This window comes from Tachyglossus aculeatus, chromosome X1 (assembly GCF_015852505.1).
Source record: "Tachyglossus aculeatus isolate mTacAcu1 chromosome X1, mTacAcu1.pri, whole genome shotgun sequence".
Lineage (NCBI taxonomy): Eukaryota > Metazoa > Chordata > Mammalia > Monotremata > Tachyglossidae > Tachyglossus > Tachyglossus aculeatus.
The window spans coordinates 75,590,896-75,650,826 of record NC_052101.1 but is presented as its reverse complement, the minus strand read 5'-3'; the positions used below and the strand labels follow the sequence as shown (position 1 = coordinate 75,650,826).

The 59,931-nt window shown below is 41.1% G+C and overlaps 1 protein-coding gene across 5 annotated transcripts; it reads right to left on the bottom strand.

The window, feature by feature from the left end:
- Positions 1–225: 225 nt before the first annotated feature.
- Positions 226–57,444, bottom strand: TASOR (transcription activation suppressor). 5 transcript variants are annotated; one of them, XM_038771986.1, is made up of 25 exons: positions 57,393–57,444; positions 56,852–57,216; positions 43,380–43,525; positions 42,422–42,514; positions 40,249–40,321; positions 38,681–38,772; positions 37,968–38,129; positions 37,664–37,791; positions 36,229–36,260; positions 35,213–35,318; positions 30,758–30,861; positions 30,566–30,669; positions 29,262–29,334; positions 29,109–29,180; positions 23,688–24,377; positions 19,257–19,702; positions 17,459–17,600; positions 16,120–16,179; positions 10,491–11,455; positions 8,961–9,083; positions 5,280–5,439; positions 3,671–3,779; positions 2,908–3,086; positions 2,634–2,801; positions 226–928 (listed from the first exon to the last, which is right to left on the bottom strand). In XM_038771986.1, the coding sequence occupies exons 2-25, from the start codon at positions 57,198–57,200 to the stop codon at positions 462–464; spliced, it is 5,043 nt and encodes a 1,680-aa protein (XP_038627914.1). In that variant the 5' UTR covers positions 57,201–57,216; positions 57,393–57,444; the 3' UTR covers positions 226–461. The 5 variants fall into 5 exon arrangements, with proteins under 5 accessions (XP_038627914.1, XP_038627916.1, XP_038627915.1 ...); XM_038771988.1 differs by having other exon boundaries at positions 10,491–11,332; XM_038771989.1 differs by having other exon boundaries at positions 836–1,208.
- Positions 57,445–59,931: the final 2,487 nt, after the last annotated feature.

Sequence of the window (59,931 nt, the reverse complement as noted above, 5' to 3'; positions counted from 1 at the left end):
GCTTTGTAAAAGATACAAAAACCGGGTGTCATTTAAAACACAACAGTTTGGTATTTAAGAAAAAGTGGTCTATGTAGTTATTTTGTATTTTTTTTTAATTGTCAAGTGAAGCAATTGTGATTTCACATACTTCAGGTGAACATTTCATTTTATATTAAAACAGACTTCAATCTGAAGCCCAAGTACAGGTAAAATATTAAAACTTAAAAAAGTGCCAACAAGATCATTCCAATACAATAAATGTTAAAAATATATATTTATTTAAATTTGCAGATGCTTCACGGTTACAGACTATCGTGACTTAAATAAGACGGGAAAATAGTTGAGAACATGAAATATTTCATCAAGAGAATATAAACTGTTAAGTTTATGAAACAGAAAAATTCCACAACAGCCTATTAAAAATGCAATTGCGCTTATTTTTGCCTTGACTATGGCCTTGAAGGTTCATTATTTACATCTCAGCTAGCCGGAGAGGATGGTTTATTGGAATCTAAGTTTTGACTATAAACAGATAAAAAGTAATCCCCACCTTCTTGGCTCTGGCTTGACACAGGATATGCCGTTCCCAAAAAAGTCTGATGAGTGAGCACATTAAGATGGCTGAACTGATGGGACATGCTTAATTGTCTACTGGGGTAAACCTCAAAGTTGTCTCCTTCAGAGCTTGCTCTGGCAACAGGAGTAACTGGCGGCATCTCGTCTGAATCCATTTTAGGAGTCTTTTCCTCTAACACACTTCTTTGCTCATCAGTTGGCAGCTGCAATTCAGTTGGAGAGCACTCTTTCTGACTGGTTGCATGTGATCCATTGGTGCCTATCTCCAATCCTTCTGAATGAGAACTGCTGCACACTTCTATGGGAGAGATTTCATCCCCTGAATCCAGAGACATGTCCTCTTCGTCCTTTTCGGCGCTTTCTACAAGAGCTACATTTAAAAGAAAAAATCCTACTCTATTGAAACATACAATGTAAGCTTAAAAGCTACCAAATTACTCACATAGTGAAATGCTTCGGGTTTGCAAGTCCAAAATCCCTTAAAGCTTGGTCTTCTGCCACTCGTTCACTTACTCATCAACCCTCACACTTAACCTTTAGGTGTGAAGGTCCAGATTTTCCGATGCTAAAAGCTTCTGCGAAATGCGTTCACGTTTAATGTTGGGAAATCCCAACCCCCAGCTCCAAAGGGGTTAATGTCAAAACGGCATCTAAAGTTATACGGTAGTTCAGTATTTGAGAATGCAATTACAATATAATGACATCTCTGTGCTTTTGGATATGGTCTCGAATCTATCGGCCCTATTACCAGCCCATACTAACATTTTCCCATCTGAGAGAAAACTATCGCCTTATCAATTTACACTAAACCCCCTTAGTACGACTAAGAATATGTGAATGTATTAAATATACCCGCAGTTCTCGACTTGAGACTTTTTAAGTTACAAATGGCACTTAAAACGCTTCTAAATTTACACTTTATTCCAGCTTTATACCACATCGGTTTTGACTCTACGGCACTGGCCTCCTTTACGGCATTAGCTCGGAGACATGGGTGGGGGATATTTGGGAGAAGGATGGGGTGCAGACTAACAGGAAAACCATTTTAAAAGCTGGGATGGAGATGAGAGAGGGGAAGGGGGAGAAGAGGAGTTAAATTTAAAGAGAGCAAGGTAGAATCACCAGAGAAGGTTCAAATGTCCATTTGGCTTTCGGTAAAGTTCAAATAAAGCTCCTCTATCATGGGACTTCTCTGACTCAATATAACTACATTATTAATAATAATAATCTGTGGTCATCTGTGAAGCGCTATGTGCCAGGTACTGTACTAGGCACTGGGGTGGATACAAGCAAATAGAGTTGGACATAATCCCTGTTCCACATGAGGTTTACAGTCTCAATCCCCATTTTACAGATGAAATAACTGAGGCACGGAGAAGTGAAATGACTTGCCCAAGGTCGAATAGCAGACAAGTGGTGGAGCCGGGGATTAGAACCCAGGCCCTTCTGACTCCCAGGCCCATACTCTATCCACTAAGCCATGCTGCTTCTCCCAGTTTAGAGCTTAACGTAGCTCTATTACTCATCTATAATAGATTGAGTACAGAATTCTGGGTAATCTTGGTAAAAATAGGATGCTCAGGTTTATTCAAGAACTAATTCTCCATTTATAACATTGTTCCTTATGATACAACTAGTTCCTGAAAACTGCCCCATAAAGTCAAAAAGTTGTAAGTCCAAGGGGCTGCAACCTAATGCAACCTATTTCAAAGCTTTAGACGCCTAGGCTTTGGAGTTGGCTCCTAAATACCACTCCTTCAGCTCCAAATCTATTTTATTTCTGCCTGCTACTCAAGCCACCAGCTTCATGGGTGAACCAACAAAGCCACTCTTCTCAGCTTTGGTGGACCATTCTCAGTTGTGGGAGTGGCAGGTCATGTAGAAACACAAGCTGGTCACCACAAATGACTGAATGACCAGGCTTTCGACGTGGTCACATGCTAATACCTCCTCTTACCCCAAAAGACCAAACTCAGAATATGTGCTTTAATATTCTTAAAACGGAGGTTCTGCTTTTATACACCCATTTTCTCCTATCTGTAAGAACTCAGGAAAAACTTTTCTAGAAAAGTTACCTGACTGAGGCTCAAGACTCTCATTAGCACCATGTAGGGGAAGGCAGTTTTCTCCGGTGTCAGAATTGTGGTATCCCACGAGACTTTTAAAGTTTAGCATGAAGTCCTCAGGTGTTGCAACTACTATTCCACTATCAGCATAACTTGAAAATGCCTTGGTATTCTTTTCTGCATAAAGAATTGAATAAAATAAGAAACATTCTTCTGTCAAAGCCTTTATCCAAAAGTATTTTCAGTCAATCAAGTCTCGATAGCCAAAGAATGCACATTTCACCTGTCAAGAAGACAACGTGTCTTTGCTGTATATTCTGGGCCTGAAGTCTGATGAGACAGTCCAGTTCAGGGGCATTGCGAGTCTGAGAGTCACAGTCATGGTATGAAAGAATCTCAACCAGATATTTCTTCTGATAGGCATTCAGAAGTGTCAGGAGATTTAGGGCCTTAGTGTTCAATCTGTAAAATTAAGCAATATCGCAATCTGTATTTCTAAATCTTTTCATTTATAATTTCACATCATTAATCATTTTTAATTTAGCCTTATGTTAAAACGCTAAATTTAACAAAATATCAAAGTTTTGGATTTCAATTTAGAGCGTTTTACACGTGTCTGACCTTGCTCATTTTAAAAATGTGCTCAATCCCCTAAATATAGTATGTACATTGAGCTACATATTTTTTCAAGTGAATAAAGTATTTTCTAAGTGGATCTCAAATTAAAGTTCACTCTAAGTAAAAAAGGATCTTACTCTGGAAACATAGCTTTTAAAAATGAGAACTTAAAACTACATAGGGGAAATTTCATCAGTGTAAGAGGAAAAAGACTGATAGGCAGGTATACAATATCCACTGGTAAAATAACCTTGGACGTCCTAATTATTTTGACCCCTGAATACAGATGATTCTCAAGTGACGTAGAACAAACTTTTTTTGTCTGTACATGAAGAAATAGGAATAAATTTAGTCACTTAACCAAAGTCACTTGGCAAAGACTAAGACTTACAGCACCTGTCTCACAACACTGAAGATCTAGTGCTTACCTGCCAAGTTCCTTGAGTTTTTTCTGCATCTTACAGTGTATTTTCCATCGCCACTTGCCATCTGGAGTATTTAATTCCTCAAGAAACATCAGGAATTTTTTGAGGTTGTCTGTTAGAGTCAAAGTGATTTAATTCATTAAAAATATAGACAAGCCAACATAACTAGTTGTTCTTATTCTTTTCCCTTTTCAAATGTTATTTTAACTTTAAACTTCATGTTGTAATTTTATGGTTGTAGTTGGTCTATAATTGAAATACTCTTTAGTCTAAAAGTACTCATCAACTTTTAAAAAAAATTACAATTACTTCTAGAATGTGGGTGTTATATTCCTGATGAACGCAGAGTTTAAGACCCATGTCATGGTACATGCACACGCGTGCACACACACACGTTGTAAGCATCCATGTGATTTTTTTCAGATATCACACTGCATTCTACCCATATGCAAGCTGCAGTAAAAACATTCCCTAATTCCAGAATGCTGTTCTATCCAAAACTCATAGTCAAAGTATGCATTAATTGGAAGAGCTGGGTGTATATATAAATTTAATACACTGCACTACCTCCATCTCCTGGTATCATATCAGGACTGATATGATAAGCTTGTAAGAGGACTGAGTTGGAAACCTCATTTTCATGTATCATATTAAGTATCCGCAACATAAAGGCAACTAACACCAGTTAAAACCACCATGATCTTCCCTAAACCAGAAGCCCTCAGATATTGAAGGTATCCTTGACTCTTCTCTGTCTTTCAGTTCTCCCAATCAATGAACTGCTAAATCACGCCAATTCTTTCCACCCAAACAGCTGCCACCCTGGTCCAAGTTCTTGTCATATCACAGTTAGTCTGTGTCAGCTGCTTCACTGGTCTTCCTCCCTCCGGCCTATACTATGTGCTGCTGCCTGGATCAACTCCTTAAAATATCACTCAACACATATCTCTCCTTGCCTCAAAAACCTGTATCTCCTTCCACTTCTGACAAAAAGTCTTCGCAAATGGTTTCATGGCTCTCCACCAGTTTACTCTAACTTAACTATCAGCGCTCTTCATCTGCTACTCTTCACTCTTCCCAACTTCATCTTTAAAATTTTACCTTGCTCAGCACTCTGACGTATTCCTCAGGTCTGGAACTCCCATTCCCGCTCTACTCCCCAAAATCCACCAGGCCACAGCTCTCCCCCATCTTCAAAGCCCCTCTAAATGATTCCAGGAGGCTTTTCCCGATTGATTCACAACAACCTAGTCATGTCAATCCAGCAGCCTCTCTTCAGCATTTATGTACATCTGTGTATCTGAATATTCAATTAATTTACTCAGCTCTTTCATCCTGACATACATCTACTACCTTGTATATCCTTGTTCTTCCTCCTACTCCCTCAATTCGTAAATAATTTTTGTCTGTCTCCCACATTAGATTGTAAAATCCTTATGGGAAAGGAATGTTATCTTAAGTATTCTCGCCTAAGTACTTTATACTCAACAGGTGCTCAAACACAACTAATTAACGGGTCATTCATTTTTGAAGGGTGGGTTAAAGAGACATCTTCAATACTATAAATTTACTATTCAATATAAAATGAATTCTTAAAAAAATGAATTCTTACCAACTGTGACAGATTCTGGGTTAAGAACAGATTCATCGGACACAATAAAGCCTCCAGAGACAAACAACTCATTGTATGTATGGTTTTTCACATCATCCAAACTATCAACACCAGCAAAACTGACACAAGATAGCCTCTTCAAAGTAACTAAGCCAGGAATCTGTAAATTAAATAGACAAACAGGATAAAAGGATAGGTAAGAAATGAGACTACAGAATAAAACAGAAGGCTAGGTCTACACTAGCATATTTCTGGATTATTCAGGACAGAAGTTCTCAAAATATTAGTCAAAGAGGAGCACTACGTGAAACAGGTCTTTTTATTTTAAAGCCCATCAACCAATCTTAAAACAATAAGCAATTCACAACCCAATATCTTTATATACCCTTACATACCACTCTGCTGCTGAGATCTACCCTCTAGACCGTGAGTTCACTTTGGGCTGGGAACATGTCTACCAACTCCCAAGCGCTTAGTACAGTGCTCTGCACACAGTAAGCACTCAAATACCAACCGACTGATCTACAATATTTATTGGCATTTTTCTCAAACCTTAGGCACCTTAAACCACTTTATGTTGCAGGCTATGTAAACTATTATTGCCGGCCGCACTTTGGGAGCGCTTACTGAATAACTGACCTAATGCCCTAAACACAGTACAATTACAATTTGGGACCTTAATTATTAGAATAATATACACCCAGTTCTCCTATAATGCAGGGGCTGCATTCTTGCAGAACCCCACATGAAGGGAAACTTGCACTGAACTAGTCTCACTCCAAGGTCAACGCCGTCGCATGCACAACCATTTCTTTTCAACACCGCACCGCGGTATGTCCAGACAGACGCATGTTGTCAGAAGAACATTCCCCAATTCTGCCAAGTCCTAGCCAAATCACGCCATGAAAACCCATTTTAAGCGGAACTGAGTGTACTAGCAGACCTGACCTAGATGAACTGTACTGAAAATGAATTTGGTCAAATTTTTCAAAAATTCAACCCACTGATAAAAAATGCCTCACCCACATCCCTGAACTGTCCTGGGCGAAGATAAACGTGTAGCAAAAGGCCACTGCTGTCCCCACCTTTAAAACCCTACTAAAATCATATCTCCCTCTAGGAGGCTTTTCCCATCGAATCTCTCCTTTCCCCTACTCCCTCTGCTTGCCCTAAGCACTTGGAGCTGTACCGTTTAAACACTTGCTATTCACCCCACAACACTCACGAACCTATCTATACTTGATGTTAATGCTTGTCTCCCCCTCTAGACTGTAAAACAATAATTAATCATAATAGTGGTATTTGTTAATCACTTACTATATGCCAAGTACAGTACTAAGCACTGGAATAGAAACAAGATAATCAAGTCGGTCACAGTTCCTGTCCCATATGGGGCTCACAGTCTAAGTAGGAGGGAGAGCAGGTATTTAAGCCCCATTTTCTGAGGAAAGTGAGGTAAGGCACAGAGAAGATAAGTGCCTTGCCCATGTTCACAGCAGGCAAATGGAGGAGCAGGGATTAGAATCCAGGTCCTGACTCTCAGGCCTGTGCTCTTCCCACTAGGCCATGCTGTTTCTCCAAGATGAATGAATCTCTGGCACTAGCCAACTGAAAACTTCAGAAATGGTATCAAGTATGTCTTAACAATGAGATGCCTATAAAGAGAGGGGTAATTATTAGTGATGAAGTTGGCTAATCTTGGTCCTCTTTTCAGAAATACGCTTCTCTCCTTCTACAACCCAGCCTGCACACTTCGCTCCTCTAGTGCTAACCTTCTCAGTGTGCCTCGACCTCGCCTGTCCTGCCACCAAACCCTAGCCCACATCCTGCCTCTGCCCTAGAACGCTCTCCCTCCTCAAATCCGACAATTACCCTCCCCCTCTTCAAAGCCTTTTTGAAGGCACATCTCTTCCTTAGACCTTTCCAGACTAAGCCCCACTCCTCCCACCTCCCATTCCCTTCTGCGTCACCCTGACCTGCTCCTTTTGCTCTTCCCCCCCTCCCAGCCCCACAGCACTTATGTACATAGCTGTCATTTTTATTTATTTCTATTGGTGTCTGTCTCCCCTCACCTCTAGACTGTAAGCTCGTTGTGGACAGGGAATGTGACCACTAATTATTGTACTTTACTCTCCCAAGCACCCAGTACAGTGTTCTGCATATAATAAGCACTCAAATATGACAATGAATGAATGAATGGTATAACCACGTATGGCGGAGTTCAAGCCAGGCAGAGATTCCTTCACTGATCAGCACTTCACTCTGACCAATGAGGGAAGGTTTGATATTTTGAGGTGAAGATGGAACATGAATTATTGAGGCATCCTCAGGAATAGTCAGCTAGAAACAGGAACCTGGGACTAGTCTATAAGAGCTGATGGGCCTATTTATAGACAGATTCTTTCATGAAGGAAACCTAGTGGGGCATTTGATCCAAGTCCAAGTAGACACTGTAGAAGGAGAAAAACCTTCATATTCCAGGAGATGGCAGGCTCGTTCCCAGAGGGGGAAGGGCAGGGCTCATCTCTGATTGATGAGTTCAAGCCTGGAAGATGTGACTAGTGACAGAGATCTCTATCCCTTATCAACTTTACTGAGGGAAGAAAGGCAGAGGCAAATGAAAATGAAATATTTTTTACTGCTAGAGTTAACTTACAATGATAAACACCAACAAAATAGGCCACTGCAGAGCTCTACCTGGAGCTTTCACACCCCTATCATCCTTTCTACTGTTACAATCTACAGGTTGAGCAGTTAGGTCGGGGGTGGGGGTGGGAGGGGGAGATGCTGCCTTAAACTAGAGCTATAGAGGAAAAAACCAAACAATATGCCCCTGCAATTGAGAGAACAAAGATTAGTGTCTATTGAGCCTGAAGATGGCATAGTTTTCCTTGTATTGTCCTACATCACATATACAGTGATCAGACCATAATGTAGTAGCCTCACATAAGGACCTCCAAATTGGGGCTCCACCAAAACAGAAGACCCTGGGCTATACCAGCATTGACTGTTTATCAACACAGGTCGCCTTCTTACCAGGAAGACACTGGTGGCAACTATAACTGATCCTACAGATTTAACCCAGATTCAAGGGATCTAGGTAGAGGATAGACTGGGTGAGATTCCCACCTGAGAACTCCCTCTGAGATGAACTGAATGAACGGGAAGCATTAAAAACTAGAGCTTCTAGCAGCAGCATCACCAAGGCCTAAACTGTAGGTGTGAGAGGATGTGTTGTCTGAGCTGTTTAAGTAGGGAAACAAGGAAGGATACTGATTTCCTTCTCCCCATTTCCAGCCAGAAGGTCTTATGGTGAAGGCATTGGGGAAAGGAACATCTGCCTTGATTCAAAAATGAAATCAGAGTTTGATTTCAGCCTTGAGGTGGAAGAAAACAAATGGAGAAGGCTGACACTGGGCCTTTACCTCCTTGAATTAGTCAGTTTAAAAGCTTAGAAAGAACCTAGCAGAGGGCTGATCTGCCACACAATCCCATCTTTGGAAAAAAAAGACTTTGTTCAACCCAGAGAATAGAAGCCCTCAATGCAATACTTTATCTGGAGATGAAAAATTCAACACGCATTCTCTTTCATGGTTTTTCCACATACTTAAATACAAGTATGGAAAAGTGCCTACTTTTCTAAGCTTTTTATAGGCACTACTACTGTTAGTTAGGCCTGACCTTGTGGATGAAACTTGCAATATCTTCATTTTGGATGATGATCAACAGCTTATCTAAAGCTGATCTTCCTCCCAAAAACTGCTCTGGATGACACTCCATATTTCCTAATTTGGTAAGGTATTCCTGTTGAAGAAACACATGGGTATTAAACTGCCAAGGAACTTTTCAAAGTTAGGATTTTTTTAAAAAAACTTAATACTAAAAATACAAATTTTATTTTAAACAAAACATTAAACACTAAGTAGACACTGACAGTCAGGAAGCCCCAGGAACGGAGCATAGGTCTGTCCCCAAGAACCAAAAAATCAGGGATAAAAGGGGGCCTCCAAAGACTATTCGAACCACTCTCATTTCTGGGAAGGCGAACAGCAAAGCCATCAGGACACAGATGTTAGATGTTATCTATTCATTTTCTTTAAATAATACCACGTGCTGGAAAAACCACAACTATCACTGGTCATCTATTCTAGTGTTTTATCTCCCCAACAGTCAGTCTTCTCTTTGAGCTTCAGCTGAAGCAAGCCCTTTCAGACACCTCTAACTCACATTCCATTCCAAGGAAACAGGAGAGGGCATTATTATTCCTATTTTACAAAGAACCCAAGTATAGAAATGTTAAATAACTTGCCAATGTAAGTCAATCAACTCCATTTGTTGAGCATCCAGTGTACATTGTAATATAGTAGAAGACAATCTCCATGCCCCAGTATTCTAATAAGCACCAGAAAGCAAAGTGTGACTCCACTCCTGGCTTACACTTAATCAACTACATTGTTCTGGGCCAAGAGGCAATTCTGAAGCTACGAGAGAGCTGGCTCATCTCCTTGTGATAGCCTATGGAGACCACATCGTAACCACAATGAATTCCGCTCCCAAATTGAATGCAAAGAAGTAAGAGGCAGAATTCAGCAAGTCACTAAAACCTCAGAAGGGTTCCAGGGGTATCTGGTAAATGCTCCTTTCCATCATTTGCCCTCTCCTTTACAAGTGCCGTTTATAATTTCATACTTGTATGTCCATTTTATCCCTTTGGCATGACTTGCCCATGGTAAAAGTGACTGAGTTGATCGAAGACATTAGTCGATAAACATGAGCATGCCAAAAAGATCAATTTTCAGAGAAAAAGCTGAGGGTGGGAGACCATGACCATGTGAAAGGGAGAACACACAACGTCAGTACTAACTAGTTCTGCTATCAATTTGCCGGGAAGGCTATGGGCAAGTAACTCTACCTTTTTAAGGCTCCCCACATTCATGCCACTTGACAGCTGATTATTCTTAAGCCTTTATAAAGGCAGTTTGAGAAGTCAAGACAAAATAATATAATGGTGCTATCATACAGCTCTGAGAGTTCCCAATTTCAAGACTGGTTCTTAGATCAGAAGAAAAAAAAAAAAATCACAAAACCCTGCCAAGATTCCTTTACTCCAACTCAAGTATCTCCCTCCACCTCCCCACCAAAGCCCACACTTCTGAAATAAATGTATGCCTGAAAGTTTATGTTAAATTACCATAAAACATATAACGTTACCTTTATTTCTTTACAAAGAATATTTTCCTCTTCTTCATGAATGTAAAATTTCACTGTGTTTTTCTGCACATCTTTAATGATTTTGACCAAGCTGTTAAACACTTCAGGTTGCAACTGGCTTATAAAATCTGACAGAGCTGGTTGAGTAGAAATGCTTAAATTATCAGGTGATTTTGGTGTTTCTTTTTCTGTTGGTTCCAGAAAAACCTCATTGGGTGCAGTGGCATCTGAAGTCAATATTATGTCTGTGGTATTGTTTACCTGATCCAGTTCTACTTCAGCTAAACCCAGAGTTGTGGAGGAAGGCTGCTCGCTAGCCTCGAGATCTTTCACACCATCACTATCAAATGGCCCTGGTACCAGCGTGGTGTTATTATCACTTGATGAAACTTGTACAATCAGGCCTTTTGGAGGGCTCAGTGGCAATTCAGCAACTTCATTTTGGGTTTGTTCAGTACTAATATTGACTGGTGGTATATTTCTTTGGTAGGGTGTTGGCAGGGTAACAATATCATTCAGTTTCTCATGAAAGCTATTTACATACTGCTGCACCCCAACATCAGAACCCTGGGAATACATAGACTTAGAAAATTTTAATGCTCTTCCTTGGGCCGAAAAGCTGGGTGTGGATAGCCTTTTGACATTTGGAGTATTATTTTGCCCCAAAAATTCTTCAATCTTCCTTGAAAAGACATTATATTCTTCTAGCATTATATTCTTTATTGTTCCCCTCGGGCCCTGGGAAACTACAAAAGGATGTTTTGTTGCTAGCACACTCTGTTCTTCAACTTTCTCCACCTGACTTGTGGACACTCCATCTTCCACTGTCCCTTTGAGTGTGTCTGAAAATGGAGAGTATGGAAACTTGTAATCGGAACTTCTTTGTCTATTTACTACACGGGGATCATTAGGAAAGGCATCTTCTGGTGGCAGATAAACCAGTTGTTCCTCTGGTGATTTCATACCTATGCAGGAAGAGTTCATTATAAGAACATCCAAACAGACTTACAAGAAATGTACACAGTAGAAAAATTTTAAATACTGCCCACTCCAAATCTTCTGTCTCTAAAATCAAGACACCCTACCGCAAAATATTAGGGTACCAAAATTTTATGAACTATACATGACTATATGATTTAAGAGTAGAAAAGTGGAATGGCTTGGTGGAAAGAGCACGAGCTTGGGAGTCAGAGGATGTGGGTTCAAATCCCAGCTCCGCCACATGTCTGCAGTGTGACTTTGGGCACGTCACTTAACTTCTCTGTGCCTCAGTTACCTCATCTATAAAATGAGGATTAAGACTGTGAGCCCCACATGGGACAACCTGATTACCCTGTATCTATCCCAGCACTTAGAACAGTGTACTTGGCACATAGTAAGCACTTAAATACCATAATTATTATCACCCCCAGATTTTTTTTTTCAGTTTAGATTTGAAACTATCAAGACGTAGCAGTCCAATTGCAAAAAAGAAAAACTTGCAAAACATCTAGAATACATGAAGAAATATTGTACTCCAAATGTTATGCTGCGTTTTGGCTATCTGAAAAGATTCAAGGTGTGCAGGAAGGGCAAGACTGAAATCTACAAGATCATGAAGGACAAGACGAACACAGAATTGAAGTCAACAAATTCCACAATAAGGGAAAGAACACCCATAAGGGTGGTGGGTTCAAAAACAAAATGAAAAACTTCTTTTCACAGCAGGTGGTAGCATCGAGACTATTACCACAGTAAGTTTGTTCATGCAGAAAATATCAGTACACTCAAGGGGGGAGTTGGACAAATTCATGGATGAGGAGTCCATAAAGTGTTACTACAGGGAAAGTTAGGGATGTTAGATTATACCTATCTAAACACTGGATGGACATCTGGGACAACAGCCATCACACTCCTCAAGAGTCCAACATTGGAGATGCAACACTGGGCTAAAAGGACCATTGGTCTGATGCTGTAATATGGTACTGCTTATGCTTTGCCGTTTCAGTCTCCAGGGAAAAGACACCCACCAAAGGTAAAGGGAAGAGTGAAGAGGAAGAGTAGCAACAACAAAAAAAGCAGAATAGTGGGGGAAGGGGCAGGATATTGAATGATAAGGAGGAAACAAATGGGGGGGGGTTGCATGGAAACAGTCATAAAAATGATAATAGTGTTATTTGTGACATGCTTACTACGTGTCAAGAACTGTACTAAGTGCTGGGATAGATATAATTCATTTATTCAGATTTATTGAGCACTTACTGTGAGCAGAGTACTGTCCTGAGCTCTTGGGAGAGTATAGTATAGCAATAAACAGACACATTCCCTGCCCACAACAAGCTTAAAGTCTAGGACTGTAGGAGGGACCGCAGGTACTGAATCCCCATTTTGCCGATGCGGGAACTGAAGCACACAGAAGTTAAGTGATTTACCCAAGGTCACACAGCAAGTAAATGGCAGACCTGGAATTAGAACCCAGGTCCTCGGACTTCCAGGCCTGTGCTTTTTCCACTAGGGCACACTGCTTCCCTAGCTTGTGAATCTCTTATGGGTATGAGCTGGTTCTGAATTATTAATGAGAAGACATAGAGACTAGTGAGAAGAAAGTGTTTTCCTTCTACAGTGTTTGTGGTAGAACTCCAGGTTAAAGTGCTCGAGCAAGTGCTATATTGGAGCAGTGAATAATAATGATGGCATTTACTAAGCGCTTACTATGTGCAAAGCACTGTTCTAAGCGCTGGGGAGGTTACAAGTTGACCCCACAGGGGGCTCACAGTCTTAATCCCCATTTTACAGATGAGGTAACTGAGGCACAGAGAAGTTAAGTGACTTGCCCGAAGTCACAGAGCTGACAATTGGCAGAGCCAGGATTTGAACCCATGACCTCTGACTCCAAAGCCCATGCTCTTTCCACTGAGCCATGCTGCTTCTCTGTGAAGGAATCAATGCTCAGTTTCCTTGCAAGCTCCTTAAGGGCAAGGATCACATGAGGTCCTTCTCAATAGCTCATGCAATCCTTGGGCTCTTCTACAAGTCAGAACTAGCTACGGTCCTTATAGTCATAGTAAAAATTTTTTAAAGAATCAAGCACAATTTCTGCCTACTTTTCTTACTATCTGCAACTAGTGAGTTTATGAAAACAAGGAACTTTCCTGTAGCAAAATCATGTAAGAGTAGCCTAAGAGGAGGAAAAATCCCACTAAGATCACATTAGGTTTACACTGGCAACCCTATATTTACATCAAAATCATGGTAAATTCACCAAATATGCTTGAACATGTTAGCTAACCATCCAAGGGAAATTCTGAATAGATTTAGCTTATAGTTTACCTCAATCGCGCCCACATTTTTTCCTAAAAACCACAATTTTCTATGCATGAATATTTTTCAAGAAGAAAATCAATTCCTACAAAGTCAGTTTCTATTTACTGAAGTGTCAAATTCACACTATATATACACTGTAATGCAAGCTCATTCAATGCATGTTCTAGAATACAAAATGGCAACTCACAGAAGTGACTGGTCTTCTAGCAAAAACCCAAATTAATGTACGGATATTTTCTTCTAAAGAAGTTCTTGCCCAAAGGACTGGATGCTTGATTTTTTTCATATAAGTCACAATTAACTGCTTCAAGAAGCTTCCACTATGGTAATCTCTGCCCAAAGGACTAGTGATGAAGTATAGGATAGAAGAAAATCCTACCCACTATATTAAGCTTCCTAATTTTTAAGATACTTCTCCCACATAATAATTTCATTTGGATAATGCATTTATTAAAATATGCAGGACAAATCTGAATATTCTAAATCTATAGTTTAAACTTCCTCACATGACATTTGCTACACGGTGGTTCTACTCTCTACACAGATTTGTGCTTAGATTTTTTCTAATCAAGTCACAAACACTTCACACTCCTTATTTGCCCAATTTGAGGGAGCCCAAAGTGGGAATCAAGATCCAATAGCTTGCTTCAGCACTTCATAAATAGTGACTGCTGCCTACCAGCCATTTCCCAATTTATGTTGCTGTTTCTAAAGAACAACTTTACTCATGTTGAAGGTTTCCACTATTGTTAAAACAAGACTTTAATATGTTGTTTCCATTTAGGTTATGAGCAGGGCAAACAGAATTGTTGGGCATCAATCCCCCCATCACCAGGATATGGGGGCACTACAGAAGCTTGAAAGTAGTCCATTCCTAACCAAAGACTCAGTTCCCAAAGCAGCTAGTAAACCTACGGAATCTGTTCCTATAGGAAGTTGAGGCAGAAATTATCACAAGGTCCAAGAGGGACTTGGATGAATTCATGAAGGAAAGTTCAGAATGTTAGATGGTACACCTATTAGAGTGGCCCTATGCACATCCTGTTGGAGACAGAAAACTGGGCTGGATCGCTACTGGTCTGACCCAATAATGGCATTTACATTATGCAACTGCTACTAAAATGTTTTCCATGGTTTTTTTTTTAAAAAACAACAACAAAAAAAACTTAGTACTTACCATGCTCTGCCCATTAGTTTGATCAAATGTGACCTAGTACCCACTGAAATGTGAAGTTTAAGGAAAGCATATCTCTGCTTTGTAAGTGGAAAGTGGAAAGAAGTAGATAATGACACATAAGGAGTTCTACAAAGGCATCATCATTCACGTCTATGCTTCTGGGTCCCAAGACTCAAGGAGAAACAAAAAGTGCACTTAGGCCAGATGCCAATCATCCAAAAGGCAATTGAAATGCTGGAATTTCTTCATTTTTCAGTTCAATTTGGATCTCTGCCTACCTTACCTCTTATCTTCGTACATCTAGGTCAAGAAAACCTAAAATGAAGTTTGACAGTTTATCTTTTGGGGGGAAGACAAGGTAACCACCAGAAAGGCTTGCTCAAATGACAATGGAAATGAGAATGTCTATTGCTTTTATTCTTCCAAATCAGAAGTTGATACTAAATGTTCCAGAAGAAAAGGAAGATGCACTTGAATGAAAGAAGAAAGCGACACACCCACTACCTAGCAGTAAGAGATAACGACCTCTTCTACCATGTTCTTCAAAAGAAACTGGAGATCATAATGAGAATGAAAAGTACCACAATCAGACTGAATTTAAAGACTCTTGGTTAAACCATAAATGGGACCCAGACACCTCTTCACTTAGTCTTAAAATGTTTCTGTTACCTGGACAGTTTTAAAACTATAAGACTGTCCTGTCATTCCAAGACATTCTTACACAGGAAGAAAATTTACTTTAAACAAATGTGATAACTTCCTTTGCCACCCACTCTCCCCAACACCAACTGAAAGACTTGTATAATTGCTTCTTACCAGAGACTCCAAATGACAGGTTAAAAAAAAAAAAAAAAAAGGTGATGGACCTCCTCAGGAGAATATTGAGGGGCAGAGTTTAAGATGAAGAAAATTTAAAGGTTCTTTGGAAGGATTTCTCTTAATGACTAAGTGCATATGATACATCAATCCACTGATGATCAAAAAGCCTAAGACTGCAGGCTAAGAATAACATTCAAGGTTTGCTTCCAACGAAAGGATTCCATTCACACCATGGTCATACCTCACTGACATGTTATCAGAAAAGCAGACTGCAGTTCTGGGGCAGAGGCATACTGGAAGAAATTAAAGCAAAACAACTATCCTTCTCACCTGATGTTTGGTTATCATCATGCTTTCCCAGTTGATCCTCTGGACTTCTTCCAGTCCCTCCTGAGGGAGAGCAGCAGTTAGCATTTATAGATTTTCTCTGAAAGATACTAGCTATTTTACACCTTTCAGACCACCCCAAAATGCTACAAACACATTAATCCTATTGTCAAAGTTAATACTGGGGCAGAACATAGAGATAAGATGCTTCTTTCTTTTCAATTTAGGAAGAACTCCCAAGAGAGCTCTTAGATAGAAGTCTCATTTAACATACAGCCTAGAAGATGAATGAATGCATAAGCTAGAAGGAACGAAATGTAGAATCTTCACCTGCGATTCCACTGCCAAAAACTACAGGGGCATAATGTAGACACATAACCATATTCACACATAGCCAGTGAATACAACAGAACACCCCACTTTTCAGCTGGTAATATAGGTATCTTGGCTACCAACTCCAGGATCTCTTACCCTTCCTAATAAGGCCCCGAGTAGAAATCATTGCCAACTACAACTAGAATTCTTCAAGTAGCAGAGCCTTCCTTGTATGCCTCTGCAGGCCTAACAACTAATCCAAGTCATACGTGCACCCTCTTCTTTTGGTAAAATATTTGCCTTTTTCCCCCCTCACAGAATAAGAAGACTGAGTAAAGAGAAGATGTTCTGAATGAAAGAGCAGACTGACCAATTTTTGTTGTTTGGTGGGTTTTTAGAAAATAAATGAGAACCAGAAGCTCCTATTCACAAGTAAGAAAGTTCATAGACCCTCCCTGGAATTATCTGGAAACCTGACACCTTCAAATTATCCGTTTATTGTTCAACTGCCATCCCATTCTTCTCCTCTCACAGCTAAAGTTTTCCTAGGCAGTTGGGATTTAGATAGCTCAGGTCATCAAGAGATAGGAGAAGTGTCTCTAAGATGTCTTATGCTAAGAAGTAATTCCTGGATGGCTTAAGTGGGTTTAGTGAAGAGGAAACTTATTCGAGGAGGTACAAAAGACAGTGTTTAATGGAAAATTATGCAGTGTTGCTTCATATGTGTATCTCCTCACTCACTGAAGGTGAAAAAGCTTTGCCAACAATTTATCAGGTCATTCATTCCAGCAACAAAAGACTGAACTCCTGCCACAAGTGGATAAGCCTCACCTTAAGGTTTACAATCAAATTTTTACCCATGCCTCTTGCAGACTATAAAAATCAAATAAGACATTACTTAAGAGATACAAAATACACACAAAAGTGACCCAAGAGTGGGATCTAGGAAAGATACACACCTTTAGAAACTGGCTATTTTCCATAAGCTCAGACTTAAGGCAGGCTAGATCAAGCTACTTATTCTCACCTGTAATTGGAATTAATTTCCAGTGCATCCCAGCCTCTCCATTATTTGAGCTGGAATGCTGCCTATGGTATCCGTGTTCGACAGGTGTATTAGGACATGGACTGTAGCTATCAAAACTACTCACGCTCCCAGAATTTGGATCCTAAAAAACCAAAAAACAAATCAAGATCACAATTTTTCTCTTAAAAGAATTAAGGTGCACTTACTTAACTGCAACTACTTAACTACTATAATTACTTAACTATTGCATGGTGATAATTTAAAAAGCAATAAAATATAATCAGTAATAACAACATGTGTAAATTAAATGATACTTAAAGGAAACCTGGATGCTTTGTGACTATGACCCAGATGATGTTTCTTCCTAAGCCTTCCTCAGTAACTGAAAGGGGAAAGTAGTATTTAAATATTTTTCATTTGCTTATCACTACACAAAATGCAGAATTTACATAAGTTACAAGAAAAAATAAAGCATCTTTTAGAACAAATACTAAATTAGGCTTTTTGAACTTCAAGATCACCATTCAGTATTATGTACAAAGCAGGTGAGGGAGCACTGGAGCCAGCAGTGGCAGTTAACAAGGGACTTCTGCTTGGAGCAGTTAGGAGTTGGATTCTCTTCCAACAACCATCAACAACTGTCAACAACTTATTGTAAAAATTAATGGTTTATGGTGACATTTACCTTGTTTAATTTTTAATGTATTTTAACTTCATTCTCATTGTTCTATTTATCAGTCCTTCCCCCCACTTAGGTGGAGCTCTGTGTGGGAAAGGGACCATGCATGATCTAAAAATTGTCTATTTACCTCAACACTTAGAACAGAGCTTTGCACGTAAGAACTTAACCGCCATTATTACTATTCCAGTGCCAATAGCACTTTCACACAACCCCTTTTGTCCTTCCTTTCTCTTGAGATAAACACTGACTTGAATTTTCTTAGCAGCTGTTTGGAGCGAAAACCCACATGTTTTATGGGCATTTCTACATCTAGGCATGAGCAGCATGAGAAGCAGCTTGACCTAATGGATACAGCATAGGCCTGGGAGTCAGAAGAACCTGGGTTCTAATCCCAGCTCCACCACAAGTCTGCCGTGTGACCCTGGGCAAGTCACTTTACTGGGCCTCAGTTACCTCAACTGTAATATGGGGGTGAAGACTGTGAGCCCCATGTGGGACAGGGACTGTGTCCAAACTGATCTGCTTGTGTCTACCCCAGAGCTTAGAACAGTGCTTGGCACATAGTAAGCACTTAAATACCATAATTATCATTATTATTATTACTATGAGGCTGATGGCACTAGGAATGCTGACACAATCATTTAGCCACTTAGCCTGTTTGTGGCAACATCAAATTTAAAGCCAAATGAAAACTTGAAATCACATGGCTAATTGTGGAATATACTGTACAAAAATTGTTAATTCCCATCACATTTTCTTGACCACAAATTAAACAGTCAAGGAGACCAGTCAGAGAGACGAAAGGAGTTCATTGTCAAGGGAAGAGACAACGGCTAGAGAAGCCAGCTAATTCCGTGTGGGAAATCCCTGCCACAATCATAAAGTGGTTTATCACAAAGGCCATGTACTAGGTGAGGCAGAGGTGGGAAAATAGAGCAGCAGGCAACAAATGGTGAATGATGATACATGAGGGAGGATGCATCTTTACTTTCCTTAAGAAGAATTCAAAATAAATAATTTTTTCACCATTACAAGCAGCCCTAAATAATAACTCTGTATCAAGAGAGATCCAATTAAGAGAGCATTTTTCCTTTTTTTTTTTATAATAGTGCTTACTTCTTTCAACTGCGGAATAAGTTCGGTCCCTATTTTGCTGGAAGAAACCCTTAAGTCAACATCAATGGGATATTTCAAACACAATGTATCAGTTTCCAACATTTCTGAGCAATGTGGATCCTTAAAATTCACATTTTCCACTTTTGCAGCACTAAGCTGTCCATATTCTTCATTTTCCTTCATAGGAATAGGTTCATATTCGTATCTTTGCCTCAGATCTTCATATGACTCATCGGCACTCAATCCTAAGGCTTGGCTGACAGAACGGGCCAGAGATGAATCCAATTGTCCTCCATTAGCTAAAGTTTCTAAAAGCAATTTAATTAGTCCATGTGTGTCAGTAACGCCAGAGTCCGAAATATCTTGCTGTCTCATGTCGGTATCGTGTCCGCCAAGTCCACTGATAAGTGAGAAAACAGACTGTGGAGAGTCTGATGAACAGCCCCCTTTAGGAAAGGGAAGGGAAGGTGGGAAGAAGAGAGGAGAGGAAAAAATGTTTATCAGTGACAAATTTAAAAATATGAATTTGTTAAGAGTACGACAGCAAGTGTGTACATTTACAATTGTCATTTAAGTCTTAGCATTTTATTTTCCTCACTCAGAACCTAGCTTTATCTAAATAGTTGGTATTTAGGTGCCAAAAAGATACTATTAAACCAGCAAAAATGATGCAACATGGCTAAAGTGTGCAAGACAAATTTAAAGACCAAATAAAAGATTTTAGAAGTACTTATTCCCTGGAGATTAAATATACCAGGAAGCAGTAACAGTGAATTTGTATTTAATTTGTCAAAGCAGTTTAAGAGCTCCCCAAAAAGTAAACAATGTCTATTAGTACTTTCTGACCAACTGTGCACCTCTCCTCTTCTTCCCTGGGAACACTTTTCAATTCTCATCCTCCTTTAAAGACTGTCCCCCTTCACTCTTCATTACTCTTATTAGCCATCTTCACTTTCACTCCCTGTTCTGGCATGCATGTTGCTAAAATTAGCTTAAATTCCATGTAAAAGTCAAGCATTTTCCGCTAAAGGAAGTTTGGGAACAAAGCCAGACCAAATTGGGCCTGAAAGCAGTAAAAACAAAACAAAACTACCTGACCTCAAATTCCAGCTTTTGGGGTCTACAAATATAGAAGATACCCAAAAGATGGAAGAAATCAAAAGTAGGAGAGAATTCAGTGCGGGTAGGCCACCATGGAGGTAGTCTAAGGTAGTGGGCCTATAAACATGTGTTTTCACCCTTTTTACAATAATAATAATAATTATGGTGTTTGATAAGCGCTTACTCTGCGTCAAGCACTGTTCTAAGCGTGGGGTAGATAGAAGTTAAACAGATTAGACACAGTCTTTGTCCCACATGGGGTACACAGTCTAAACAGGAGGGAGAACAGGAATTTCATCCCCATTTTCACAGATACGGCAACTGAGGCATAGAAATTACGTGACCTGTCTAAGGTTACACAGCCAACAATTGCCAGAAGCCAGGTCCTTTCCACTAGTGTTCTTTCCACTAGACCAAGCTGCTTCTCATTCTAATTCTAGAATTTAACATAATATAAATCTAGACTGTAGGCTCATTCTGGGCAGGGAGCGTGTCCACCAACTGTTGTATTGAATAATATAGAGATGCATGATACACACACACACACACACACACACACACACACACACACACACACACAACACAGCTTAAATTCCATGTGTATGCTATACTATAAATGTATAGTGTAGAGATGAGCCTGAAACAAGTTATATTTAAAACATTATACAAGGCTGTAAGACGTTTCCAATATCTTAAGAGTAACTGCAGAATGATAATGAATATACACACAAGATAAATACACCTTTCTAAAATGCAAATTTCCAATTCTTTAAGTTTATACTGCCCCCTTAAAATCCATTTAGAAGAGCCCATCTCTACCTGGGAAAAGATGCAACCCTGAACTTCAGTCAGAAAAACTTTCCCATGAGTACTCAATTCCCCACCCAAAAATCAGAAGGCAGAGGTTCCCACAATCATAATAATTGTGGTATTTGTTAAGTGCTTATTATCTGCCAAGCACTGAATTAAGCGCTGGGGTAGATACAGGATAATTAAGTCCCACATGGGGCTCCCAGATTAAATAGAAGGGATAACAGATATTTAGCCCCAATTTTGTAGATGAAAGAACTGAGGCACAGAAAAGAGTAAGTGACTTACCCAAGGTCACACAGCAGGTATGTGATGGAGTGGAGATTAGAACCCAGAGACTCTAATTCCCAGGCCCATGCTCTTTCCACTAGGCCACGTCTCTATCATTCATCTTTCCAAATTTTGTTACTTTTCAGACACTGATAAAAGAATCTACAAAACTCCAAAATACCTTCTCTCCTTGCATAACTCAAACATGCCCACCAAAAGAACTTTAAAATCTTGCTCCCCTGAAACTTCACATCTGTTTAAAGGCGGGGAAAAGTTTGGCCAGACCCTGAATTGAGCACAGCTCTTGCTTCAATCCTTAAACACCCAACGGCCCTGTGATGTGCAGAAGGTACTGCAAGGCAACAGATCGTGGTTAAGGGTTGCAGTGGGACAGAGCATTTCTGTGCACCCTTGGGGAGTGGCAGCAGGTAATGCTTAATCCTCATCTGTTTTTTTATTTTATTTTTTTTTAACACCACTGTTGAATGTGGCAAGCACACACACCTTGCAATCCACTGGAGTCTTAATTATTTAAAATGTTTTAAGTGATTCTTTTGGGTAACTTAGAAAGCCGTAGCAGTAAGGGCTATTTAGGGATGCCTATTAAGAGTCCTATGCAGACAGGCACTTTGAGGTATTCGATCAGCAGGCAATCTTGGCAACACCCTGGTGTTTGAGCTACACTATTTAATAGTGCGCTGATCACCAGTGAATGAGGGAGGGGCTAGAAAAGGTGCCTTAACTGTCATCTACTTCCAACTCAATACCAATTCACCAGAGGACCACATCCAGTGAAACTTTATCTTGTATGCAATATCAGAAAGAAAACGGATGAAGAGTCAACAGGGTTGTGCTCCGTGAGCCAAGGTTTCATGAAGATCAGGATATCAAAAGACAGGCTGGCTCAAAAATGGAGACAGGACTTGTATGGAACAAACCCATTTGTGGAGCAGATCCTTAAGCGCAAACAACATGGCAAGGCAGAGTGGTCACGCATCCAACTTTTCAGCCAGATTTTCACCCATGAATAGGGTCTTATTTTCAAAAATGAAGGACAGCTATATAGCCAGCTATATATGGGAAGCAGCATGGTTTACTGGATAGAACACAGGCCTGGGAATCAGAAGGACCTGGGTTCTAATCCTGGATCTGGCACCTGTCTGATGTGTGACCTTGGGTAAGTCACTTCATTTCTCTGGGCCTCAGTTCCCTCATCTGTAAAATGGGGATTAAGAATGTGAATCCCATGTGAGACAGGGACTATGTCCAACCTTATTAACTTGTATTCATTCAATCGTATTTACTGAGCACTTATTGTGTGCAGAGCACTGTACTAAGCGCTTGGGAAGTACAAGCTGGCAACATATAGAGATGGTCCCTACACAACAACGGGCTCACAGTCTAGAAGGGGAGACAGACAACAAAACAAAACATGTAGACAGGTGTCAAAATCGTCAAAACAACCAGAATTAAAGCTATATGCACATCATTAACAAAATAAATAGAATAGTAAATACGTACAAGGAAAATAGAGTAATAAATCTGTACAAATATATATACAAGTGCTGTGGGGAGGGGAAGGAGGTTGGGCGGGGGGATGGGGAGGAGGAGAGGAAAAAGGGGGCTCAGTCTGGGAAGGCCTCCTGGAGGAGGTGAGCTCTCAGTAAGGCTTTGAAGGGAGGAAGAGAGCTAGCTTGGCGAATGTGCGGAGGGAGGGCATTCCAGGCCAAGGGAAGGAGGTGGGCCGGGGGTCGACGGCGGGACAGGCGAGAACGAGGTACACTGAGAAGGTTAGCGGCAGAGGAGCGGAGGGTGTGGGCTGGGCTGTAGGAAGAGAGAAGGGAGGTGAGGTAGGAGGGGTCGCGGTGATGGAGAGCCTTGAAGCCGAGACTGAGGAGTTTTTGCTTGATTCGTAGGTTGACAGGCAGCCTCTGGAGATTTTTGAGGAGGGGAGTAACATGCCCACAGCGTTTCTGCACAAAGATGATCCAGGCAGCAGAGTGAAGTATTGACTGAAGCGGGGAGAGACAAGAGGATGGGAGATCAGAGAGGAGGCTGATGCAGTAATCCGGTTGGGATAGGAGGAGAGAGTGAACCAGCAAGGTAGTGGTTTGGATGGAGAGGAAAGGGCAGATCTTGGTGATGTTGTGGAGGTGAGACCCAGAATTTAGAACAGTGCTTGGCATATAGTAAGTGCTTTAACAAGTACGACAATTAATCAACTTACACTTTAGGAATTTGATCTCTCACCTTCATACTGGCGGCAGCTTTCTGACAAATCACCCGTTTTTTGGAGCTTCCTCACATTTTCAGGAAGATTTTCCAGTTTCCTCTTCATACCACTTAGGTTCCTATTATCTTCTGTATCAGATTCTCCACCTGATTTTTTTTTCCTACACTGAATTAAGTTTATCAATTCTTTGAGCCTTTCCTGATCATAATCCCCACAAAAATATGGCTTCCGCTTTGCATCTTTCTCAATTTCACTTTTGGAGGTATTTCTTTTGCGAGATACAATTTTTGAAAAGTCATTTTCTTCTGTGCCTTCATAATCTGAAATGGGACTGAACTGATGGACTCTCTTATTTTCTTCCATCAGTTCTTTTACTTTGTCAACACGAAGTTGATAAGCATCAGACCCAAAGATATAGTTACGCAAGGAACTGTCAATATGGGATTTGTTTTTTGGTGCAGAATATAAGAATTTTCTATCATCCAGCCGTGATTCATATGGATACATGACAAATTCTCTATACTTATCAGAACCAAAGCATCCCTTAAAATATTCATTTACATATTTTGCTACAACAACATTGAAATCGGCTGAAGTGTCCTTACGACACCGAATTAAGGCAAAATGGATGGCTTGAATACATTTCGTGATGTCTGGTATAGCCTCATTGTGTTGATATGGTTCTGGTTTAGCTGAACCTTTCAGTGCTGTGAAGAGAAAAAAATAAAACCTTTTTACCAATTAAGAATATCTGATAGAGGGAAAGGTTTTCAAAGACAAGAACAGCCAGTTCCCCTATATCCCGAGGGTTTGCATTCTTGTAAACAACCACATATTAAGGAAAAATTGTGCTGTATAGGCCAACACTACAGGCCTGTACATATATGTGCAGGCTCAAAAACTATTTCTTCATACACCATAAAATGCCATATCCAAATAGGCTCACACTGTCAGGTGAATGCTACCTAATTCCCTAACAGCATTCTAGCCAAAACACTTACTGATCTTGTCCATCTACCAGGCTGACCTTATCCATCTTAAATTCAGTCTCACATGCTTTAAATTCTATCCTCTTCTCCACCCGACAACAATAGTTCTCCATCCTTTATGACTTCTAGACACATTTCCTGTGTCAGCTGTTCTGGACATTTAACTCCCTCCCAAACCCCCTGCTCCTCTGCACCCCTCTCATCTCTTACCCATTAGGAATTGGTGAAAACATTGATAAATATGAAACCATCAGGTGTGATCACCCTAAAATCTCCAGTCCCTCCTTTCTCCTGCACCCCTCAACTCTCCCATCTTACCTAGCAGTATCTAAAGAGGAGATCTCCCACCTGCTCTCAAAATCTACCCACTCCACCTGCACCTCTGATCCTATCCCTTTCCACTTTATCAAAACACTTGTCCCCTTCCTTCTTCCTTCTCTGGCCACCATCTTGAACCACTTACTTTCCAATGGCTTCTTTCCCTCTGCTTTCATACATGCCCATGTATCCCCATCCTAAAAAACCCCAAAAAACCCTCCCTTGACCCTAAAAACTCCCTCCAGTTACCACCCCATCTCCCTCCTTTCCATTCTTCTCCAAACTCGAGTGCCTTGTCTACACCCACTGACTCCATTTCCTGTCTGCCAATGCTCTCCTTGACCGCTTCCTATCTGGTTTCTGCCCTTCACTTCACAGAAATCACCCTCTTTAAAGTCACCAAATGACCTTCTTCTTGCCATATCAGACAGCCTCTATCCTAATCTTCCTCCACCTCTCAACTCCTTCTCCTGAAACATTACCTATCCTTAGCTTCACTGACACTGTCCTCCTGGTTTTCCTCCTATCTCTCTGACAACTCCTTCTCCATCTCTTTCACAGGATCCTCTTCTGCCTCTTGCCCCCTAACTGTGGGTGTCCCTCAAGGCTCAGTTCGGAGTCCCCTTCTATTCTCCATCTATATCCACTCACTTGGAGAACTCACTTGCTGCCATGGCTTCAACTACCATCTCTATGCATATGATTCCCAAATTTACACCTCCAGCCCCGATCTGTCCCCTTCTCTGCAGTCTCACATTTACTCCTATCTTCAGGAATTTGTTACCACTGGCCCTCTAACAACTCAAACTCAACATACCCAAAACATAACTCATTTTCCCACCCAAACTCTGTCCTCCCATCACAATAGACAACACCACTATCCTCTCTATCTCAGAAGCCTTAACCATGGCACTACTCTCATTCAACCCACATATTCAATGTCACCAAATCCTCTCAGTTCTGCCTTCACAACATTGCTAAAATCCACCTTTTCCTCTCCATCCAAGTTGCTACTACACTGATCCAAGTACTTGTCTTATGCTGCCTTGGCTACTGCATCAGTCTCCTCACTGGCCTCCCTACGTCTCGCCCCATTTGAGTCCTTATTTCACTCCACTGCCCAGACTTTTTTCCTCAAAAACTTCTGGTGTTTGCCCATCCACCTCTGCATAAAACAGAAATTCCTTACCATTAGCTTTATATCACTCATCAGATTGTGCCCTCCCACCTCACCTCCTATTACAACTTGGCCCGCACACTTCAATCCTCTAATACCAGCTTACCCTCTGTGCCTCAATCTTCTCTATCTCACCATCAACCCCTTGCCCACATCCTCCCTCTGACTGAAACTCCCACCCCTCCATTTCTGCCAAAACACCACTGTTCCCACCTTCAAACCCTTGTTAAAAATCACATCTCCTCAAAGAGGCCTTCCCCGATTAAGCCTTCTTTTCTCCAAATGCCTCTTCTTTCTGAGGCATCCTTGTAATCAATTATATTTAATGAGTGCTTACTTTGTACAGAGCATGGTATTTGCACTTGGATTTGTACCATTTATTCACCCACCCTCAACCCCACAACACTTACAAACATATCCATAATTTATTTTAATGTCTGTCTTCCCCTCTAGTCTGTAAGCTCCTTGTGGCAGGGAAAGTGTCTGTCAACTCTATTGCATTTGACTCTCCCAAGAGCTTGGTACAGTGCTCTGCACACAGTAAGTACTCAATAAATACCACTGATTGTAGACACGAGTTATGACATGACAGAGTGCCCACCAATCCCAAGATTAGGATTAGTGCTAAACATTCAAATAAATGGGACTGATTTTAGTGGGTACAGCCAACTATGGTAGCTAATACGAGCAGATATGGAAAGCACTAGGCAGAAGCTAGAGCAGATGATAACGAAGACTTGCTCAGTGTTCCCAGCCTTGAAGCCAGAGCTCTTTTCTTTTGTCACTTGCTCTGCTGCAGGCTGGCCTCCATTTATCTGTGTGTATTGCAGGGAAAGCAAAAATAAGGCAGGGGTAGGACACTTTAGGTGAATCCTGAAACTGGAGGGGTTCAGTTTCTTCTTTTAAATTGAAAAAAAAAACAAACTCTTGAACAATCAGGGTATGAAAGCAAACTCTGAGGACTGACTCAATCAGGTATGAAGCTGAATAATAGGATTCAAATCACACAGTCTACTATCAGTCAAAACTGGGGCTGAGAAAACTCCAGTTGACCTGGAGTTGTCTCAAACTAATGTGAAACGTGCAAACCCTATAGGGGGAACAAGAGGAATCCTGAAAGGTGTCAAACCCAAACAATTATTTAATAATAGGCAGAGCAGGAATCCAGGAACCAGGCCTACTTCTTTCACTTCATTTGCCCTCACCTACTACAAAATTCTGCTCTCCCTTCTGCTCAATCATCGACTCCTGGGTTCACTGACCTCCACTTGGTGTCTATAATCTCCCTTCTCAAGTACCCAGTGCCCCTACCTGCAGCTTGTTACACAGCAAGGCCAATAAAAGGAAAACCTCGAAACATAACAAATGCATTCATAAGCCACCACTACTCTGTCTCCACAGCCTACCACTCTGGGTTTTTCTACTCCTTGGCCATACAATTACAGATACAATCTTCCATTCCCTTCTCAAAGATTTGGGATAAAAGACCTAAAGCTTGCTCTCAGTCTCAAAGGGAACCCAGAGACACAGCCCCACCCACCCTCCGCTGCTTACTGCCTAGTTATATTACCCTCTAAAGGCACTCCTCATACTTACAATACAATTTAGTCAAGAAAACTACATTTTAAATTGAAATATTATAACTCAGAACCAATTTTCTTAGAGGAATAATGGTATGAAAAGGGGATTAGCTCCTGAACCAAGATCAGTATCCTACATAGAATTCTAATCTCTATCAGTTACAGATCAATAATATAATTGCATTTAACATATTTCTATTCAGTTGGCGGGGTTCCACAACAGGAGAGCTAACTTTTACTCCACTGGAAGTAAAATGGATGGGTTACTTCTCTCTAGAGATCAGGTAGCCTTTCCTCCCCACCACCCATTCAAGTTCCAACTCTCCACCCCACCTTCTTTAATCATTTTTCCCCCTTCTCCTCCCACTGTGGCTTAGAAAACAGTTTCCTTAATTCCCCATAACTCCCATGCACTATTCCATCTCCTCCCCTGCCTCCCACCACCTAAACCAAGTACCAGAGGCACACAGAGAATGTCACTGATGTGTTGTAAAGCTGGAATGGGGTGTAATTTCGAAACTCCACGTGAGCCCTTTGTCGTAACTCGAAGTATGGTCATTCAAAAGACTAACCATATTCCCTCAATATTTGACAAACCGCAAGCCTATAAGTGGAAGAATATAGACCAAACCCATTGTTAGACTAAATACCATAGCAGTCCTTACACTTCTCCTCTCCCTACCTTCTTTGGCAAAAGATGGTTTGCAGCCCATTCTATGACCTGCTTCCTTGAGGACTTTATGAAGTTTTCCACTGCAAGAAAGTTTATGGTAGATTTTCTAAATAAATTATAAATAACGTGGATCTCTTGAGCAACAATTCTTGCTTAACAACTGCCAGATAAGTGAATGACTATTCAAATTGCTACTCAAATTATGCTTGTGAAATGTGTCCTATGTAAAAGCTTCTTCGTTGATCTACAGTCATGAGTTTTAGGTAAATCCTTAAAAGAAAAGCAATCACCCAGATTCTTCCTTTTGGACAAAGTCAGAAAAATTAGTTTTCTGAAAAGCATTTGCCAGCCTGTTCAACAGAGAGGAAACTGAACAGCAGATAAAGACAACTCCACAGCCTCAATACTCACCCATACCACCAAACCTCACCATATGCAGGCAGCTAGGAACCAGGCCCACTGATGGCAGTTGGGATGGAATCTTGGTCAGGTTCTGACACTTTAAACCACCTTGACCACCCCCCTGACCCAAACTGATACTACTGGCCGAACACGAGGTATATGAGTGAAGGAAGAGACAAAGGGGCAAGGAACTGCAGCCAGAAGAATTACCTGAGATGGTACGGGGATGATCAATATGAATTCTAAAATAGGAGAAATCAATGAGTTTTTTTAATATAGTCAATAAAAAACCCACTTACGATTCACTACACCTCTAGGCTCTTGAAAGAGAAACAATGCATGTAAGATGTGGGACTTGGTGTTCGGTTGCTCTAAAAAAACGAAATAGAAGTCATGATTGGGAATCCTGTATATTTTCAATGAACTGCTTTAAAAAAAAAAAAAAAACTTACCATATGGAGAAGGCATCTGACAAGGAGAGAGAAAGAAAAGATAGCCTCTGTCTCCTAGCGGTCTAACAAGGACCTACATGTTCAGGATAAAAAAATATACATAAATATGTAGGTAGACAGACAGATGTCCTATTATTCACTGTTATACACTATGTATTATTCTGTGTCCCAGAACATTAGAAGGAACCCCCTGCACCTTGCAAGACCAGTCTAAACTAATTTATTGACCAGATCATTTAGGCCAAATGAATCCCTTCCTCATATACATGCATGCACAAAGAAACCAACATTTGAAATATAGTGGGGATTTTTGTGGCCTAAATTATTTGGATGATATGCTAATAGAAACTTATTCCAAAAGTCCCAGATTCAGGTAAACAGTAGAACTCTGAAAAGGTCAATCAATGGTATTTATTGAGCACTTATTGTGTGCAGATCACTGTACTAAGCACTTGGGAGAGTACAGTGAAATAGAGTTGGCAGGAACGTTCCCTGACCACAAGGGGCTTACTACACTCTAGAGGGGGAGACAGACGTTAAATTATGGATATGTACTAAGTGCTGTGGGGCTGAGGTGGGGTGTACTTAAAGTACTTAAAGGGTACAGATCCGAGTGCAGAGGCGAGACAGAGGGGAGAGGAGGTAGGGGGCTTAGTTGGGGAAGGCCTCTTGGAGGAGATGTGATATTAGCAAGACTTTGAAGGTGAGGAGAGTAGTGGTCTGTTGGCCATGAAGGGGGAGGGAGTTCCAGGCCAGAAGGAAAAAGTGGGCAAGGGCTCAGGGGCAAGACAGATGAGACTGAGGCACAGCAAGTAGGCTGGCATTGGAGGAGCGAAGTACGGGATCTGGGATTTAATTGGAAATCAGCAAAGATAGGAGGGGATGAGTGGACTGAGTGCTTTAAAACTGACAGTAGATACAATCCCGGTCCATAAGGAACTTACTGCCTTCCGGATGATTCTAATTATCAAACACAAAGCTCCTCCACCACTCCAATAAACACATAATCCAATGGGTTTTTAATACACTTTAAGAATCCTGTAGAAGTGAGCATGCTCCTTCTCCTACAAGTGGACAATCAAGGAGCAGAGAGCTATGCCTGCTTCAGATATAGAGGATTACTGGTCAGGCAGTTGTGGGTTCCACTCCACTCTCTTACAGGAACTTCAACCAATAGTTGCTCAAATGTTGGAGGACGAAGAAAACACCTTGTGGATACTGCACAAGTCTCCGGTGGTGTTTTTCCCCATTGTTCATTACTCTGCACAATTGTAAAGAAGAAATTAAAAATTTTTTCCACTCACTAATTTTTCTTTCTCTAGTTTTTGAATTAAATTCTCCAAGTTACTTCCAGTTCTTGTCTTTTCCACAACTTCATAAAGACTGCAATACATTCCACTCTTCAATACTGGTTTAAAGAAAAGAAAATACCTATTGGTTCTTTAATTCTCGAGCAAATGGGTGGAGAGAATATTTGGTAAAATATTTTACCTTACCTTCCTTTGCACCTAGGTATGTTTCTTTATAAAACAGATCTGATGGAATTTTCTGTTTCAGGTGTTCAATGCTCATAATAGTGTCAACATTTAGCTTCTCAGGACTAAAAAAGAAATTTTCAAGTAGTAACAGGTTTCTCTCATTGTAATACTTATAAAATAAGCAATTAAATAAGACCACAAAATTGATCAATATCTACACTATTTCTCAGTTCCACCCCTTCCTCTCCACCCTGGTCCAAGCTCTCATCATCTCAACTAGACTACTGCATTAACTTCCTCACTGGTTTCCCTGCCTCCAACCTGTCTCCTCTTCAGTCCACACCTACACCCTGCTGGTAGGAGCATTTCCCTAAAATGTCACTCAGGCCAAGTCTCTCTCCACTCCTCGAAATCCTCAAGAGCTACCCTGACCAGTAGCTTTAAGGTTTTTCACCAACAACCTCCTTCTAACATATATGCTCCCTTCATTTGCTTCACCCCAGATCACGCTTCTGGCTCCTCCCAAAATAACTGCCTCACCGTGCCTTATAATTAACTCCCACTTGCCTGGAATTCCTCCCCTATGCCAAATCCACTCGAATCTTGATCCGAATCAACTACATTCCTCCAGAAAACCCACTTACAGCTCATACCATCCCCAAAGCCACCTTTTACACTAATGTACATGTCTACGTTTTCAATTTATTCATTGACTTGTTTTCCCTTACTAGTACAAGCTACATCTATGTCTTCCCTCTTGCTCTACTTGTAGGTCATTTATGTTTACTTGTTTTCTCTTCAAATTGTCAGTTACCTGAAGGCAAAGATCACATCTTACCTCTACTGTATTTGCTCAAGCTCTTAGTACAGTGCTCTGGACATAGTAGGTGTTTAAAATTGTGACAGATCACCCATGTAAATAACTTGAAATTTGGGTCTTAGCTAATGCTATTCTGCTCTAAAGATATTTGGTAAGAAAAAATAAACATATGACTTTCTGAAAAGGCAGAATATATATACCAGCTGAGCCAGGAATTATTTAGCCTGGCATCAAGAACTTATGAAAACACAGAAACAGTTTTATGGGAGACTCTGTCAGTGTCCCCCAACAAGCAAGCTGTTATGACATGGAAGGGACTATTCTAGCCTTATAATACACTAGAGGACAATAATTCATAATCAATGCAAAATGTATTAGAACTACATGAATTAACCTCCTTCCAATAAAAATCAAGCAAGCCCATGTGACATGTAAAATAGAAACAAAACCAAAAATGAAAGCCCCCGAGAAATAATATTTTAATAAACTCTTTAAAAAAAAAAACTAGTTCAAATTTTGGCTCTAGAAAGGGAATGAGTTCTCTCACCCACCCAAACAGAGAAACAGAATAAAACCCAGTGGAGGAGGTAAGGGACAGAGATAGAGTAGTAAAATTGCTCTTCACCTGACGCTGTGTGTAGAAAGACAGCACTATTTGGAGGTGTGACATACGGATACAGCAGTTGCTCTGCACTGGCAGTACAATTCTGCTACCAGCACAAAGCTGTCAGTTCAAGCCCTCGGGCTCTATTTCTGATGCTCTATTTAAGGCACAAAGAAATGGCACAAGGACTGAGATGCTTTGGCCCCCAAGGCATTATGAGGTACCCTCAGCTACCCTGGGAAAGCAATAGGTGCCCCAGGTCCAGGGTGCTACCTAATGTTTTGTAAAGTCTATGGAGGCTGGAATCTCCCACAGATCTGGAAACAGAGGAATGGGCTTGTGCTGGGCCGGATCCCCTGAGCATGTCAGCAAGCCTCCAATCTATCCAGAGCCTTGGTCACTCCAGTTCAGAAAATGCTCTGGGTTTTTAGCTGACTTAAGGATGCACTGTTATGGAGCACAGGGGATACTCTCTGGGCCAGTAATTCATCTATTGAGCAGGCACCTGATAAAAATGATGGTACACAGAAAATGCAGTAAATACCTTTGGTTTATTAAATGCTTGCTGTATGCCAAGTACTGTCTTAAGCACTGGAGTAGATAAAAGAAATCAATTATAGAGGGCTCAGGAAGGTGTACTTTGCAACCAGAGAGACATAAACATAAAAAAACCTAAAATATATATTTTTTTTTACAAAATGAAGCCTTCCTAAATATACTAATCTCACCCCCCAAATCAGTAATGAAGACTACTTACAAAGCAAATAATTTTAGAAGAGAAGGGGTCTTCTGAAAATATTTTAATCACATTTCTACTTAGAGAAAGTGCCTACTGAACAAGTGTCAATCCACATAAGGAAGACAGAGTCCCAATTCTGCACCAACCACAAGAATCTTGATTTCCACCTGCCTACCTGGTTTTAGACTCTTGGGTCAAAGAGTCAGTACACATTATGGAAGCAGAATTTGGAGAGCCAAAGTCCTAGCCAGGGTACTGAACGGCTCCTCTCTTTTTTAGCTTCTGGTGTCCAATGTGCAGAGCCCTCTTTGTTAATGTGAAAACAAGTTGTTAATATCTGCACCATAAAATGATAATTTTTTTTCCCAATGCCTATCAGTTTGCCTCATGTATTCAGTATCTCACTCATATGCCAGAGTGCCAGCTTTTCATTTCAAGCATGGGCTCACTTGGAGCGGGTAATCCCAGGAGGTAGGGCATGGAGAAAAAATTACAGATGATGACATGCAGACAGCTAGACACACACATACATGCACACAGAAAAGAAAGGAGCTAAGGCCAGAGAGACAGCCTCAGCCAGGAACCAGCTTCCCACAGGCCCACATCACACTGAAAGGGGCAGGGTGGACATACCAAAGAACTGGGGGAGCCAAGCTACGTGTCATGAGCCCCATGTGGGACAGGGACTGTGTCCAACCTAATTCACTTGCATCTACCCCAGCGCTTAGAATAGTATTTGACACATAATAAATGTTTTACAAATACAATTTAAAAAAAAAAAGTATGGACTGGCAAAGGGAGAGACAGGATGCAAGGAGGTCAGCAAGGAGGGATGGGATAGCCCCATCACTCCACTGGCATTAGTGCCCTGGCACCCATGCTCTCATTCAAATTTAAGGTATAAAGCAATTTGGTGACTTACTGAATAATCAGGTTGAATAAGAGAGATGACCAAACCTCTCACTACTAAAAAAACTAAGCATTAGGCACGCAAATTCCATTATTTTTATAGTTTATAAAACAAATGGTAAAAATGTCAAGAATTAGTTAGAAACTGAGTAGGGAACTGCAGTAGCCACCAGTTATTACCAATGGCAGTAATCTATTGAATCTATTGTGGGGAACCCACATCCTTCATTTTCTATTCCTAGGGAAGAGTACACAAGACCCCATTTAACTCTGATGGTCAGAAACATGAGTCAAGAATCACCTCTGCTCTCTGGAGCCTAATTCCTTGCCCTGCAGGGAGTTATTTTTGGCTTCTTTCCAGCTCAGAGAACATACAGCAACAAAAAATGCTTGGGTTCTGTCCAAGGTCTGAAAATAGGGCTTTCCAGAACAGAAAATGGGCTACAAGAGTATTAAACTCACTGCTCCCATTTCTGACCCCAAGGTAGGCATCAAGCAGGGCTTCCTGGATCCCCTCCCAGGATCAAAAAATGGGCCATAGGCATCAGGTTCCATCTGTAGCAGCTTTTGGAGTCTGTGTAAGAGAGGGGCTAAAAATAGCCTTCTCCTGCAGAAAGAGAGAGGGGCCTGCTACAAGGGAGAAAGTAGATTCTTGGGTCATATGTACAATCTTTGGGTAGGAGTCCACAGGATCCCACACAATTTAGATTATAGGGATGAAGCCATTAGCTGTGCACCCACAGCTTTCTGGACCCTCTACTTCATCCCTCAGCGTGGCTCAGTGGAAAGAGCCCGGGCTTTGGAGTCAGAGGTCATGGGTTCAAATCCCGGCTCCGCCAACTGTCAGCTGTGTGACTTTGGGCAAGTCACTTCACTTTTCTGGGCCTCAGTTCCCTCATCTGTAAAATAGGGATTAAAACTGTGAGCCCCCCGTGGGACAACCTGATCACCTTGTAACCTGCCCAGTGCTTAAAACAGTGCTTGGCACATAGTAAGTGCTTAACAAATACCATTATTATTATCCCTCACTGTAAAATGGGTCAAGCTGAAAGCTGAAGCTCTAACAGGGCTCCAGATCACAGCTCTATCCCATCCCCAGGGGAAACAAACATATTGGACCCTAAACCAGGAACAGGTTTCCTGCCGAGAGAGAGAGAGAGAGAGAGAGACAGAGAGAGAAAGAGAGAGAGAGAGAGAGAGAGAGAGAGAGGAGAGAGGAAGCACACCCACCTCCCTGACCACAGAATTCAGCCTCATTAATTCCTCCCAATACGACTCTCTACAGATCTTCTGTACTCAAAATGAAGTTAATATCCTTACTCTTCCTAGAGTTTGAAAAGAACTAAAACTCACTATTCAGAACCATCTTCTCACAATTTGCAATTTGTACTTAATACTTACAGCTTGAAGGGTAGGAAAGCACGGGTTGCTGACTTCAAGGAAGCAGAGCACAAAAGTTTCCCTTTATTTAAGAGCTGTCCCCTCCACAAGGTGTAATTAGGTTTATCTATGCAAGAAAGAATGCAATAGCAATCAAATCTGACTTATTCTTTAACCATGACCAGAAAAGAAAGGTAGTGATGATAGAAAGAGGGAAAGGGGCCTCCACACAACAAGCCCTAAATGGACAAGTGAGAAACCCCACACTTCCTATTTACAATTTATTAGGGACATTTTGGTTTTGGTAAAATTCATAGTATGAATCCAAATTTCTAAAAAAAATTCTAATGGAACAAAAATTAATGCACAAATTGCCCTAGAGCACTTTACCCATGTATGAGCTGTATTAGATGTAATAACGATAACTGCGTGCCAAAAAGTCTAAATTAGTAACTCATAATTCCAAAAAATGCTGTTAAAATCTTTCTAGGATTACAAACCTAAGTGAGATTGATCAATAGCCTGGTCAGCTTTATGCAACCATGGTACTGATTAAATTGAAGTCCCTTCTGACATGATCATTCACTTCAATTCAATTCATTTGATCTATGGTTTAGTTTACAGCTCAAATGTAAACAGCTGCCTTTAGTTTGTGACATATATTAACCATAGAAACTGAAATTACATCATTACAAGTGGGAAAATTCTGCAGATATGGCCACATATATTTCTTGAGCACAAATAGGATTTTTCATGAATTATTTTTAGGGGACAAAATGCACATAAACCACAGACATGTCTATTAATCAGATCATGAACTACCTGCACAATTTGGGAGATATTTTTATTTCTGGCTGAGGGTGGAGTGGATGTTTTGCTCCACGCATTGAAAAGTAGACAGCTTCAGCACCTGACACATTTAGTACTACGGAAAACATCAACCATAAGATCAAACAGAACTTTCTTCTAATTCTTACACCATGCAGACTATTAAATTATTCTGTATACTCCCAAAAATCAAATTTAATAAGACTTACCTGCACTTCTATCTGAATTAAAGCTGACTGATCTGAAAAAAATATAAAACCGTATTACATTCAACAGAGACACTGGTATTTTATTTTTGAGTTAAGTGAGCAACAATCTGTCAATGGTATTTTCCCGAGCATTTAGAGGGTGCAGAGCACTGTACTAAGCACTTGGGAGAGTACAATACAATAGCACCAGTAGACATGATCCCTGCCTACAAGGAGCTTACAGTTTAGTGGGGGAGACAGACACTGAAATAAGTCAGATAGAGGTAATGGCAGAATATGTACATATAAAGATATGTACATAAGTGCTGAGGGTGGGGAGAATATCAAGGGTTTAGGGAGATACAGATCTAGGTGCCTGGGCAAGATAGAAGGGAGAGTGGGTACAGGAAATATGGGTTTATTTGGGGAAAGCCTCTTGGACATGTGATTTTAGGATGACCTTGAAGGTGGGAAAAGTGATGGTCTGTCAGACAAGAACAGGAAGTGAGTTCCAGGCCAGAAACTGGATTTGGGCAAGGGGTCAGCAAGACAGATGAGATCAAAGTACAGTGAGTACGCTGGCATTGGAGGAACAAAGGGTTTGGGCAGGGCTTTAGAGAACAGCAAGGCAGAGTACGGGAAGAGCTTATCGAGTGCCTTAAAGCCAATGGTGAGGAGTTTCTGTTTGATGTGGAGGTGGATGGGTAATGATTGGAGGTTTTTAAGGAATGGGGAAGACATGGGCTGAACTTATTTTTTTTTAGGAAAATGATAATGAGGTATTCAATGATACATCAGTGCAGTATGAACTGGCATGAGGAGAGAAAGGAGGCAGGGAGGTCAGTGAGGAAGCTGATGCAGTAGTCAAGGTAGGATGTAAGCTGGAGAAGAAAGGATGGATTCTAGAGATGTGAAGGTAGAACTGACAGGATTTGGTGAAAGATTGAATGTGTGGGTTGAATGTGAGAGAGGAATATACAATACCACCAAAGTTAGGGGCTTATGAGACTGGGAGATGGTGGTGTTTACAGAGATGGAAAAGTCCAGGAAAGACAGGGTTTGAGTGGGAAGATGAGGAGTTCTGTTTTGGACATACTAAGTTTGAGGTGCTGGCAAGACATCTAGGTAGAGATGTCCTGAAGACAGGAGGAAATGCAAGACTGCAAAGAAAGAGAGAGATCAGGGCAGAAGAGGTAGACTTGGGAATAATCTTTGTAGAGACAGCAGTTGAAGTGAATCATGAAATAGGCTGTTTCATATTAGAGTAGCTCAATCTAAATTGTGATATATCTAAATACTACAAAAAATTGTGAAGAGAAGGAAATTGCCAATTTTTTATAAGCAAAGTTTTAGAGTTTATTTTAGCTGTAACATTAAATTGAGTCAATGGACACCATAAAAACAATTGGTCAAAGACCCTTCTGTGAAAACAGTATGACAATTTCTTTCATCTTACCTTGATGAGGGCAAAAACTTTGGACCTTGTACGATATCATCCTTATAAGCAAATGATACAACGGCATATGGACAAACATGCCTTGGTCTGCGTCTGAGCTCATCAAAACCATACTCATAAAAATAATACTGAAAATAAGTAAAGGCCAAATTAATTATCAAGACAAAATTGACCAACTTTTTCCTGCCACAACATTTTATTCAAGGCTAAGTTTAAGAATTAACACATTCACAAATTTTAAGAAACTGAAGGACCTTCAGAAATTTCACAGTTTATCTAAAACATGAAAACTGAATTCACTTACTTGAGTAAGTTCAAATGCTCTGTAAGCCAATAGTGAAGTAATTCTATTACCACTCTTTGACACGTGACATTCATGCTTCGGTGTTGGATCCAAAGCACTTTTAGTCACTGTTGAATCCAGATTTTTTACACCCATGTGATCATATACACTTTTCATTCTCCCCTAAAATAAATCAAAAATTTAGTAGTTAGATCATATGCTGCAGTTTTATTGCACTAGTAGTGCTAAAGATCAATCCTCTCTACAGATCACCTCTCAGAAAAGAACCCAAACATTTTGGGAAAAGAGAAAAAAAAACACCTAGGAACAAAGAAGCATTGTGTAGAAACAAAAGTTGGAACAAAATACTGTACTGATAGGCTAAGGTCCAAAGGAGTGAGGCACCAAACAAAAGAACTTGAATTGCCTAGTTACAATAAAATCCAGTTAATATCTTAGTCACTGAACTATGCTAGTACCACCTCCATACCCTCTCTTTCACTCTTTTGCAGTGGAATGGAGCACAGCAACTGGTCGATAAGTCTCATTAGTTCTGTGTTTAATAAATTGCACTTTCATTGGCAGACGTTGATGTATTTTATAAAATGTGAATACCAAACAGTAGAGAAGGGAAATTTTTCATTTTCTGTAGCATTTAGAAAACCTTCTGGGACTTAAGTGAACTGAAAACGCAGGCCAATTTTTTACCTTTGGTAAATGAAATTCAGTGTTACCTTTATTATTTTAAAAACAACAACATCACCCGTTGCTCCAGGTTCCAAAGGATTAGCTTGTAATAAGTCAGCATACTTGGAAAGGTAAATACCTAGTGGAGGAAGCAGAAGGCTTAGTGATGGTTTTAACATTTAAATCCAGTACACTGGAGCAAGATTCAGTACACAGGGATCATGTCTGATCTGATTGTCTTATTTCTACCCCAGTGCTTAGCATAGTGCTAGGCACACCTTAGGCATTTAATACCACAGCTGCTATTTAATAAGGCAAAGAGAAAATAAATCTCCAAATATTGTTCCTGAATCTTAGAGGCAGTGATTTCTCGGAAGACTACAAAAACTGAGAACACTCCCCTTCTGAAAACTCAGTTTTAAAAAAAGAAATATGGAAATGTGACATGCAAGAAAATGTGAACACTTCTCAGTCACTGGACTCTGCCTAGCATTGAGCTAAGCATTACAGCTCTGAATTTTTCCTTCAGTGAATTGTGTTTATGTATGGTAAAACAATTCATTATATAATGTAAGCAAGTGTGTGCGTATAAATGTATATATATATATAATTGCAAGTATTGCATTTATTCTACAATGCACCACAGCAAAGAAGCAAGGAGCAGTCCATGCAGTGCAGGATCTTCACAAAGTCAGGTCCCAAACATGGCACCCTCCCAACTCTAGACTATAAGCTCATTGTGGAGGAGACACGTCTACCAACTGTTATACTGTACTCCCCCAAGCATGGTAAATGCTTAATAAATACCATTGATTGATGGCAGGGTGAGGTCTGTGTCCTGGCCATTCCCCACACTCTCCTGCAACCAGTCAAGAGACAGACTGTCCCCATTTCCCTCTGCAGCCACAGGAAAAAAAAATGAGGTGCAGCTATGCAGCCTTTTTATTTCTTCTGAATTTCAGTGTATAGTTATTACTTTGAAGCCCTGTGCAGGCAGTTTTCCTTAAAAAGGCTATTATCTGATACCCGTTTGAATTGTTCCTGAAGCACTTCATTGATTATGAGTGAGTAAGCTTTACTGGGAATTGAGTTAGATTTTTTTTCTGTGTGCATTTTCTCTCCCAATTTTAGATTATGAGCTGAACAAGGGTAGGGAGAGACTGTGCCTAATTAATCCTCACAGTTTTTTCCTCAGCAACTAGAAACTGGTATTTCACATCTCACAGTGTGCTTAATTGTGCTAATGAAGAAAATGACTCTAAGACTCATTCTTGACAGGAGTTCTGGGGTCCTCCCTAGCTGAGACTGTGGGCACAAAGCTTTTGACATGAAGATTCCATCTTTCCCCTCACCACCCTGAATCTGCCCATTCTTCTTCTTTCTAATTTAATCAGACCATCAGATAATCAAAGGTTGCAATGGCTGCAGTTACTGTCTCTTACTAATCCAAGATAAAACTGGTATCAAAGCAAATAGATAGGTACTATATTCCTTTCCCAGGTGCACTGTAAGACAGTCTAAACTAATTGCAAGAACATGAACAATAATACATACTGAAAATGATAATTTAAAAAAATCAGTCAAATGTAAACAATAAGAAAATAAAAATAGTTACCCATGGATGGGTTGCCAAGAATTGCTACTTTGGATTGTCCCACCTGTAAGCCTTTTTCACATATACTTTGCACCTAAATTAAACAAAACAATATTTTACATTAACAATAACAAAATCCATGATGGAAAGTAAATGGATCATTTGTAGACCTATAAATGCAAAGCAATTTAAGGTCCAGAATTACATTCCTTGAAAACTTCTTGGTTAATACGTTATGATAGAATTTCAGTGTGAAAATAAATTCACATAACTAACCCACTGCTATTAAACACATGTAGTGCTTTCTAATAATTAAGGCAATTAAGCTTATATGGCTTCCCTACGGCTTTTAAATGTAGAAGGCATCTACCCATTTGCAAGTTGAGGAACACTGCTTCTTGCCAGTGCTGAGCTACAGCATACAGTTTGGATTCCTACCCATTCACCCGCAGAGTATCCCCTTTAAGGGAAAAACTGGAAGTAGCGAAATGTTTTTAAAAGGAAGGAAAAAACCAAGAAGCGCTTCCCACAAAAGATGGCGACGTTGCTGAAGCTGCTTCTTCCAACTCTTGAGAAAAGTTTCATAAATGTGGTGACCTTGCTAAGTGCTCTCTTTATATGTACGTTTGCCATAGTGCCTCTCTTAGACAGAACACCATGATTAGGGCATGTTCTGACAACACAAGTTTATTTGGGCTTAGCACACTGCACTACCAAACAAAATGCTTGTGTGCATGCATGTGGCAACAGGATGAGTGAGCCCAACAGCCCAAGTTTGCCTTCATAAGAACACAACCTCCATGTTATCAGAGACCTGGGAGTACTGAATTATAAATGCTTGGAATACAGTAATTATCTTTACTGAGACTACTTTTTCCTATATCCTTGAGACTCAGGACAGACTTTTCCTCAAGCTTCGGTGGCATGATTTTCATTGCTGAAAGGACATCAGGAATAAGGATGAGATAAAGTAAGAGATAAAAATTTGTTGCAGTGGTGTCTGAGACTGCACAGTTAATGGGTTTCAGCACCGCTGTAGCCTGTACCATCTGCTCAAGTACCACCCAGTGCTGTGCCATCAAAGTAAAGCCAAGTGAGGGGGACCAGAACAGCACCGAATTCAAGGGTAACGGCGTAAGCCAAAGCAACTGGACAAACCCAAGAATAGCCAGCCAAGCATGACCCTGAGCCAGTGATAAGGGTCACAGAGCCCCAGGGGCCTGGAATTTCACTTCTCCAGCTCTAGGGCTCCTTTGGGTTTTCAAGATGACTGCCAGAGCCAAGGAAAGGGCTATTTCCGTCCTATTTCATGAAAGACAGATCGTCACTCTCTTCACCTTCAAAGCCTTATTAAAAGCACATCTCCGAGAGGCCTTCCCCAACTATGCCTTCATTTCCCCTACTCCCTCTCTGCATCATCTAAGCACATGGAACTGTACCCTTTAAGTACATGATATTCACCCCACTCTCAGCACTTACATATTATAAAATATTTATTTCTATTGATGTCTGAATCCCCCTCGTTATGGGCAAGGAACGTGTCTACAAACTCTTGTACTATACTCTACCAAACACTTAGTATAGTGCTCTGCACACAGTAGATGCTCAATAAGTACCACTGATTGATCGATTAACCTAAAACAAAAACTGGTGTGAAGAGCTTAGTGTATCATCTCTAGCATCCACATCATGGGTTAGTAACTTCAGAGAAACATCAAATCTCAAAGATTAAAAATGTATTCAAATTTTGGTCCAAGGAAAGTTGTGAACTTAGAAAAACTGATTATCCCAATAAACTTCTTCATTTAGCAATACGAAGTAAGTGTAATTAATGGATTGAATTATCTAAGCTTTATAAAGGTCTATTAAGTCTAAGGTGATTCAAAATTGCACCCGAGAAGCAGCGTGGCCTAGTGGAAAGAGCATCTGGGTTCTAATCCTGGCTCTCCCACTTGTCTGTTGTGTGACCTTAGGCAAGTCACCTAACTTCTCTGGGCCTCAGTTACCTCATCTGTAAAATGGGAATAAGACTGTGAGCCCCATGTGGGACAGGGACTGTGTCCAATCTGATTAGCGTGTATCTTCCCCCAGTGCTTAGTACAGTGCCTGGCACATGGTAAGCATTTAATACAATTTTTAAAAAATACTAAATAAAATGCATTGAGTCTAAATTTTATTAAGTAGGTGCTCTCACCTGAGGCCGATCAACCATCAGAAACGCATAGGATTCTACAAGTTCTTTTTCTAGACGCCCATCAAATTTCAGCTCTCTCCGTTTTTCTGTGAACTATTATAAAATAAAGTTTTTAATAACTTCAAAGTTAGTCTCGCCTTCATGTTAAAGGAGTAAATTTATAGTAACTTCTTTACTGTCTCTACAAAGGCTAAATTTAAGAGATTTTCATAATTTTCAACTCAATGACTCTCTAACATATTTCCCATATTCACATGCAATAATAAAAGCTACAAGGGGTCACGTGTGTGTCACTTACTGCCACAATGGAATACAATTAGACAGATTAACGCTATGTGCAGACCTACAATTTCAATCTTCTAGGTTAAAAGGGTCAGTTGGCATAGTTTATATTTTTATACAGCCTGGAAAATAACAGGTAAATATCAATTTTCTTATTTCAAACAGCGTGGCCTGGTGGATAGAGCCCAGAACTGGGAGTCAGAAGGCCCTGAGTTCTAAACCTGGCTCCACCATTTGCCTGCTGTGTGACCTTGGGCAAGTCATTTAACTTCTCTGTGACTCAGTTACTTTAACTGAGGATATTGTGGGACAGGAACTGTGTCTAACTTAATTAGCTTGTATACAGCCCAGTGCTTAATACAGTGCCTGGAACATAGTAAGCACTTAATAAATTACATTATTATTACTATTATTATTCATGAGGCAAAGATTTCAGGGGCACTGGGATGACTAACAAATGTCTATTAACTAGGTAAATTTAGTACAGTGCTTGGCACATAGTAATTAACAAAAACCAAAATTATTCCTCTAGAATATAAGCTCATTGTGGGAAGGGACTGTGTCTACCGACTCTATTATACTGTACTCTCCTAAACGCTTAGTACAGTGCTCTGCAGACAGTAAGCGCTTAAATACGATTAATTGATTGAATTTTAAGCAGCGATTAAAAACTCACCTCCTTTTCCAAAAGCTCACTATGAATCAAGCTTGCTCGTTTATAGTTAAAATTAGCCACTGAACCTGGCTCAAGGTAAGAGGAGTGCAGAATTTTTAGAACATCGTCGAACTCTCGAGAACCTGCAGTAAGAGGCTGAAACAGTGCTGGAAAAAAAAATTATCAGGAGTTTTAAAAATATTCATTTTAACAATTGCTTTATGCTTGGGTGGGTGTTTTTTCCACTCATCTGATGCCCCACCCCTCAATCTTATTTCATGGTTAAGGGAATTCAGGAGACACTGGGTTATTTAGTTTTGGGGGGTTTTGCTTTTTTTTTTTTAAATCAGAGGGAGGAGGGTTGTTTTGCTTTTAAAGAAAAAAACCTGGAGGATCCAATGAAGAAAGATGAAATAGAATAGCTATTGTGAATCTGGAAGCCAAATACCCAAAATTCAAGCTATCACCACCTACAAAACCTCTTCCCACGAATCAAGGATTAAGGAAAACAAGGTCCCCTTGCCCCCTGTGAAGGTAGGAAGTGTGTTAAAGGCAAATTTACATGAGCAGTTCCTAGGTTTCTGCCACCTGAATTGGCAAATTACAATGGCATCAGATATACTTGGGGTCGGGCACCCAGGTACAATACTGAGGACTTTAACTTGATGGTGATTCCTCAATGTTGGACCAGTCACACTGGCAAGCATTAGAATCTTAGGCTATGGCCAAGCAAGACCCTGATGTTTTTAACACCCACTAGGTTTGGAACAATGTGAACTCCAAAACTTCTGGCCAGTGCAAGGCTTTACTGCCCCATGCATTTTGTGGATGCAATCAATCAATGGTATTGATTGAGCACTTACTATGCTCAGAGCACTGTACAAAGCACTTGGAAGAGTACAGTACAAAAGAATTAGCAGAAATGTTCCCTGCCCATAACAAGCTTAGAGTGTAGAGAGGGAGATTGACATTAATATGAAAAAATAATTTACATACAATTTGAAGATATGTAAATAAGTACTTTGGTGTTGGGGGTGAGGTGAATAACGAATGTCCAAAGGTCACTGATCCAAGTACGCAGATGACAGTGCTTAGAACAGTGCTTTGCACATAGTAAGCGCTTAATAAATGCCATTATTATTATTATTATTATTATTGACAAAAGGGAGATGTAATACTGAATTTGACTTGTGACTTTAATCACAGACATGTAATCGACTCAGCAGCTATTCTGAACAGCCGAGGTCATTATTAGCATGCACTTTATTATACCATAAACTTTTAGGTAAATAACCATGGCACTGTGGAAGATCAAGCCATTACAGGACAATGAAAGCAGACATTGCCCAAAAGAACAGAAGCACTGGCTGTACCTGGCCAGTTCACATGCCGAGTCAATTCCACAGCACTAAGAAACACTAGACTACTGAATGAAAGGCAACTCACAGACAGTCCTTTTGGAGTCTGTTCAGAACAATGGCTATCAAGGGGTTGGCCAACATTCACTCGGATCAGGCCTTCCAAATCTACCCAGAGGTTTAAGTGACCATCTGATGACATTATCCCACCCATAAAACAAAAGCACTTTGACACCATCGTCAGTTCATATGCTCCACAATGATGAGTGGCGATGAAGAATGATTTGACAAAACCTTAGAAAGACTCATTGCGTAACATCATCAGCTTGATAACATAACTAATAATCTAAGTAAAATGGGCAGTCTTTACGGTGAGAGATGGTAGGGAGCCCCAAACGTGGAAGAAAGTCAGCAGATCTCAAGGCTTAACAACAATGGTCTATTCTTGGTGGATGAATGCACCTGAACACTATCCTGTGATCACTAAACACCATCTTCTACCTGCCCAATGAAAACATCTTGCCTACATCCACCATCTAAACAGTGGACTCTCATCAACTATATCAAAACAGAGCAGAGGGACCTCAAGGATGTGTGGGTTACAGCAGCCATGCGTGGAGCAGAATGCCCAAGGGACTATCTTCTGATAAGCTTCTAGCTCCCGCTAGGTGTGCATCCTTTTCCAACTACCAAGACAGCTGTACAGCCTCGTGGAAAATGAAGACTTCCATAATCATTTCAAAGAGGGAACCAACCCCAATCTCCAATATAAACAAGGGCATAGACAGTTCTCCATAATATGATCTACTAAACAGCTGCTGAGTTTACTACAAATGTCTGAAAGGATAAAAAGTGTACTTGTACCAAAACAAGTACGGCACCAATATCACTTGGCAAGGTGTACAGAAACCCATGTTGCAAAATGCAAATCAAGATAAGGAACAAGTTTGACGGTTGGTGGGTGAGATGCCAAAGCAGAAGAGATCCAAGGCTATGCAAACTATCACCAAAACAAACACTTCAATATGCCACTAAAAGTTACAGGTGTCTGTACGTGCTGCTAGAGTGCCTCTGAAGGTGGTTCCAGCCTCATCACAGATAAGGAGGGATGCCAACAACATTTTAATATTCTTCTCAACACGCCCAGAAGATGAGGTCCTGCAAAACACCGAACACATGCCAACATGAAAAAGCACGGCACACCACCCAGCAACTGAGGAAATGCACAGTCAGAACCATGGAGAGGGCACCCTTTGCTGAAATACACAAGCATGCACGGGACAATCTGCTTAAACACAATCTTCTTCAATATACGGAACACAGGAGATGCCACAAGATCTCAAAGATGCCATCATCATCTTCAAGAATCAGCCATATCTACTAAGCACTTACTATGCACAGAGCACTGTACTAAGTGCTTGGAAGAGTACAATATAATAAATTTCACAGACACATTCCCCGCCCACAGCGAGCTTACAGTTTAGAAGAAGGATCTACAGTCTGGAGAAATGGTGAAAGATCAGAATGTGGCAACTATGAAAGCATTACAATACTCTTCACTGCTGGAGGATCCCTAAGCAGAATACTCCTGGATTAGCTATTGAAAGTATTGTTGAGGCACACTCCTGGAATCATAATGTGCTTCAGACCAGTTTGGCACCCTGGGTGTAATCTTTACAGCATGTCAGGTACAGAAACTTTTTCACAGACCATAAGATAGCATTTGACACCATCAGTAGTTCTGGACTCTGGAAATAGCTTAGTAAATTTGGCTGCCTTAGAAATTAATTAAAATTCTGAGACTACTTTCAAATGGCAGTTCAGTGCAGATACAAGCTAAACAGGTACGTGTAAACAGGTAAACACAGTACATGTCCCACACGGGGCCCAGATTCTAAATCCTCACTTTTCAGATACGGTAACTGAGGAACAGAGAAATGACTAGCCCAAGGTCACACAGCAGACAAGTGGTGGAGCTGGGATTAGAATCCAGGTCCTTTGACTCCTGGGTCCATGCTCTTTCCACTAGGTCATGCAGCTTCTCGAACAGTACTGAGTGTTTACTGTGGACATAGCAGTGTACAAAAAGAGAGTACAATACAGGAAAAGAGTATGCATAAACTTCATGATGGGATGGCTGGCCATGTCAAAGCCAAGGAGTGCCTTGTCTAATCCATTCCCCACTGCCAGTGAGGTACATAGTAGGCCTTTCTCTGGCCCAGTTTATTTGACACAGTAATGCAGGACATTGCAACAGAAAGAAGATCCAAGCATGAAAATATGCTTTCATTCCTCTGGAAAATTCTTCCACCTCAGATTGACTGCATAATCTGAAGTCTGAGATAAAAATCAGGCAAGAAGTGCTGTACACAGATGATTGCACCCTTAAGATACACAAGCAGGAAGGCCTAGTCCACCAAATTTTAAGCTCCTTGAGGGCAGGGATTGGATCTACCAATTCTATTGTACTCAAGTGCTCAGCATAGTGCTCTACACAGAATAAGTTCCCAAATGCTATTAATTGATCAGGCCACTTCATCAAACCAACCAGATGTTAGACTGAAGACAAATATAAAGAACACCCAAATTCATCCCAGACCAAGGAAGCGCTACAGAACTAAAAGTCTACACTGGCAACACTGTCACAAAATTCTGCTAGCTGAACAGCACAATGGCCAATGATACACTAGACCAAATCAAGGAGGGTCAGTGCACCCTTCGAAGCTGTTAACCAGTGGGTGGCAACAATAGGCTTCAGACCAAACCAAAGACCTATAGATCCGTAGTGTCGTCCAACCTTCTTTACCGTTATGAGACCTGTAGTCCTCATGGATGTCACACCCAATTCCTCAAGCAATTCCGTCGATGTCGCTTACAGGCTATACTCAACATCAAAAGGCAAGACAGGATCATAAGCAACAAATTCCTAGAACCAAGTAGGTCTCCTCAATATAGGTTCATTAGGTCAGATGTGAGAAGAATGGGAAGCAGTAGGTTACCCAAATAGCTGCTAAAAAGTGAACTGAAATTGGGAAAATTAAAGCAGGGTGGACAGTGGAAACACTTCAATTTAGAAAACCAATGCTGCATTTCCGCTGAAAACTGGGAGTCAGCTACTGCATTCAAGCCAAGATGACACCGTGCAATCAAAAAAGGAAGAGCTGTATTGGAGCAGAAGCTTCAGAATGACTGAGGCAAGGCAAAAGCAAGAAGAGCAAAACAAAGATTGTCTTCGGGTGTGTAACACGTGGCCAAGACTGTGGGTCCCATGATGCCTTTTTGGCCACCACAGACCCTTTGCTAGATTTCAACATCTTGTCTAAGCAGAAGAGAATTACATACTCTTGATAACGCAGGTGCAGTACACCTATGTTGTGGATTGTCCATGTTCTTCCCAGTTGGAGTCGGTGCGGAGAAGGGCACCCAAGCCAAGAGTTTCCTGGCCTCCACTACAAGAACTGCAATGTTGAGCGGAGATTGGAATATCCAGCCTTGTTCAATGCCACAGCTCTCATGGAAAAGGCTGTATGTTTACTGGTTCCAGCCTATCACTACATCTTCAGTTAAGGCAGCATACCCAAGCCAAAAAAAATAAATTGCCAGCCTGCACTATGAGAATTGGATGGCAGAGGCTCGGGGAAGCACTTGAGCCAATGACCTTCCAAACTTCACCAGGAGAGGTGTTTTTCTACTTTCTGGTTCACCTGAGCTGGAAAATCTGAAGTTAACTGAATTTCCAGGTAGTGGTTATTAAGTGGTCGGTATTGTATTACATCATCTACTTTGTAAGTAACCATCCCTCCATTTGGTACATCTTACAATGATAGCTGCTTGGCTTTTATTGCAGTTTTAACAATGGCTTTCAGATGTTAAGATATAATTTTGACACCCCCATACAGTTGCTGGTAACAACATAACAGGTGCTGGTAGCTACATATATAGTTTTGAAAAGACCATTCCCCATTGGCAGCTAAATTTCAAACACTGCAGTACATAAAGTCACTTAACTTCTCTGGGCCTCAGTTCCCTCATCTGTAAAATGGGGATGAAGACTGTGAGCCCTACGTGGGACAATCTGATTACCTTGTATCTACCCCAGCACTTAGAACAGTGCTTGGCACATAGTAAGCGCTTAACAAATACCAACATTATTATTATTATTATTATTATTATTATTTCAATTCAAAATTTAACCCACCTCGTAAGTGCCAATGGGAACAATCGCCCACCCCACACAGTTTCACAAGCTGGACTCCCAACCTCACTCATCCTAGGTCTGACAACATCTGAGCATTTTCCGTTGAGGTTTAAAAGTCCCCAAATGGTGGCATTCTGGCCTGTTACGTCTCCTCCAAGTCCTCCTCACCGCCACTCCACAATACACATTCTGCCACCTCTTCACCCTCATAAAGAAGTTCTTCATCCTAAAAAATATAAAAGGCCTTACAGAATGTAAAAAGGGGCTGTCGTCTAAAACTGCTTAAATTTTGTTCTAAATAGGTAACATCTAACTGGCTATGAAAATAAGAGTTTCAATTGAGTATTTAACAGGTACAGAAACTCAAGAGAACATTTGTTTTAGGTTGTTAAAGGAAACAAGAAATGAACAAATGCATCTATAGCAATGCTTTAAATACTTAACAGTAGAAAATGAAGCAGTTGGAGAAATAAATATATTTCAATTTGGTGCACACTCCTAAATCATTAAACTAGGACAGCGTAAAGAAAAAAAGAATCATTTGTACAGAAATGTTTTTAGAATAGTGGCCTACTATGCAAATTTTTTCATCTCTACTTACCAAAGTTCATACCGATGCTGAAATCAGTCAATCAATGGTACTAAGTGCTGTGAACAGAGCCCTGTATTAAGTGCTTGGGAGAGTACAATATAACAGGGTTGGTAGGCATATTTCCTGCCCAAAACAAGCTTAGTCTAGAGGATAAACTCAATAATGATAATAATAATAATAATAATAATGGCATTTATTAAGCACTTACTATGTGCAAAGCACTGTTCTAAGCACTGGGGAGGTTACAAGGTGATCAGGTTGTCCCCTCGTGGGGCTCACAGATTTAATCCCCATTTTCCAGATGAGGTAACTGAGGCACAGAGAAGTTAAGTGACTTGCCCAAAGTCACACAGCTGACAACTGGCGGAGCTGGGATTTGAACCCATGACCTCTGACTCCAAAGCCCGTGCTCTTTCCTACTGAGCCACGCTGCTTCTCAAGTGAGCCCATCTTCTAGACTGTGAGCCCACTGTTGGGTAGGGACCATCTCTATATGTTGCCAACTTGTACTTCCCAAGAGCTTAGTACAGTGCTCTGCACACAGTAAACGCTCAATAAATATGACTGAATGAAGTATATGAATATGTACTTTTTTTAATCATTATTGAAATCCTACTACTACACTACCCAACTCTAAAAACATAAAATGTTGCACTTCCTTCTCAATCACTTGAAATCCTTACTATACAGGAGATGAAATTTGAATACAAGTTTGCTATTTTCAAAGTTTTTTTTTTTTAAGCTGAGATTAAATCACACGAATAGAATTAACTGTTTTTAGGAAAGGCCAATACAGAGTTGGTAGACACATTCCCTGCCCACTTTCAGATGAGGTAATGGGAAGGTAAGTGACTCGCCCAAGGTCACAGAGTAGACAACTTGGTCGAACTGTGAATGGGGGCAGTTCAGGAACCTTTTATATTTATGACAGTTGCTCAATTCTCTTAAGTTGTGATGGTATTAACACCAACATCCTGAGTTATTCATTGTAATCAGAAGAGACATCATCTCAAACTGACATTTTAAAGGCTTAGTGGGTATAAGCCCACCTCCAGCACTATAGAAAAATTAAACTTGTCATTCTACCCAAACTCTAAAAATTAAGCCAGGATGTCCACACTAACAAATGCATCCTGGAACAGTACGGTGTCACAGACCATTTAATAGGTTTTTGCTAGATTCTATTCTAACAAGATAAATTTGGGAAAACTGGGATTTGATATAGATACCAAAAACAAATTCCCAACAGGAAAACTTCTCCATATACCAAAAGAATCCAAAAGACCCTTTATGCTGGGCTTTTTTTTCCATGCCTTAGAAAACTGTTTTCATAATACATAAAGAATGCTTAAGTATTTTCCTACTTTTAAGTTACTGATTGATTATGATTATGACTGATACTGAGAATGAGTAAAATGTACATAGATCACTTTATCCACTTAGAATTCTTTCCAAGAAAGACAAGTGGGTTTCTGTGCCACTGAGACATACATTCATTATACAGAGAACATAGTCTTCTAAAATACTACTTTTTAACCCGAGCCCTCAATTTATATGCAAGTATGCTAATTGGAGTATGTAGCGGTTTAAACTAAATTCAGCTAGTAAGTGAAAATGGCAGCCAGTAAACTACAAATTGGATCACAACTCTGCAATTTTCAAGCTATTTTGCGACAATGTTTTCTGGACTACTGTACTTCAAGGAGTGCAACTATTTAATGGATTGTCACAAATCATCAGCATAGGGCATTTATTCAGTAACAACGTTTCTCCTTTGCCTACAACTTCATCCATAATGTGCTTAAAAGGGGGAAGTTTTTTGGTTTTGGGGTTTTTTTATGGTATTTGCTAAGTGCTTATTATGTGTCAGGCACTGTTCCAAGCACTGGGGTAGATACAAGATAATCAGGTTTGGGCATAGTCCAGGTCTCACATGGAGCTCACAATCTTAATCCTCATTTTACAGATGAGGGAACTAAGGCACAGAGAAGTGAAACGACTTGCCCAAGGTCACACAGCAGACAAGTGACAGGGCTGGGATTAAAACCAGGTCCTTATGAATCCCAGGCCCGTGCTCAATGCACTAGGCCAAGCTACTTGAGAAGACAGTACTTAAGGCTGAAAACTAAAAAAGACCATTCACGGATATATTAGTGCTAACATGCTGCCCAAATACAAGGAAAAATCTAATGGCTTCTGCATTTAAGTCAGTTTCAAATCACACAATCCTTCAGTTACTTCTAGATGGCTCAGATTGAGATGGTTTATCAAACCGTAGCACTTAAATAAACTGTAAACGTGTCAGATTGAATGAGATTTATTGTAAATGATACAGATTGTAAATTTAAAAGCAAGATCATTTAAGATTAAGTGCGATATACACTTTGATTGAGGTCAAAGCATGCCAGCATTTCCACCGGTTAACCAATGGCGAGAATCAATGCTAGACTAATCCTTTACGTTTCTTTTTACATTGTTTCCCTCCTTGAAATGTATCTTAGTATCTCCCTCACTAGACTGTAAACTCCCACGGTCAGGGATCGGATTTACCAACTATATTGTATTTTCTCAAGGGCTTAAGGTCAGGGATCAGGTTTACCAACTATATTGTATTTTCCCAAGGGCTTAATACAGTGCTCTGTCCAACGTTTGCGCTCAATAAATACCATCCATTGATGGATAGATGACAAAATCTGCATGGTACAACTCTGCAGAATTAGGCCCAGAAATCATACAGAAGTCAAGGATTTGGGTTTAGAAGACCCACCTTCCATCACAAAGCGTCATCGTATTTTGACAGGGAAAGTGTTCCCCTAATCTACCCGTCCCCTCAAAACACCCCTCAAAACATCTCAATTCTGAGTATCTTCAATACCTAGAACTATTACCTAAGTTTATTTAGTCATTCATGAAGTGTTAAATTGTCTATACTGAGCCAATCTGAAAGTAGCAGTATTAAAAAAAAGATATCAGGAATCAATCATCCATGCGATTATTGAGGAGGGCATGGCAATTTCCTAAAAGATGGGATTTGTTCCAAGGGTCTTGACTAATCAAATGAAGGCTTTAAAAGGGAGAACCTAGAATAACTTCAAAAAGGGGTCAATCTCACCACCACAATTACCCATAAGTGTGCCTGGCAGTAGTTCAACATTCTAATATATATCTCACCCCAGATATCCAGGTTATGTAGAACAAAAAGTGTCCACTAACGAAAAACATCTACAGAATAGTGTTTTGACTACTCTTCTAGTTATTGCAAATTCATCAGCCCAAGGGATTATCTTTACGTGTGCACAATGTGGTTGGAACTCTCAGTCTTTTCAGCCAAACTTGCACTCGTGGGGACACTTCACTGTTGGGACATCATCTTCAAAGGACAACTAACTATTTCTGGAAGAACTGGAAGGTATGCAGTCAAAAATATTTCCAATATATGGAACTGTATTTCCATTACCACTTTACTCGGTCTTAGATCAACAAGAGTTGCATTTTAAAATAAAGGAAACCAAAACTAGTGAATCCTGGCCCCCCCAAAAAACTCCAAATAGCTTGTTACTTGGATTCTTGAAACTTACTTGTTGATAGTAAACTGAATGCTATCTATTACTACAAGAAACAAAGCCAATAATACAATCATTAAGTCAAATTAATCAAAAACATTTTATTAAATGGAAAATTCAGAGCTACCTTCCCAACAGGAGGTATGCATCCTTTTTTTAATGTAATCTACACGCAATAAAACTGTGATGTGGCACAACTTGAACTCATTAAGACGTGAACTGGAGACTCCAATAGTGGATGAAATCAGGTAAATTCACCATGCGGCCCTCTGTAGGTATTCTAGCTTTAGTCTATGGATGGTGACTAAAAGTGCCACATAGCCTAGAGTGATTGCATAATTCACAAAAGTATCAGATTAGCCTACAGAGTCCTTCCTTTTGGATGTTCACGCACAAGATATTTCCTATGTTAATCAAAAAAGGGGGCAGCGGAATTACGGTTAAGTCTTCTTTCAAGATTTTTAAATAATGGTTCCTTGATTAAACCTAGCAGGCTGAGTCAACAAATGATCTCCTATCTCAATACACTATCACTGCAATCTGTAACTACTAAGGTTTTTCTTTATTTGAAAGACCTATTTTTAAGTACCATGGATAATTCTTTACCTGAGGGCCATTATTGCTTTAACGTCCTCAAAGAGAAAGAATGCAGAAGCATGTTTTTCAGCAAGGATGAGGACCATGGGGAAGTAGCATGGCCTAGTGGACACAGCACGAGCCTGGGAGTCAGAAGGACCTGGGTTCTAATCCTGCCTTTGCTATTTGTATGCTGTGTGACCTTGGGCAAGCCACTTAACTTCTCTGGGCCTCAGTTACCTCATCTGTAAAATGGGGATAAAGACTGTGAGCCCCATGTGGGCCAGGGACTGTGTTCAACCTAAGTAGCTTGTATCTATCCACTGCTTAGAAAAGTGTTCGACACATAGTAAGCACTTAAATACCATGGTCATCATTATTATGTTACACAAGTGGAAGCTACTGCATCCAGATAAAACTGCTGGCGAATTAAGCATGATTTAGACCCCATTATTTGGACAGGTCACTTCCAAAAATCAGACAATTGGGATTTTTAGTGACCTCAGGTCAGGGTGTTGGGACAGAATTTAAAACTAAGAGTGTACTAACACTTTCTAATCAAGTTGTTACTCATGAAGTTGACAAAAAAAAACTGACCACGGCTGAACTCAGTGACCACGTTGAGCAAGATCCAACTTTAGATAGATCAAATGTTACCTTAACAAAAATTCTATCCTAGTCAGAGGGTCATTTCACTACTTGAACAGTTGTCATTTAGGAAGAATATTCATTCATTCAATCGTATTTATTGAGCACTTACTGTGTGCAGAGCACTGTACTAAGCGCTGATAGCTCTTCACAACTGAAAAATTTTGGTTAAAATGTCCCACTTAATTTCCTTACATCTTTCTCCCATACAGGAGAAAAAAAGCATCCAACCTTAGGTGACAAGTTTGGAAATTGAATTTCTCCAAGGAGAAGAGCCTCTAATGAGTTGCTAAGAAGATCTCATATTACATAATCCCTCAATTGTTTCCATTCCTAATTTAATCATTTAAGACCACACTCTCAAGACTCTGTATATTATGGTTAAAGTGTAAAAAAATAATAATTTTTTAAAAATCCAAACTTCCACACACCACAGTTACAAAGTACTGTGGTATTTAAAGAGCTCATTTTGGGCCCTCTTATGATAAATGATGACAAAGATACTTTTGAACATATTTCTATTTCAGGTTCCAGTTTAAAGTAGAAAGTGGCAGTGGAAATTGGTCTTCGGAGTTTTCCAATTTGTTAATTCCATGGATTTTACAGGCACTTAAGCCTAAAGGTCAAGAGTCTTCAATAAAGTTTTTAAAAACTACCTGGTTTTAAAAGTATATTTCATCCTAAAGACTTCTAAAGTTCTTCATATGCATGAAACATTCATTCAAGAGTAAAATGTAGCCACTTGGGGGGGGGGGACTGAAACAATAACTGTGTTTAGGAAGTTAAAAAGAAGAACCATTGTCATCCTATGACTAAGACAGGCTTTTTTCATATGCAGAATTCAGCTAATAAGCCTGATACTTGCATAAAGCAATGAAGTCAATGCCTTTGTCTTCCAAAATTATCTTCTAGGATCTTCAGGAATCCTAAATGGTCAAGATCTTTCCTACTTTCAAATCCCATGGAAGATACTCCTACCAATTAATGGTTCTTTGCAATGCAGGTAGCTGGGAAACTAGTTTACACTATTTCTACCCGTTTCCAAAATTTAGGCTTTCCATAGGTCTCATCCAATTACCAAGAAGGCACATGCTGGCTTAGCTTATAGTCTACAGATCAGGGCACATAAGAAAAAGGAGTCCCAAAAAGGCCAATAGCTCTGCTTCCACAAAATCAAGCAGTTCCTCTTTTTCATTCCATGTATGTAAACACTTGTTTCAAGCTCCCAGGACAAAATTCAACTAAGATTAAAGAAAAAACAGCCCTTCCTGTGATCTACAGAGCAAAAACTCCAATTATGTTCTAAATATTCATGAAAGACTGCCAAATAAAGCTTTGACAGAAGTCAGTCTTAAACCTTGGCAGTTGGGAAGTGTTTCCTGGAGAAAGAATACGGCGGGAGTAGGGAGAGAATAAGCCTCACTGGAGGCTTAAATTAGAAGGAACAAATGAGCAGAGAATTGTAGGGAATAATCCCATAATAAGAGAAATCAGAGAATCGCCAACGCATCAATAGCCTAAGTAGGTTCTTAGAAGGCACAACATGAAAGAGTGGCCCGCATCAATTGATTCTTATAGCGTGATCCTTGGTAAATAAGTGGTTAAGGCAAATGTTTCCGTTTCTCCGGGTACAAACCCAAAGGGGTGCCATTTTAAAACCAGAAATCTCGCCATCAGATGAACTTCAAGAATGACCAACGGGTGATTTTTGCCAACCTTGTTCTCTGCAGTAAGCGTGAGCTGACTCTGCAGACGTTCAATGGCTAGTTTTTCCAGGGGAAATTATTGCAATATGAATGAACCTACCTTTCCATTCTTCTGAGTTGTTCTAAAGGAAAGGCAGCCTAACTGAAGATGGAAAAGGAAATGACCAACCAAGTCATTCGGTCCAACTCCTTGCTCATATAACCTCTTCAAGAATGGACGTACCTATATGGAAATGAACTGAGATAGCAACAGCGGGGTTGACGAGTCCTACAGACCTACCAGTGGGCAAAGACTTCGAATGTATGGGAGATGTCGACATCAAGCAAATCCCAGGTGGAAAAGTACTGCTGAAGGGTCTCCCGATAAGAGACGGGTAAGACTCAAAGTCCTCACGTTAAACGGATCTGGGAGGGGAAAAAAAATTCCCACAAACCAGATACACTTCTCCAAAGCATCTCGAAGAGGACAAACCAGTTTCTGCTTTCAGGGGAAGGAAAGAGAGAAGGGGGGGAAGGGGGGATGAGAATCATCTTCCCTCTCGGAGATCGCTGGCTTTATTTTCTAGTTTCAACCCTGCGCTATTTCCAACTCGGGTAGGAAAAGGGAGCGGAGAGGTAAAATGGATTTGTACCACACGTTTCCACTCCCACTCACCTCACTTCCAACTACATAATCTGGGCGCTGGTTTGAGGGGGTGAGGAGGAAGGTGAACTCGCATGTGTGTGGGGGGTGGGTGTGTGGAGAGTGAGGGGAGGGAGGAGGGGAGAGAGAGAGGGAAGAAGGGGGAGGGGGAGAGAAGAGGACTCTTATGAAAAGATGGAGAAGAAGGGGGTGGGGGAGGAAGGAACAACCTTTCTTTTCTCGGCTCTTCCTGGGGATCTGAAAGTTCCGCTTAACAGGCAATTCTTCGGGGCCTTTGGGCAGAGCCGCCGCGACCACCTTAAGGGGATCCTTGGGCTGGTCCTGGGCGAGGATCCTACTGCCGCCGCGCCCGCCGCCCCTACACTCTGCTGCGGCCGCCGACCCCACCTCCTCAGGGCTGCCGGACTCCGCGCTGCGGCCGCCGCCATTTTGGGTGGAAAGCTTGGGCTCCGGCGCCGCCTGGTTGGCGCTGGGGCCGCCAGCGCCGCGGCCCTCCCCGCCAAGCTGCGGCCTCTTCTCCGTGTGCGGAGGCGCTTCCTTCTCCGGGGCTGCCGCCATCGGATCGGGTTGATATCTAGGAAACGTTAGAGGGGGGAGAGGGGTGAAGGAAAGAGGGGAGGAGAAAATTCTCCTTTGCGGAACGGCTTCAACCCCCCCATCTCTGTCTCCACCCCACCTCCGCCTGCCTTCCTTTTCCTTTCCTTTTCTCTCCCGCTCGATCACCTACCTACCTCCTACCTGTCTACCTACCTCACCCCCAAGCAGGGCTCCACCAACGCGGTTTGCCCCTCCGCCTCTGGCTTTATCCCCTCCCCTCTCTCCTCCCCCTCCCCTCCTCTCCCGAGTCCCCGTAGGGCCCGCGTCGCGGATGAAGAGGCGGAACCGGTCGGGGAAGCCCGGCCAATGGGAGGACCGCGCCATCTTATAAAGACCCGGGAAAACCGTGGCCGCGGCGGAACCGAAGTAGGCCAGTTTGGCTCAAGACGCGGGGTTTCCGGTCAGGAACACAAATCCGCACGTTATTCCAACGCGTGGAGTCGGCGTCCACTGCAGCGCAGTGGCAGGTCGTACTGTTAAAACCGAGGCCAGGGTTAAGCGCTCACCGTGGGCCACGCACCGGGGAAGACAGAAGGTAACCGGTTTGGACACGGTCCCTGGCCCAGGTGGGGCCCCCGGCCTGATCCCCGTTTCACGGATGAGGCCACTGAGGCACAGAGAAGGGAAGCGGCCAGCCCCCGAATCACACCACGGACACGTGGCGGGGCTGGAATTTAGAACCCCGGGCCCCTGAGTCCCAGGCCCGGCCTCTAGGCCACACTTCTTCTCCAGTAAGATGTGTTTCGGTCTGAGAGATGACTGGGCGGTGAAGCCGGAGAAGCAGACACAGCCCATCTTCCACTTGGAAAGTACTACTGCGTAGCAAGCAACCGAAAGCTCCTTGCCCTGCGAAATCAAAACAGCACCACGGACACATCCTTTAGATTTGAAAGATTCCCGTCATACTGTAAACTCCTTGCAGGCAGGCCCTGGTACATTCTTCTTATGTAGTTTACTAAACGCTTAGCGCAGTGCCCGGCACCTACCAGGTACTCGATAAATACCACCACCACTACTACTACTACATGACAGCATGATACAGGATTTGGCACCATCTGTTTGAAAAATCGCAATGTCATTCATTCAATTGTATTTATTGAGCGCTTACTGTGTGCAGAGCACTGTACTTAGCGCTTGGGAAGTACAAGTTGGCAACATATAGAGACGGTCCCTACCCAACAACGGGCTCACAGTCTAGAAGGGGGAGACAGACAACAAAACAAAACATGTGGACAGGTGTCAAGTCATCAGAATAAATAGAAATAAAGCTAGATGCACATCATTAACAAAATAAATAGAATAGTAAATATGTACAAGTAAAATAGAATAATAGCCTCTGTTGATTGAAAAAGGCACAAATTTAAGGAATTATGTACAGAAGATTACAAATCGAGATAGCATTCAATTATAACTTTTGAGTTTCTCCTCTACCGCTTAGTTCCTGGCCATGCTACTTATAGTCAGGGACAAAAAAAAACAAACCCTACCCTGTAAATAAAAGCAGTTCCCCTTCTCTCTGTCAATCGATGGTATTTACTGAGTACTGACTGTATACAGAGCTTTGTACTAAGCACTTGGGAGAATACAACAGAGTTAGTAGACACAATCTAACAGGCAGGGAATGTCACTTTATTGGAGTATCATTCTTTCCCAAGCACTTAGTACAGCATCAGGCAGAAACTCCTCAACCTCGGCTTCAAGGCTCTCCATCACCTCGCACCCTCCCACCTCACCTCCCTTCTCTCCTTCTACAGCCCACCCCGCACCCTCCGTTCCTCTGCCGCTAATCTCCTCACCGTGCCTCATTCTCGCCTGTTCCCGCCATCGACCCCCGGCCCACGTCATCCCCTGGGCCTGGAATGCCCTCCCTCTGCCCATCCGCCAAGCTAGCTCTCTTCCTCCCTTCAAAGCCCTACTGAGAGCTCACCTCCTCCAGGAGGCCTTCCCAGACTGAGCCCCTTCCTTCCTCTCCCCCTCGCCCCCCTCTCCATCCCCCCCATCTTACCTCCTTCCCTTCCCCACAGTACCTGTATATATGTATATATGTCTGTACATATTTATTACTCTATTTTACTTGTACATATCTATTCTATTTTATTTTGTTAGTATGTTTGGTTTTGTTCTCTGTCTCCCCCTTTAAGACTGTGAGCCCACTGTTGGGTAGGGACTGTCTCTATATGTTGCCATCTTGTACTTCCCAAGCGCTTAGTACAGTGCTCTGCACACAGTAAGTGCTCAATAAATACGATTGATTGTGTTGCATACCAAAAGCGCTTAATAAATGATTGAATGACAACGAATTGAATACAGTGCTCTGCACACAGTAAGCACTCAATAAATACCACTGATGATGATCCTTGTCCACAAAAAGCTTACAGTCTAGAGGGTGAGATAGACAGTAAAGTAAATTACAGATAGGGGAAATGGCAGAGCATAAGGATGTGTACCTTTGTGCCCGAGGTGGGGTGAATATAGAGTTCTTAAAGGGTGCAGATCTGAGTGCATAGGTGAAACAGAAATGAGGACTTAATAAGGAAAGACTTTTTGGAAGAGATGGGATTTTAGGGGAGCTCTGAAGGGAGTGAATGGTGGTCTGTTGAATATGAAGGGGAAAGGAATTCCAGGCCAGAGGGAGGATGTGGGCGAGGGGTCAGTGGTGAGATAGTTGAGATTAAGGTTCAGTGAGTAGGCT

What these genes read in the sequence shown, in the direction of transcription:
- TASOR (XM_038771986.1), bottom strand. Translation starts at nt 57,200, where the DNA reads ATGGCGGCAGCCCCGGAGAAGGAAGCGCCTCCGCACACGGAGAAGAGG. An exon ending in ATACCTAGGTGCAAAGGAAG is followed by an intron (nt 30,670 to 30,757) that starts GTAAGGTAAAAT and finishes TCTTTAAACCAG; the next exon opens with TATTGAAGAGTGGAATGTAT. An exon ending in GCCTAGAGGTGTAGTGAATC is followed by an intron (nt 24,378 to 29,108) that starts GTAAGTGGGTTT and finishes TTCTCTTCACAG; the next exon opens with CACTGAAAGGTTCAGCTAAA.